Genomic DNA, 72,089 nt, shown 5'->3' on the forward strand with positions numbered 1-72,089 from the left:
TAGGGATGGTGAGGCTTTCCTTCTGCTCTCCCAGTAATCTGGGTCTCTTTGTTAACTGCTATGCAGGTTGGTGACCCTGCAGAACTCAGCTTGGCCAAGGCTCCAAGTGGTGCACATGTGAGTCCTGTTAGGATGCTGGTCAGAGGTGCACACGACCAAAAGAAAAACGATGCAGCTATTACATGGTAATGAGGCAGGTTTCTGTAACACGAGAAAGCCCAAGGCTAGCTTTAGACATGTGAAGATGCACCACAAAGCAATAGCTTTGGGATTTAGCCCACAGAGCTGAGACCTGTCAAACCCACCTCTCCCGTTTCCCAAGTCACCAGGAGATGGTGCAGTCAGGGTATTTGAGCCATGTTTAGCTCATCAACATTGATGAAAAATAAGTAGGTTGATGATGGCTGGGTAGGTTCTGTGCTCAGAGCTCCTTCACTCCAGGTCAAGAGAGTGATTTCTGAAGCACGTGAGATCCATCGATGTCTGAGAGCTGGGGGACGTTAGTATTTAAGGAACTCTCTCGTCTTTCGCCTTACTGCTCCTAGGTTTTGTCTTGTTTTCCTCTAAACTTAAAGCAAGAAGACCAGCATTGCCTCTTTTCAACTAAAGCACCAGGAAAAAAAGGCATTAAAATCTTTGGGGTCACTGTTGTAGCCAGGATGAGCTAAGGACGTAGAAGCAGCATGGTTTGAAGGGAGAATATCTTTGAATAAACCAGCTGGAAAAGGGAGGTGTGATTCTAGTTTCAGAGTTCAGGGCTTCATGAGTATCTGTGTTCTCCACCTCTAATGAAAGACCCGACCTCTTCCCAAACCCTTGAAAGCGCTTTGATAGCAGCACAGACCAAGGAGGGACAAGCCTGTTCTGTGCTACAGATTGATTTGGTTGAGTTCAAATTAAGAAAGAGAAGTGGGGGGAAACAATCTATGGAATAATTTAACTTCTATAGTCATTTTATGGTCTGCCATGCAGATTAATTAATGTGGCCAGTAAACTCACTCTTTTTTTAAGGTCCAGCTACAGTAATGGTCCTGCCCAAACCCTAAGATAATTCAAGAACATTAATGGATAAGAGAGAGACAGCTTTGAAATCAATGCTTTACACAAGGGCCAGATATTATAAAGATCAGTACAATAATTAGTTTTGAAAGAAAAAAATCATACAGTTTAATTACTCCGGGGGTGCCTTTGTGTCTGAGGTTCAACCAGTGGATTCAGTCCTTTTAATCAGAATTCGTTCTGGAATAGATTTTGCTGGCCATAGAGCTAAAAACATAATCCTGGCTGGCTCGTTCAGCTTTATTAAGCATCTATGACTATTTTTCAAAAGAGGATCTCTTTCTTCTCCTGACAGAAAGGCTCATCAAATACAGACAGGAGAGGAGAGGAAAGGAAATCTCAGCTTCATTGAAGTTGAAGCCAAATCTCCCATTGCTTTCACTGGGGCCACAATCTCACCTAAGCTGCATAACACGCTTTAAAATGCTACTGGCATTATAATTGTACAAAATAGACCCCACATTTCTTTTTTGGGAGAGGGGAGGGAGTGGGAGGAGAAGAGGGAAACCTAACACACGTTTGTCTGATCCTATGAGGCATTTACCTGTAGCATGTACTTGGCAAAAGATCTGATATATGAACTGAATAAATAATAAATAGTCTGTGTTTCCTCGCATCACAATTTGTAAATGCTTTCGATGTACATAAATGATCTTAAAAGAGGTACTTACATTTCCTTTGAGGAATCTTTAAGGAATCCAAATACATCAGAACCACGGTTGTAACTTGGAAACCTGAAAGTGATCTAATGAGACAGACCCTGTCTAATCTGATATGTGAAAAACCTTTGACTTTGACTTGAAAATGAGATTTTTCTAAGCCTGACACTAAGGCATCTCTTAATAAATGACAAAGAAAACCCAGAAAACACCCCCCAACAACTGGCAATCAAACCCACTATGAGTAATCATACCAGCAGCAGAAGTGATGCTGTAAAACTGCTTGTACCCACTTCTTCACCTTTTCACCTACTGCGTGGATCACAGTTACACCTGAGGCAGCAGGAATTGGTGAAAGCCACCTCATTTAAATACATCAGAAGAATACTGAGCCATAGTCTAGCTGGAGGGGTGAGGAGAGACTTACCTAATGGCAGTGCCTGTATACAAGCAAAAAATGAAGCTCCTCTTTATCCACTGCCACTCCCCTTTGCTTCCAAGTCATTAAGGCCCTGATTCAACAAAGCACTTAAAGGCCACGCTGAACTTTTAAAGCAGTGGGACAATTGTACTTAGTGGAGATATAGGGATGGATTGTCTTACGTGTATGTTAAGCACGTCTTTTAAGTCCTTTTCTGAATCAGGGTCTGATCTCGCTCCCGTGTGCGTTAATGTGAGTGCAAGTCTTCAAGACCAGCAGAACCAGGTATTCTGTTGTTCATAAGGAAAGCTACGAGCTGGAGTCCTGGAAAGGCAGAAAGTACAAGTCTGGAATCAGTTATAAGGACACTTTGCTTTTAGATGAGTATCTAGCTATTTTTCAACATGCATTTCACTCAACTAAGAAAATGGGGGAAGTGTTATTTGATACTTCACTTTTAAATCCTGCTTGGAAGACAGGTGTTGCTTTGAACCCACAGTATGGAAGATAACTGCAAGCTGGATTCCCGAGATGAATGTGAGGCAGATTAAGTCCAGACCACAATAATGTCATCTTCTCCAGCAACATCACTGTCCTGGGATATCGAAGGCAAGCCAAAGTTCACACACTAGTTTAAGATACTGCTAGCTAGTTTGCAGCCAAAACAAAAAGTTCAGACACGGGTTTTGATGCATTTTATTTAGAAATCTATGTTCAGGCCATGTTTGCAAAAAGCAACGAATCTCCAGCATTTATCATCAGGGGCTCAGATCCAGTTAGAATCATAGAATCATAGAATCATTAAGGTTGGAAAAGACCCTTAAGATCATCAAGTCCAACCGTCAACCTATCACTGCCAAGCCCACCACTAAACCATGTCCTCAAGCACCGCATCTACCCGTCTTTTAAATACCTCCAAGGATGGGGACTTAACCACTTCCCTGGGCAGCCTGTTCCAGTGCCTGACTACCCTTGTGGTGAAGAAGTTTTTCCTAATATCCAACCTAAACCTCCCCTGGCGCAGCTTGAGGCCATTTCCTCTCGCCCTATCTCTTGCTACTTGGGAGAAGAGACTGATCCCCACCTCGCTACAACCTCCTTTCAGGTAGTTGTAGAGAGCAATAAGGTCTCCCCTCAGCCTCCTCTTCTCCAGACTAAACAACCCCAGCTCCCTCAGCCGCTCCTTGCAAGACTTGTGCTCTAGACCCTTCACCAGCTTCGTTGCCCTTCTTTGGACACACTCCAGCACCTCCAGGTCCTTCTTGTAGTGAGGGGCCCAAAACTAGTTGAGTCAGTTCGAGTGCCTAATTGTGGGTAGTTGCCTCATGTTAGCTACTTGCCTTGGAGCACTGCGGACCATGTTTCACAGTTGCTTTAAGCAGACAGTGAAGTGGGACAGCCTCTGACAGAGGCAATTCCACCCCACTTCTATCTTCACAGAATCATAGAATCGTTTAGGTTGGAAAAGACCTTTAAGATCATCAAGTTCACTTGCACTTCCTACCTTGAAAGTCAGCCCAACTCACATCTGTACAGGGGATTGGACAACTGAGCTGGATTAACACATTTTAAACCAAATGTGGCTGCCCCAATGCTTGCACCAGCAAACAAGGGTGCAAAAGTAGAACAAGCAGCAATGGGCAAGGACAAGATGCTCCTTCTGTTGGCACTGTAAGTCTCTGCTTAAGGAAGCTAGAGAACTACAGTGCATCGTGGCCATTGCTGGCTGGAGTGACTAATTACAACGTTAAAACAGTGCTTATTTCTCTGGAGATTTGCCACGTTTTGAAGAGCTGGCTCCAGCTCTGTTGGATTTCTCACAGGGAACCTCCTGTGCCTTAGAAAAGTCTCCCCCTTAACTTTAGCTCACACTTGATTTTTGTTACCTGCCGGGTATGGATGAGACACTCAGCTGTTACAACTTAACGCTGCTGTCCTGGTAGCTTTCCCAGGTACCTGAATCCAACTCAATTGAAGAAAATGACAGTCTTATCAACTCCACGGACTTTGAAGCAGGGTCCAGCTACGGGATTGATCCAATACGTAAATGCCAAGTCTGATTCCAGGAAGGGAGGAAAATCATCAGCTGAAATTCTTTAAAGACTTGCAGATATATCTTGGCATGCTAAATGAAGGAATTTCTCAGGGAGAATGTGAAATAATTTTCAAAATAATTGTTAGCACACACAACACAACCCCCGTCCCATCTCTGTCACTCAGTCAGGTTATGGTTTACCCAGTGCAGTAAACTGTTAACTAATTTGCTCTGTTTGTGGTTATACTTGTTCTTGGAATATATATGTATACTATTGTTCTTGGAATCAAAGACCAAATTAGTGGCTGGCTTCAGAAGTTTGAAATAAGAATTTGGTGTCAAGGTGTGCTGGTCACTCTTGTGTCCACCAAACATCTGTATTCAATTACAAAGCATTTTAGAAAGAGATTCAGGGAGCATTGTTTGGGACATAAAATGGGCCTAAGCCCAAGAAAGAGATCTAGAAAACCCAAGCTCCATCACCACCTGCTGTTGGAAGCATTGACATCTACCAGCATCCAAATTTGGTTGAACATAGTTCCTAAGCGCTCCAGGTTAAGCTACCACACCTGAATTCCTTGATCACAGGATGTCCTAGCCAGGCTCTGCTGCTCCATTCACATCCCTCTGGATCCAACAGACACATGCAAAGAGCACCCAATGTGAAGTTTTAGGGGTGATTTCAGCAGATCTAAGACTGGCTGCCTCAGAGTAGGTACTGAGGCTGTAAATGATACCCAGGACTAATGACCTCAGACAACATCTTAAGCATCTGCCAGTGATAAGTTACTGTCCTGTGGCATAGAAATACTTCTGGAAAAGGAGGCAGGAGTGGTGCCATAGTCCCACCTCTGTCAATATTTTGTGTCTGCAAAATAAAGGCCCAAAGCTCTAGTAGCAGTTACCTACGATAAAGACAAGATGGGGAAGAGGGAGTCTCTATAGCTTAACATCACCTTTGCACTTTCTGTCCTCTGGTCCCTAGAGTCCCGGTTACAGCAGGGCTCGTTTAGAACCCTCAGCAGTACCTGACACCAGGCCTTCTCTAGCGCTCTTTTTGAGCTCAGGAAGCACCACAGGGCCTTGAGGTTCACCTTCTGAACCAAAAGGGTCTCCCCCTGGCTCACAGCAGGATTTCCTGGCAGCTCAGGGCAGGTAAAAAGCCAAAGCAGGGTACGACTGAGCTTTAAGTAAGGCATGAAATTCTGTTTCATTAGTTTTGTTTCATTATTGAGATAGGCAGAAGCTTCAGGACAAGAACTCTAACTAGGGAGAGGGAAAACAGTGAACTTGCTTAAGCGTTGTCTAAACAAACTGAACTGGAGAAAACACTGAACAAACCTGCAGGTACCTTTCAAATAAAATAACCTCGTATCTGCTGCGTTCCATGCTACAAATACATATCTGCTACAATTAACAATTGGTTAATTGTATGCATTTCAAAAAAGAACAGTGCCTTTTGCAATTTATCAGTCCTTCTGAATTTGCCATTAAAAATATTTGCTAAGGCAGAGTGTTTGAATACCTGTCTAGCTCCAAAGCTGTCAAAAATACAGGAAACATCAAAGAGGCTCTGCTGCAGCCCTAAAAAGAAAGGGAATAATTGTAGTTGTGGTATTGGTAAACCTACAAGGGTTTTCTGTTAATATCTCTAGCTACCACACAACCACAAAAACTGTCATGATATGCATTTATATGATTTTTCCTTTTGGGTATAACCATCTAAGCTAAAATACCCCATATGCTAAAAGACTGATGCTTAATACTTCTTTCCAGATGTGCTCTGGTTTAGTTAAATATTTAACACATTTCTAGAAGTATGTAGTCTATAATTGCATTAATACTTGGGACGAATGACGTCCTGGTGAGTAAAGGGAAAGATATTCCAAGGCTGGCTGTGTACCTACTCCCGCCAGTGATCAGCAGAAATCAGACAGGTTGCCTTTAAAAAATCCGATTACCATTGATGGCATTTAAACAGCTACACAACCACAACCCTGACAGCGTCCCCCAGTAATCCAGCGTCCCCAAGGCCTAAACAAAGTGACATTCTGTAACACGGTAAAATTGCAAACAGTGAAGTCCTCATTTAAATTCAAGTATGTACAAGCAAAATTGCATGATGCATGCAACTGGATGCATTCAGTTGCTGAATTCTGTGCTGTTAACAATACAGTTTTGCCTTTTTCCCTATGCATTTCCACAAACAATTGCTCAAAAGACCCAAAGCATAAGAGCTGGAAATAAAATGGATCCCTGAAGAAGTGATGAACGCCTCCACAAAAATAAAAACATGAAAGCAGTCCTCTAATGAGATGCCTGACTCTGGCAAATGCGTGTATTGAAAGCATTGGGAATAGCTGACAAAATTTTAAACAGTAACATCTAGCTCAAGTGTGGTCTGACTAAACAATACTCAAGAGAAAGATTTCGGATGAGATTTAGGAAAGTACCTCAATGAATAGGAAATAATGCATTCAGCCCTTTCAATAATCCCATCCTTACCCTTCAGAAGAACAGTCAAAGCAGTGAGAAAATGAAAACCTGCTGAGATGTGGTGAGAGGATAGGAGGAGTGAACAGGGAGCTTTTCTCCACCCCACTCCACAGCTGCTCTGGGCAACAAAGCATGCCGAGAAACCAACTCTCAAGGAGCAACAGGAACTACTACATGAATTCACAAACCATGACCTGGAGGTGCTTTGTAGACACCAGCTGATCAGAGCCAGAACAGAGCAAAGGACAATTCTAAAAACTGAACAAGCAACTGAGTTCCTGTGCTTGTGATGCGTAAGACGTATGGACATAGGCTCCGCAACCATCTTCCACAAGGTCCGGGCCAAGGTAGAACTGTGATGCTACCCAAGACCTTCAGCCCACTGTATGAAAGTCAGCAGAAAAAGGTTCATCAACCAGATGGAGGGAACATGCACCATGCACGGATGATTTTAAAAGCAATAATACTTAGAAAATTTAAGGGTACATTTTCTGCTGAAATCTATGGGAACCGTTAGGCTATGCTGAGTGCTTTTATAAAACTTAAACCTACCCTGTTTCAGGATGGTGAAGTTACACTTACTGTCAGTATGACCATTTGAACATCATGATAAAAACGGGAGTGTTTAGTCGCATACACAGAGAAGAATCGGGAACATGATATTACATGGACCACAGTTATCCTGCACAGGTCCTTCCTATTCCAAATTACAGTCTTGGAAAATAAAAGCAGAAGCAGGGAAAGGGAAGAAAGACAATTTACCAGAAACACAGAAGAGGCCTGGGATAGGGAAGGATTCAATTTTAGTTAAAAGACAGGCATTTTATTTCTTAATTATTTTTTAACATTCCAGATTTATTCAAAAGACATTATTCTGCAAGCATGTATCTTACAGGTCTTAAGACTGATAAAACACTAGGACTAATGTGATAACCCTAGCAAATGAAGACATGGCTAAAATCATACCAGAGTGATTTTTTTTTTTTTTCTTTTAATAAAATTTTGGACATTTCAATCCAATTTTTAATACCGGCCAAAGCCATTCATACCTAGAGCATTTGGAATAGTCCATTAAAGGAACAAAACTTGACAAGATGCAAACAGCAGACTACACTTGATTTTTGCAACTGATGGCAAAAGCCGCTGGAGAAGTAACTGTACACTTTAAAAATGTTACATCAGTGATGAACGGAATTTTGTGCTTTAATACTTTGCTTGAAAAGTCTCTTTATCCAGCATGAAGTCAGCAAATCTCTGCTGGAGCTCTTTTTCTCTCTCCTGCTGTCGCTGCACATCTTCCTTCAGACACTGTAAAGAAAACATAATAAAAGCAACCAGTCAGTTTTTCCAATAGTCACACCCATGAAGATCTTTACCAAAGGTTATATTTTAGTTCCTTCAGAAGAAGGAGTCAGAACTGAGACAGGACATTGCTAAAATTACTTATTTGAAATATAAATGTAAAACAGAGCAGTTGATGTAGAGTATCAAGAATCACAGTTATCTTACTTCAAATGTCAGGTATCTTACCCTGTTTTTGACAGCAGTTAATATCAAATGCTTCAAAAGGAGAGATTTCAAATTGGAAACCTGCCACAAGCAGCGCATTGTATTTAGCAGTTATCCATAGATTCTTCTTCCGTGAGTTTGTTCAAAACTGGTTTTGGGTAACCTTCCTAATTAACCCTGCATCCTGCAACAGGGCCGTCCACAGGCCTTCTTCCACTAACTACACAGTGCATGAAGGAGAACTACTGCTCGTCCTAAAACTGCCAGCTGCTAGTTCATTTGATCTCCCTTCACTCTTTTATCAGAAGAGTCAGTAAATGTATTGAGGATTAGCCCTAAGTAAAGCAAAGTAAAAAAAAAATTATGAAAAACAGGTGCTATTAGCAGCTATCAAGCTATTTAATACATTTCTACTGTTAACTTTCACTAAATCAATTAATCACTTCTGAGCTTCTGAACACATCTATCAGCATTTCTAAACCATCTTCACAAAATCAGTTTTAAGAACTGATACATTTTGTCTTTTTTATAGCAAGTGGTTGAGAAGATTTGAGACTCAATGGAATCTTCTCTTTTGGACGAACAAAAATTACAAGAAAAATTGTGCTTGGGTGAGTACTTGTTTCTTGGAAAGCAAGCCTGGCACTGGCTCAAGCCTAGGACTGAGTCTTGGTTGAGGGTTGCCTTGTTAGCTGAATAAATCATAGAATCACAGAATCGTTAAGGTTGGAAAAGACCCTTAAGATCATCAAGTCCAACCATCAACCTATCACTGCCAAGTCCATCTATACCATGTCTTCAAGCACCGTATCTATCCATTCTTTAAATACCGCCAGGGATGGAGACTCAACCACTTCCCTGGGCAGCCTGTTCCGATGCTTGACCACCCTCTCGGTAAAGAAGTTTTTCCTAATATCCAACCTAAACCTCCCCTGGCGCAGCTTGAGGCCGTTTCCTCTTGTTCTGTCACTCGTTACTGGGGAGAAGAGACCGACCCCCACCTCACTACAACCTCCTTTCAGGTAGTTGTAGAGAGCAATAAGGTCTCCCCTCAGCCTCCTCTTCTCCAGACTAAACAACCCCAACTCCCTCAGCCGCTCCTCACAAGACTTGTGCTCCAGACCCTTCACCAACTTCGTTGCCCTCCTCTGGACACACTCCAGCACCTCAATGTCCTTCTTGTAGTGAGGGACCCAAAACTGAACACAGTACTTGAGGTACGGCCTCACCAGGGGCACTATCACCTCCCTGATCCTGCTGGCCACACTATTCCTGATACAGGCCAGGATGCCATTGGCCCTCTTGGCCACCTGAGCACACTGCTGGCTCATGTTCAGGCAGCTGTCAACCAACACCCCCAGGTCCTTTTCCGCCAGACAGCTCTCCAGCCACTCCTTCTCTCCTAAAGCAGAGAATATCCTGGAGATCCTTAAACTGAGAATAGTGACTTTGAGGCATTGCTTTCAGGTATCTCAGCGTACCTGTTTCTGTTAGTTCTGGGCTGAAGTTAAGGGTGTTTAAGAGAAAGGGATATCTTCCTCCTCAAAGCCGTGCCAACCAGTTAAAGGCCAGTAAGGCAGGTGGTGTTATTCAGGAGCAATGGTCCAGATCACACATGCACACGTTGTTAGCCAGCAACGGGACTGCAGGCAAATGGCCTGAACTCTGACGACGGCTCAAAACTGTAACTACAGAGCAACTGCTCAGCTTCTGAAACTGAGAGCCATGTTTAAATCAGTACAATAACCCCATTTCAGTACTGGCTTTCTGGAAGTCCAGCCATCTGCAAGTTCTAACAGTAATTAAAACCAAAACAAGCCAAATTAAGATAGATATGGAACTTCTGCTGATACGCATTGCAGAAGATTTATAAAATAAACCACACGAGGAAATGAAATAAAATAAAAACAAAGTTAAAGAACACACTAGTAGATTAGTCCCAGCTTCTAATATATGTATCACAGAATCTTTGATATTGAAGTGAACAGCAGAGGAGTCTGGTAATAGCCAAAAGTATAATTTGAAAAGACCATTAAAAACTTGATACAAACTCAGGCTGTGAACCTCAGAGCCCATGCATTGTAAAAACGCCTTTTCCACAAAGTGCCTGTATTTGACCTAAGGTATTACATTTAGGAATCTCACCTCCAGTCTCCGAGGTATTGCAGCATCCTCATGTTTCTTCAGTTCCTCAAAAGTACGTAGCTCCAGATGTGCCTGTTCGATTTGGTCCCACAAATCATTCAACTGTTTGATGAGGCCCATTGCTCGAGACTGATAACCACCAAGCAAGATCTTCAGCTTCTTCTCCATCTTGGCAGCCCTCTTTGCTTCAGTTGTCATGTGACCTCTGTTTATCTGTTAGAAGGAACCCAAGAATTGTTTTATTTACCTACAACTCAAAAGTCAAGAGAGGAAAAAAAAAAAGTAGTAAAAATATATCTGTGGAGCTGTATCGAGTAGATTGAGTTCTTTGATTTCTATTAACAAATCATATTGCACATTTTACAATAACCTAGATTTCTGGATTAAAACCTTTACAATGTAAATACATTATTCCAGGGGTGATGTCCACTAGCCAAAAGAGGGGTGATGACACACTACATGAGTACAGCTTTATAGACAGGAATTGTTGCAGTTGCTGAGCTAAGCAGCCAAGTCACATGATAGCTTGCTACGTCACATCCCACTTAAACAGATGGTCTTTGCCTTAGTAAAGGAAAACTAAATAAATATATGTTCCTCCTTTTCAAAATTATATTCTTAACCTGCAACACCAGTCACATCTTTCAATCCTATCCCAAAAGGATTCACCTAAATTGTATTCCATAAAGTAAAAAGGCAATTGGGAATGTTAAGGCAGCTCTGAATCTGTCTCTCTGTTGCAGAGAACCATAATGAAAACATTTAGACTGGTCTGAGTGGCAAATGAATGGCAATGTTGGGGCATGGAAGCACTGCAAGGAACAGCAGAAGGACTATTAGAACGGTAACCAAATCCTACCACCTATCTGCATGCACTTCCGCAGGACAGCCACATCAGGAGACAAAGGACTAAGACTAAATCCTGGTAACTCACAGAGGTGGGACAGGATGGACACACCAACTACTGTCTGCTCCTAAAATGTATGAAAGGCAAATAAAAATAAAAAAACCCGAACCAAAAAAAAACAAAGCATGGTCACCATCCCAAGAAGAACCCAGGTGCCATGATGAGAACTCCACAGGTGGTGACCCTTCATTCCTGGTGTCATCATAAAGCATCTCAGAAAGACCACTTGGATTCAAATGTCTCGGTAGCTGAATGCTGGACAGATTAGTTGATTAAGTGTGCAAAGTCAGGCTGGACAGGGCTTTGAGAAACCTGAACTAGTGGAAGGTGTCCCTGCCCATGGCAGGGGTGTTGGACTAGATGATCTTTAAAGGTCCCTTCCAACCCAAACCATTCCATGATTATGCATCTTAGTGTTTGTAAGCATGTGAGTATGACACTGCAAATAAGTGAAATTGGTTTTGTCTTAAAATAAACCTCGCCTATCTGTAAGATCTCCCATTCTGCTGTACTACATTGCTATAATGTTGCAACATTATTCCCTCTTGCACCATACCAGAAACCTGGAGCTCCCCGGAGGCCTAACACTGCTTTTCCCCGGGGCCTTTTCCCTTACAGATCTCACAGCAAGAAGGTAAGATCATTTCTAGCTAACAGACAAATACTGAGATAGCACAAGGCCAGTGGCAAAACCCAGAAGCAAACCCCCACAATTTACAATCCAATAGCATATACAACAGATATGACAAAAAGTGATGTGATTAAAATGTGGTATCAAAACCACAAAGCAATTGGCATGTTGGACATGAAGCTCTCCTTCCTCTGTCACTCGGGTAAGCGCTACCTGGTATGCCCTGGATTTAGAAGTCTTAGTTTCCCCAAAGTTGTCCAGGTCAGTCCTCCAAAACCATAATCCAGACATAATCCATAAACAGACAAGTGATACAAATTACAAAATTCTGCCAACTGGGACACAACACAAATAAACAATCATATTTATGTTCACATGTTGTAAATGTTTTATTTAACATTTATAAATAGCAAAGGTAACAGAAGCCTTTGTGTATTTTTATACATGTATTCAGTGGGGCAAAATTAAATGTGCAGTAAAAGCATGAAATAGCTATCAGCATTTTTAAAGCCTGATAGACAGCATCAAAGAAATCTTTAACACTGAATCACAAACCAACAAATAACACAGGACTATACCACTGAGCAAAACTGTGGAGAGGTGTAGCATTTCACATCTCTAAATATGGACATAAGGCTCCTGGTTTGGGTTTTTTTTTTTTTAATGCTACTTCCTTTAAAAAAAAAACACACCCTTTTTTCAGAAAGCTTTCTGTGAAAGATGCCAAACTCAACAAAAAAGGCATCAGGCTTCTCAGATTTTGATTTTTGCTACAGTTAAAGACATATTAGTGCAGGAGACTAAGAGAAATGTGTAAGTTTCTCAATTGTTAAAATATAAAAGCCTAACTTGGAACCACAGTGGCTAAATCACCTATCCTTGCCTCGTTTGTTTAAAAATCAAAGCTCTGCTGGTGAACGTTCTTACCTACAAAGGAATTGCCACTGATCGGCCAAAAAGCAGAAGCTTTTCACTGCTCTGAATCCTCCAGTTACCCACGATACCATCTTTTACCAATGAAACTAAACTCCATTGGGAAGGAACTACTGTCTCATCTGTCCTTTACAGTGGTAAATACAGTGAGCCAGACAGCCCCAGACACTAGCACTGGTGCAGCCCTCACAGTCTTATGCACCGAGCTATTGCAAAATGCATTTTCATCAACCTTTCAACCATCCAACTTTATTAAAGTACACTCTATTATACAGCTGCATGTTTCTGTAAAATGCCCAACTCCTTAACAATTTATTCACTCATTTAGAACAGTTTTAGTAGGTGGTGCGGAGATAAACAAAGTGAATGGTCAAGGGAGCAAACTGTTAATAGGCGAATGAAAGAGAAATTTGACTTTCTGAGCTGTCTAGTTTGCTCCTGGGGAGAGAGATGCAGACTGCTATGCTTTTCAGATTCTGTTTGCAATGTAGACTTAAGCTATGCCCAAGGTGCTTTAAGCATACAGAAAGGCGCCTCTTTTTCAATATTTATATAAATCTAGAGAAAATTAAATAAATAGATTAGGGATTTGCGAGGATACTCTCTGATGGAAAAGTATGAAAGCTTTAAATGTCTTCACTGGTAAATAATATGCTATTACTGCAACAACAAATACAGCTGTGCGGTAAATGAACTATTTTCCAATTACTGTTTCTTGGATGAAAAACGTGTGTTGAGAGCCACTGACATTTAGAGATCATGGAATAGATGGATGCATAGGCAAACAGAATTTCCTTTGTAACAGAGGTGTAATGTAACAAAGATCCCATGTTGTTTCACAGCATTACAGACAACACAGAGTATGCTTGGTGTGAAACAAAACTTCAAGCACAAACACGGGCTGGGTGGAGAATGGCTTGAGAGCAGCCCTGAGGAGCAGGACTTGGGGGTGCTGGTTGATGAGAAGCTCAACATGACGTGGCAACGTGCACTCACAGCCTAGAAAGCCAACCGTATCCTGAGCCGCATCAAAAGAAGCGTGGCCAGCAGGTCGAGGGAGGTGATTCTCCCCCTCTACTCCACTCTTGTGAGACCCCACCTGGAGTGCTGCATTCAGCTCTGGGGCCACCAACATAAGAAGGACATGGACCTGTTGGAGCAAGTCCAGAGGAGGGCCGCAAAGATGATCAGAGGGCTGGAGCACCTCTCCTATGGGGACAGGCTGAGAGAGTTGGGGTTGTTCAGCTTTGAGAAGACAAGGCTGCAGGGAGACCTTATTGCAGCCTTCCAATAATTAAAGGGGGCTTATAAGAAAGATGGGGACAAACTTTTTAGCAGGGCCTGTCGTGACAGGACAAGGGGTAATGGTTTTAAACTAAAAGAGGGTAGATTCAGACTAGATATAAGGAAGGAATTCTTCACTCTGAGGGTGGTGAGGCACTGGAAGAGGTCGCCCAGCGAAGCTGTGGACGCTCCATCCCTGGAAGTGTTCAAGGCCAGGTTGGAGGGGGCTTTGAGCAACCTGGTCTAGTGGAAGGTGTCCCTGCCCATGGCAAGGGGGCTGGAATCAGATGATCTTTAAGGTCCCTTCCAACCCAAACCATTCTAGGATTCTATGATGCATTCTACGATTCAATCAGAATGTCACTTTTCTATAACAGGTTAAAAAAGACCATTTAGAAAAGTTCCACTATTCTGTCATTCCAAGTGAAGATATGTCAACAACCTAATTTTCTAATAAAAAGTTGAACACTGAGTACCTGAGAACATGAAATAGTTATAAGCGCTATCTCCACCGTACAGAAAAGAGACTGGATCAGGGCATTGCAGTCAGAAGTCCTGAATTCTCTGTGTGCTCTAAGTATCACCAGTAGCAGTGGCAGTAGTGGGTTGGCACTTTTACACACTTCAGTTGGGATTCACTTTGCCTGGCTTTAGACATCAACACCTGAGCTTGTCACCCAAGGTCTTTCCATCATCAGGAGAGAAGCTGGCAGCTGTAGGGCATGGCTCATCTGATCCAGGGCCTCAGAATGAGACTAAGCATGCCACTGAAGTGCTCTGCACTGACTAAGATGGGAGCACAGACTCCTTGCTCAGACACCATCACCATTGGTCAGGCGGACCAATCCCACCCTAAGTGCATATTGTTTTAATGTATGAGATATAATAAAGCATTTTTTTCTCCAAGAAAAAACAAAGCTAGTTCAAATCTAATGCTCATTGTAGTATCAGACCCAGATTATTTAAGCACTCTTGAAATTTTCAGCCAATGAGAACTGGACTTAGTATTTCCAAGTTGTTCTGGATATAGATTCTTAACTTTTAACTACTAGAGCTCCTTAGGTTGTATACTGCTATTCAGCCCTTGCTTTTCTACTCAGTTCCTTGTCTATCTTGGATTATCATATGCCTCACTGCTGTAAAAAGAAAAATGAGAAAAAAAAAAAAAAAAAAGAAAAAAGCCTCCCTAGTATCTAAACCCAGAAATAACAGCCCTTTCTTCCTTCTCTGCTTATAGAGAGAAATGTGAACACTCACCACCTTTCCTCCTCCCTCCCAACTACAAGATTTTAGGACCTACTACGAAAAGGTCAAAAGGAGGTCTCAGCTTTTGTAACAAATACTATTTATTAAAAATTGCTGACTGCTGCATTAATGCCAACAACTGCATATAATTTTAGTTCAAGCTTCGTAAAATTTTAAGGCTCAGATACCAAGCTAAAAATTCCAAGCAGTTATGCAGAGGTGTGTTTAAACAGTAGTCTACATTATTTGCTTAAAGCTAAGAAATAGATTTCAGTAAAATCTGACAACCATTTCCCCCGTGACCCTAGCAGAAAATGTAAAGACATTTGAAAGATTTCTCCACTTAGTTATTTATTTTGTACTGCTCCTTGGCCGGCTTTGGTTCCGCTGACTTTTGTACCAGCTATAGCAAAAAACGAGAACAGCATGTAGAGAAATGGGGTAAAATGATATACGATGTTAGGGCAAGTGTAAGCGCCTCATCCCATCCCAAATCTCTTATGTAAAGCCTTACCCCATGCCTTGTAGAGTTGTGTTCAGTTTTCAATACTACACTAGAGATCCAAAGAAGAGAAACCAAAACAGAGCAACAGACATAATCAAAAGTTTATAAAATATGGATCTAGAAAAGGGAGACTGACTGGAAAAACAGGGGGTTTTTTGTTTGTTTTTTCTCCATCTAACAAAAATTGAGAAAATGAAGAAAGACACGACAACATGTTTTAAATATGCCAAAGATCATTGTGAAAAATTAGTGTGTTCTTATGTCCACTGAGAAAGGAAGAGGGATTTAAATTTGGCAAGGAAATTTTAGATAGGAGGTTAGTCGTAAGGTTTAACTGAGGACAACAAAGAACAGGGAAAGACTGCTTTATGAGAACAAACATCCACTGGGAAAGATTTAAGAAAAACTGACCCCGAGGAAGGAAGGGCTCAAGTGCCTTCAAAACTGCATTTTTACAAGTTCTTATCTCACTAAATCTACTGAGGACACCCCTCCTCAGTTCAAAGGGCTGTTTTTCCCTGTACTGACTGTTTTGTTTATCCTTCCATTAAATGTGGAGCTTCTGGTAATTCCTAAACAGCATTAAACTCTCATCTTCTAATTGATCTTCTTAATCATGCCTGCTGGATAAAAAACATGGAAGAAAAACTGCTGCATGTTCTTACCAGAGCCATAGTCAAAAGTAAACTAACTTGCTCCGTGACCTTGAAGAATCAACGTATCATCATAAAGCTGCTTAGCTTGTGCCGAGAAATCCTCTGCCAGCTTCAGCTACGCTGGCTGAATAGGTTACTCTTGGAACCTATATAGGACTACTCCAAACGTTACTATAACTTCCTTCCTCACCTCAGACCCACAAGTGGCCCTCCCATACTCAATTCTGCTGGCAGGAGCTGGATTAACTTAATTTAAATAGCAGGGTTTGTGAACTTGCCTCATATTGGCTCAGTCAGCCAGAGTAGCTGGAACGAGGCAATGCACAGTAAGATGACAGCCTTCCGCTCAATGCCAGCTTACACTGAACAGGTTTCACCAGCATTTCAAACCACCTCAGGGACAATGATGACCATAACATTAGGGCATCCTCTGTGCATGTTTAGGTGATCTGCCTTTACAAGCTTGATGGTGCACTCTACAGTAGCACATTTTTTTAAACAAAAATTCATTAATTGCTCTACTTAAAAATATTTTTCCACTTCCATACTCTTGGACAGAATTCTCCATTTTTTGGCTTGAAACAGTTTCATCTGTCTACAGTTTGACCAGGCAAAACTCTCTGTAGAGCCTGCCTCTTACTTTTGAGTTAGTAAAAGATAACAGTCAACTCTGCTGGAAACTGAGGCTTAGGGTTACTACCAAACAAAAAATTGCATTTCCAGTGTAGCACAATACAGGCTCGATCTACCAAACTGACATCTACACTAACATTAGCTCAGCTAACCAAGTGAAACCACTCCATGGCCTGACACAACTTCTGCTGTGACACTGAAGATGATGCTTACTTAATGTACGAGGGAGTATGAAGATTATTAAGCAAATGTGCTGAACAGTATCAGAGCAGTCAAAAAGGGACAGAATCTATCATTTTCAAGAGATGATAAAGTAGGATTTAATTCTAATTGACTGGGATCACACGAAGTTTTTCATGGAAAGATTCAGTCATAGGTGATCCTCAAATTACGACACTGCTGGTATGCAGCTGCAACTTCACAACTGAAACTAGACCAAATGTTCAAAGCTTGCATGGGAATATAAAGCTACCTTTCCCCAATTTAATAGGGAAGCCTCAACATAAACCCCTATATTGTACTTTGTTACGTAGATCATATATCATTATGACTTACTGATGTCTGCAGAAGGCTATTCTCTCTACTCACAGTCAAAACTAATAACCCAAGAGCAATCTCCATGTGAACTACGTTTCAGAAATTACGACTTGCCTTGAAATGTCATAACACAACTTGGTAGGATAGTTGAGTAAAGACAGTACAGGGTACATCAAGAGCAAGTGTTCCAACAGAAGTTCATAGCATCCAACTATCTAGATCTCGAATAATCCAGAAAGTTACTGGATAAGTTCGCAGTCACTGCTGATCTACAATGATGACATTAAACCCCACTTTGTATATTTTTATTTGGGAACTCCTTCTAAGACTAGCAGTATTATCAGTAATACCCATATATCACAATTGCAGTAGAAACACATCTAGAAGAGCACAGTTTAAGAAGAAAAACAAATAATTTATTCTTACTACGCTTTTCTGAAAACTCTCTACCTGTCCCTGGGGAAAAAAAAAAAATACAGTAAGATCAGAGACAGCAACAACTACCTCAGGCTAACAGCTTTGATTAACTGTAAGCAAACATGGGTTACTGCTGTGTCTGATGAGATAATATGGCAGCGAGCACAGTGTAATTATCTTCAAAAACTATCACTGCAAACCCAGAGTTCTTGGACTGGTCTCCTCCAGAGAAGAGGCTAACAATCTTGTGGAAGCTCACACAATAAAGTTAGCAAACAGGCTGGTTCCTCCCAATACGTAGCAGAAGGCTCATGAGGAGCTTGCAGCAGTCACTACTACTCTATTCCAGCAGCTACTATTACACAAGCATAAATGAAGCAAGTTACTTTGTGAGCAGCAACTCACACGGGCCCAACATTCACAGGTTCTGACACTGCTTCACAGTAGGAGAGGCTTTAAAGAGTGACAGGTCTGCAGATGAGGTGGCTTTCACCAAAAGACTTAATCAATTTATACTTTTCTCTGTCCAAACACAAGTTTCAACAGTGATGGTGTGCAAAGGCCTTTTGCAATGACAAGCTTTGTCAATGCTGAACTTTATTTCTAAGTACTTAAGTCCCCATTATGAACTACATTTCCAAATGTGAAATCTGATTTCACCTACCACCACAGAGAAAATCAATGGTTTTAGACATGGAGGAAAAAAACCTCCTACCATGCTATGAGCAACTGGCCAAACAAAAAGTAACTGCTATGCAGTCTAAGCTTATTTTTAAAGAACATTTTCATTGCTCTTTTCCAATGTTTTGGCACATCCTGGACTGAAGACACACAGAAAAAGACTTTTTTTTTTTGTATACAAAAGGAGTTATCCAGTCCCCTGAAATTTGACCTTAGAAAAAAGGCTAGCACAATGGTCCAATCTGAAGACAAATTTCAGACTCATAGGCAAGATCACAGAAATAAGAATATGAAGAACCCTCTTACTGGCGTTCATCTGCTTCCTTCCAAAGGCCCCAAAATAAGTCAATACTAAGAGAACTGGTATAAAATCAACTAGTAGCATTTTCCTCTGAAAATAACGGTTTAACAGCAAAAGTATAGCGCTGTTTCCCAAAGCTGTTCAATTGGCAGCCTGGCAAACGTCACTGTTTCAAGAGCTGACTAGTTACATTTGAATAAAACTAGACTTGCTTTCCTCCTTCCTGCTCATGGTGATGAAGGTTTCAGGGGGGTAGCTGCTAACGGCAGCTGTAATTTGTGGGGAAAAGAAGGGATGTGGTAAGCTAATTCACCTAAAGGACAGTGAACAACAGGGTTTTTTCCAGACTTATAACATGCAAAGATGCAAGGCTCCAGCTCGACTCAACAAGCTCAAAATGCAAAAGACAACAACTTTCCAGGTAGTACAAGTACACTTAAAAATCTAGCAGTTTTAGGTAGTGATTTTCAGTCACTGGTCTGCAAGCGCTTCGTAAACAAAACTGCACAGAGACCCACAAAGCAGACATTACTCTTGTTCCAGTGACAGAGAAACCAAGGGAGACATTAAGACTTAGTTTTGTTTCACTGATCTGAGGTGCTCTAGGTGCCTCTGAAATAAAAAGAGAAAAACAGGAAACTCAAGAGGGAAATTCAACTCTTAAATGGGCCAAGCTGCTCTCAGGAGGTGCCTTGTCTCTCTACCAAAACCAAAGTGAGCCTAAAGCAATTGCAGCTTTGTTTTAGTTAGGAGGCTAAAATAAGGTGTATCGAATCTGAACTCATGGGACTTGCTCAAAAATAGGCAATGAATACTCACCTGCGCCAGAAAGAAAACACAAGATTTCTGGCTAAATCTGTTTATCTTCCTTGGCAGGGTATTTTTTCTTACTGTAGACATAAGTTCTCCTTGGCAATACAAACCCTTTTACTTATTGCTTCCCTCATTATAGGTTATGGGTTACCTTCACTGTGGATCTCACAAATATTCCAAAATTCTGCAAGCAAAGATGTGATCTGTTATAGCTAACCTGATCTAATATCCGGCTACTGTGGAAAGGGGTCTGCTGCTTAATCTAAAAAGAACTTTTTTTCTGCCAATTCAATGAACTGATCCAGTACCACAGAGTTATAAGAACACTGGTACAAGGTCAGAGGAAATGGCAGGGGCCAGCTGGAGAAAAATAAGTAGCACTGACCCTTTTTGGCACCAATTAAAATGTTAAAGCATCCTAGCTATAGCACAAACTGCATTCTAACCATTCTGGTAAACAGTAGAAGTGTTTTCACACACAGGTAAAGGCAATTCTTAAGGGATCTGCCATATATCTATGTTGCCCAGGAGAAGTATATACCCTCCAAAACCGCCACACTAAATACATGTACTCTGACGATCAACTGTACATTAAGCAGAGATCAGACACTGCAACACTGGTCTTGCATAAACAGTCAGCTCTATCAGGTTCTGAAGAGCTTGACAGTGAAGAGCAATGATAACCCTCAGATGTGATCCTCTGGTGCCAACTACATTTCCAACAGACCTTATTAAAAAAACAAAAAACATATTTCACACAGGCAACACAGTAGTACAAATGAATGTATGTGTCTATAAAAGCAGACTACTCAGAGATTCCACCATATTTTAGCTTTATGAGCAATTGCTCTATTCCTAGTCTTATAAATTCTCTTATTTTCTCCAGGTGTTTTCTCAGTAACAGCACACCTGAAAATCCAAAAGAAACTGCAAGCTTTAGAAGCATGTAAACTAGAGAGGGATTAAAATACAATCTCCAATAAACTAGTAAGTGATACACCTTGCAGCAGAGTGTAATATGCAACCCACAAAACTCCAGCTAAGCAACTGGTTTTCAATGGAAATTAATTCAGAGGACTTGGGCTGCAACCGAAAGCAAAGACGGACACTTTGGTCTGGTAAATTATCATCTTGGTGTATCTTGGATATTGCAAAGAATAGATAATTTACTGTGTTTTGCATATACAGTGTAACTAGAGCTTCCTCCCCTGTAGACTTTCAATAGTGTTTAGAATTTAGCAATCGACTGAAATGATGTTGCTAACTACCACAGTTTTAATAAACACGTTTGTACGCTGCAAGCCAACATTATGAACCCTCTTCAAAGGAAAAGTAATGCTGGCAGGAAGTTTCTATGTTATGAACTACGAAGGGAAGCACCTACCTTGTTAAATACATGCCTCTGCTATCTCATTTCATCTAACAAGGTTTAACATAGAACTTACTTAGGAACGTTATATTGCTTGGAAGAGAAGGGAATAGAAGGTATCGCAGAGAACTGAAGCAGTTACTAAATGCAATTGTGAGCATCAGAAAACTCCCATTTCTGACATGACTAGCTCTGCAGTGTAGTGTAGCCTTGAACAAACACACTAGACTTGTAGAAGCTACTGGAAAGATCAGAAAATTCCACCAGGATTCAAGCAAATTTAAGCTGTACCACAGACACATAATGAGCTCACAAGGATTCACTTGCATGGACCTGAAACTCCCCATCCGTAACGCAAAAAAGTTCACATACTAATCTTGTAACACTCTTAAGCCACATTAAGTAACACATTCATAGAGTCCAAAACCCTCAACATAAAGGAGAAGTGAAAAGTATTACTAATACATAGCAGTACATTCCAATATTGAAACTATTGCTGAGTTTTGCATTACTGCCAACGATGCCTGGACAGGATATCTAGCCAAACAGAAGCTCTCCACAACCGCTCCTCTTTGCCTCCTCAAGTCCATCAATAACAGCACAAATCTGTTCGCGATATCACCGTCAGTTTCAGAAAGATAAATGTCATGTCAACATATACAAGGCTGCCACCACTAAATCACTCAGGCAGTGAAAACAGGCCAATTAGAGAAAGACGACTGTTTGTCCACGCCATCAATCCACCCAGTAATCTCCGAGCAATGAAGACAGCACTAGAAATAGCTGGCTTTTTTGCACAGGATCTGCAGGGTGTTAGCAGTCCCATATGGAAGTATTAGACAGTGACTATCTGATGTGCAGCTGTCTGCGGCAAACATCACTAAACTCTCACTTTTTTTTTTCCTAATGATCTTAGTGCAATATAAAGGGGAAGAAGCAGCCCCAAAAGCTGACCAACATCACTTTCTGTTGCTGGCAAACTCTTATCTTACAGTTTCTACTCTTCTCTCAAAGGAAGTTAAGAGCAGAAGCAAGTATCTTGGGGTATTGAAAGCTGAGCTAATATCCCTGCTTTTCATTAAGGTTGTCTGATACTTCCCATTAAAATATCTATTTCAACTGATATTGCTTTCAGACAATTTTCCTTGGAAAAAACATTAAAATGAAGATGGGTTTTGCCATCGCTGAGAATGGGTTAGGACAAAAATAATTGCTGTGCTTTTTTCATTGTATATTTGTTTGTTCATTATACTGCTAGGCTTTTGATTTATTATTTAAAAAATTATTCAGCTGGTGACCTATACTTGGAAAACTGTATATGTATACCTTGCTTTTAGGAAGGGCTTTTTAAATAGGTCAGGCAACAGAGCTGCACTAAACTGCATTTTGCACACACTTGGGAGAGATTTTCAGCTCAAATGTAACTTTGCAAAGAGTTCACCTGCACTCAATGAACAGTGAGTTGTGAAAGGCAGCGCAGTGCTTTCACTGCACCTGCGGCTGTGGGGCACAGCCAGCTCTGCTGGCCCCAGATGCCTGACTGAACTGGGGCGTGTGGTATTTTCATAGAATCATAGAATCGTTAAGGTTGGAAAGGACCTCTGAGACCATCAAGTCCAACCGTTAACGTAACTGCCTGGTCCACCCCTAAACCATGTCCCTAAGCACCACATCCACACGTTTTTTGAATACTTCCAGGGACTGTGATTGCACCACTTCCCTGGGCAGTCTGTTCCAATGCCTAAGCACTCTCTCCGTGAAGAAATTTTTCCTAATATCTAAATCTCCCCTGGCACAACTTGATCCCATTTCCTCTTGCTCTCTCGCTTTACTGTAAGGGCACCAAGCAATAGCAGTGCTCCAAGCTCCCAGCTGATCAGAAGCGATGTAACTACATTAGCGAGACGTGGAGGCCCATGATTGCAGCAACTGATAGTAGACACAGCTAGCTGGATTTTGTTAACTGCCTTCCATGGAGTCCCATGCAATGTTGGTAGCAAATGAAACCCAACTTTTTTTCTTGGCAAGACCTCTGATTTGTATTTTGCTTCCTGGGTGACTGTCTTGTGACTACAGAGCAATGAGCACTTACAGAATGAACAAATGCAACAGGAGTTTGACGAATGGATGACTTGACCGTACTTTCTTTGCTTCAATATCCTTAATAAGCAGACCACCACCAACTACTCCTTCAAATATTGGGAGGAGATGGACAGAAATCAACAGCACGAGAAAGCCCACACAGAAGTAACCAATTTAGACTGCAGAAATAGCGCGCAGCATAAAGGCACAGGGCCACACACTGAACAATAAAGAGAAAACAAAATATTCAATAGCTACTCATTAAGCAAGTACCATCCACCCTGTGCAGTAAACGAGTCTGTGGAAAAACTAGCCTGTAATCATGAAATTAAAGACTGTCTCATAATGCATATGCATAGGCAAATTAAGGCTGCCAGAGTAAGGCTGTTTGTGCATTCCCCAACTTTGACTGTTTGACTTTGCAACTTTAATAACGCACTTCTAATGCAGTTTTGGGCGTAAGATATTTAAATTTCAAAAGCATTTGTACACAAATTAGGCACAGCCCTCAGATGGCTGGCATGCTGCCAGCACAGTCCCTGCTGCCATGCAAGCTGGCTGCTGCTGCGCTCAGATACTGGTTTTGTGAAAATAAGCGTAGAGCAGAGCATGTGAGAGCTTGTCAACGGGCAGGCAGCGTTGGGCAGGGTAATGGTGCTCTCTGCTGGGTGAGCAGCAGCACGACAAGCGCTCTGACACTAATGCTAAACCGCTCGGCTACTGGGCTACGTGCAGGTGAACTGCTCCTGGGCCCCGTGGTTGACTAACAACTGGGGAGTCTATACCCGGACGACATTCTTGACTGACAGACTTCACAAAACACACATTCACGCTGTATTTCACGTGTATGAAACAAGTGAATATTCAGCCTTTCCGGCCTCTCTCTCGTGTTATTTCTGTGGTAGTAGCTGTTGGAGGAGGTTTACTTCTAGCAACAGTAGCCATGTAGATGTTAAATACAGAAGAACTTAAAAAAAAGCTTCCTTTCACCATGGAAAAAAACCAATCTCCTGTCTGCATAATTTAGAGAGACTTTCAGGCTAAAACGGTATTTTGGAAAAACAGTTAATGAATTACGGCAAGTCTGAACAAATCCATGTTCTGTGGGAAGAAACAATTTAAAACCAGCTTACCTTTTATCACAAAAGCTGTATATTTTTGTGTTTTGTGTGGAGTGTTTGGGTGAAACTCTAAAGAGGGGACAGGGCAAGGGAAATCAGTGTCAAAGGGTTTGAATTGCTTTCCTTTACTTAGTGCACCATACCTCAGATGATCTCCTCTCCACACACACCTCCCTCAGTCCCAGGACACCTTACCAAATCTTAATGCCTCGTTGAGTTAAAGGTCCGTGACTGTTGCATTTTGAATAAACCAATGCAAGCATGTTGACGCTGGAGAATGCTGTACTCCACAACTCAGCAGAAAAAGATGTGGTTTCAGTTCTTGGTCGCTTAGTACCAGTGACCTGCCACAGCACTCAAACTGCATGCAGACACATTGGTGAGACATTGCTATCTGAACTCTGGCACTTTGTACTTGGAGAAAATATTAATTATGCAAATACAGAACAGCAAACTCGAAATTTGAGTTTAAACTGCTCTCATAAGGAAGCCTACTATTTCCTGACAAAGTGGAATGGGATCACAAACATCCATTGTTCTCTTTTTTGGAGGGCATCACTGGAACTGGCAGAAGATGCCAGTCTGGCAAGAATTCAGGACTATCTAGACCTTCACGTGTGTAACAGCCAATCAGAAACCAAATCTTAAGTCGGAAAGGGAACATGAGAGGAGTTTTGGGACAGAGATATTGTTTTTAAGCACCTTTCTCTGAAGTATCTCATACTGGCCACTATCAGGGACAAAGTGCAAAACTAGAAAGATCAGGTATCTGATCCGCTAATAGCGGAGATTAAGAAAAAAAGCAAAAATCCACACAAAGCTAAGACAGAGCAGAACCTGACCTTCTCTCCAGTTGAGGACAAAGTGGGTGAGATGAGCAGTGTTAGAGCTAATAGTGCAAAGAAAAACTGTGTGTGGGAATACTCTAGGGATACTTTAAGAAAAGGAGGAGGATGAGAGAAGGTGATTTAAACACCTCAAGAACATCTATGAACTCCCTAGGAGAATTCCTCAACAACCTTTTCAAAGGAACCCTACCAAAAGACCTGAATGATTTATAAAGTAACCTGTAACTCTTACATAGAAAAAAAACCCAAAACCACACACACAGGGAGAAACTTAAAAAAAAAAAAAAAAAGCAGGTGCAAAAAGCAGAAAAAAGTGACACTGACCTCAAGCCTCTTTTCCAGTGACTCTATCCTGTCTTTTTTGCTGGCCAAGTTAGCTCTTGTGTAGCGGCTCTGTCCAGGCAGGTATAACACTTGGCTGTAACATTCTTCCCACACCTGGTTATAAGCTTCACTTGAGAGCTCTCCATGCCCCATTCCTTGCTTTACCACTTCCATCTCTTGTGCCAGTAGATCCTGCGCCTGTTGGAAATGATGAGAAATAAATTGAAGTTACAATACACAGGATACAAGAAAATTCCTCGTCTTCAATCCTTCAGTGTGCAATTCACGGGGGGCAGTTTCTCTTTTCATACTAAAAGCTCACCATCAGGTTAAGCTAACTATGAAATCTAACACAGATGCTGTGGATTATAAATGAAACCCAGGCTAGAAGGATACTCACAGTGCAACTATCCCTCATTTTATATAATTTCGCCAAACCTGACATCACTCTGCTGTAGCTAATGAAAGCTGTGGCACAGCTAGATACTTCATCTTGCTGCAGAAGAAACGAGATAAAAGCAAGGACCTTGAGGGGAGCGGGGACTGTACAGACAGAAGCAGCTGTTCTATGAAACAAAAATCACTTTTCATTTCCTTTTCCTTGCCCTTCTCCACACAACCTGGAAAGTCAACTCTAAATATTAACGTGTGAGCTGCATAAGCTCCACTGCAGGAAATACTACTCTGACTTTAACTAACACACATTCTCTTGCTAGAGAACTACTAGCGAGATACGAGGATTCTGCTGCTTCCAGTTTAGTTTACAAAGTAACTTAGAGTGAACTGAAAAGATTCATGTTGTTCTCAGAACTCTTAATATTTCTGACAAAGAGCCTGGCCTACAAAACTACATAGGCACCCAGGTCTTCCAATTTTATTTGTAAATAGAAAACTAAAATATCTTTGCTGATCTGGACTTCATTGGTTATAAGTGCACATCTTCTCTTTCAACAGGATTTGTATGTGCACCACAAATTTCCATAAATATCTCACTACAAGCAGACATATGTTTTATAACAGCATATTGCCCGGGAAGTAATTCAGGTATCACCAGATTAGATGATTCCAGGGATACTGGGGAAAGGAAAATGAATTACTGGTCCTCGATGGTCAAGACAGATAAAATAAGAGTACTCTAAGCGCACCTAACAAAGCTAAATCTTAAAAAGGTTCACTTTCAATTAGCCTCTGCTTGTACGCTGTGAGGAACTACTTAAGGCTATTTAGTTGTGGCACCAAAACAGTTCCACAGCTTTAAGAGCTCAGCACCACTGCTAATCCTTCCCAAAAGAGCACTACGCACCAGGAAAAGAAAGGAGCATTTTATGAAGGGATTGTAGTAGGAAGACGTTCTAAAAACAAAAGAAAAAATAAAGCAAAATCAACAAGTCCCAGATGAGAGCACGCAGATAGGAAAACTTCCTGGTTTGAATTTGATTTTAGACAAAGAGGGAACATTATGCTTAATGTTAGAGAGCAAGCAGGAGCAAGGATGCAAAAAACTTCTACCCATTAGTTAGGAGACAAAATTTCCAGGGACTCTGAAGAAAGTTTCCAGACAAAAACTACTGGACTGTGTAATAGTCTCTAAGGGAAGTGATAGAAAACCCAATTCTCATTGCACTTCAAAACAACCAGAGAAAGCACTCAGACAGTGTTCCTAAGGGAACAATCTGACACTGGCAGGGCAGTGAAATTCATGATCTAACTGTATTTTCCATCTTTAACGTCTCCTGCTCAGAAATCTTCAAGTATAATTTTTCATTTAACAGCAAATTGGAAGTACATACTGTTCAGTGTTTCTCATTTTAGGCTCTTGATTCACTGGTCAGATATGGTCAAGGAGACGGATTTAAAATCTGCTTGTATATCTTTAGAGCCACTTTAAAGGAAGATGGGATTTAGGTGTAGAGATACCACAGCTATTGTCAGAATGCAAGTCTCAGGTAGCAGGAGTCTGTATAAAACAGATGAGTTGGTGGCACGTGATTTTGTCCTTTTCACTCATTTTTATTCCCGTAAGCATTTCGTCAAAGGTTACTGGCACAACTTCACAGGTGAAACTCTTTGAAAGAGCTAACCACAGCACTGCGCGTCTGAACTGTCTATCTGTCACTTGGCAGCAAAAGGCAACATCTGTAGCTGCTTAAATAAATTAACAATCTGAACCAGAAGCCTTGGTACAGGACTGCTATTTAACTTGGGATTACAATGCAAAACAGGACAGAGTGCCCAGACAGCTTACTCATTTCATCCAGCAACAACGTATTCTGCCTATTCAGCGCTTTTTAACCAGGTATGCTTTAAGATCAGTTGCCATAGCCCAGCAGGATCTGCACTAGTGCAGCTCTGTTGAATCAAGCTTGACAAGCATAATTAAACAACTTGATTTGCTGCTCCAAGTTATAAGCTGGCTACCACTGTCATATTTAGTCTGTACTGCTATAAAAAAAATGCTTAGTAACTACGGACTAACAAGCTACACAGGCAGCAGAAGGTCGATATCACAGCTAGTTGAAGTCTCAATGATTTAACATCAATTTCCAGAAACAGCAAAGTAGAATTTGATAACAGTTGGGGTATTATAGTTCCTACCCTTACTTAAAATGAGAAGCAACCACAACACATCAAAATTGTATCTAAAAGACAGTGTCTCTGGACAAAGGCAGCATCCTCATCATTCTGCTGAGTGCCTAGATTAACATTAGCTCACAGAAAAGAGAACGTGCACTGAAATTATCCTTACAGCTCTTCATACAACACTCTGGAGATCTCCCAGCTAAATTCTGTGCAGGCCTGAATCCACCTTTTTTTGCAAGATTACAGGACCATGACAAAAGGAGACATTAGGTCACTGGTAATTAGGCCATACAATTCCCACCTTCTTGAGATCCTCCTTGGAGAACTTCTCATAAGGATTTTGTTCCAAGTAAGCCATATGTTCTGCATTGTTGCTTCCAAATCCTGGGCCTTTCCCCTTCTTACCACTAGGCTGTTCTCCAAACGGGTGGTGTAAAAGATCAAAATGAAGCATAGTGATCATCTCTTTCTTTATTAGCTCTTCACTTTTCTGCAAGTCTGTTAGAGGTGGTTCCACATTTAATGGTCTCAGAATTGTTTCATTAACCTGCCCAGGAATAAAAAAAAAAAAGTTCATAAACACCCTAGACACCCAAGACCACATTAAATTCACATAACTCCACCTGAGCATGAATTTTATATATCAACTAAACCACACAGAACAGGTGCCAAAATCCCTTGCAGTATGACACACACAGCAATCCGAACACCCAATTGTGCTTTCATTTGTGCCTATGAAACACCTCATGACGATTTCGATGTGAAAGTTTCCCATAACGCTGAAATCAGCATACTCAAATAAAGATTTCATTCTCTCATGATCTACCTAGACCATATTTCCTCCCATAATGGTTACCACCTTTATTTCTATTTTTTTTCCTTAAAAGTGAATATTGTTTCCACTTACTTCTGAGGGCCGTGGTAGATTCTTCTGAACAGCTTTGTGCATTCTCTTCAGTTCCTTTGCACGCTCTGCATCTCGGAGAGCCTAGACAAACAAGCTAAGTGTTACTCCTGCTACTGTAATACAATCAGATGCTTCCTACAGATGTATATGATATAAAAACTGATTGATTACTGCAGCAAAGATTCCTTAAAGTACAAAGACTTCATGTTATGAAGCCAAAGCCAAATAACAGGTCACTCTCTATGTGATGACATCGTAATTTACTGCCTCTAAAGTAAACGGGAAGAGCACAGCAGACTAACTCTAAGAGGAGAGTCTATGATTAAAAAGTCATTTCCAGCCATCAAATTCTCCTTCAGCCTCAACCCCAACAGACTTCGTTCTTTACAAATTTCTGCACATCAAGTTTGACATCTGCTCTAACTCTCCAGATGGGAAATCTACCAGGAAAACAAAGATTCTTAAATTTGCGGCCAGGACTCTATTTGTCCTCTTCTATGACACAGAGTAACTGCTTCACTAAAACAATACTTGTGAAAGTGTAAAAACATGAGATTTCTCCTCACGTTCCACTTTCAGGCAATAACTAACATGAAAAGGCAGTGCTGTCTAAAACTTCAGAAGCGATGACCAAGATCTTCCATGTTCCAATTCCAGCCACGTCATGCCTTTGTTTGAAAGGCAGGATGCTGGCTGGGTAATACTGTGGTACAAGTCATACAAAAGGGACCAATTTGCTGCATGGCAGATTTCTACCTGTGTGCTACCAGCCTGCCTGAATTTGTATATACCTGTCTTACATTTCACAAACAATAACTTTTAACCTTGAGAAAATAACTTGAAACTGAAAAAAAACCAAAACCCACAATTCTCACATGGTTAAAATCAAGCATGTGCCTCTGTAGAAAAATGCTTTTAATTATATTTTTATCTTTTGGGGGACAAATGCAGGAGGTAGGACATACACACTCGTAGAGACTTGATCATAGAAAATGGCATGTAATACATAACGTTAACAAATTAAGAAAAGGATTCAGAGAGAAAACTGATTTAGCCTCTGTGTGTGTGTACACTCTGATGGCAGCACAGAAAACAGGTACATTTTACTTTGTTATTCTGTAGAAGCTGTACCACTTCCAGTAAACATGTATGAAACTATGGGAACCATACAAGGAACATATTTTATTTTAAACAAAAGGCACTATCCGCATCACATACACCTACCTGTTTGCGAGCATCTATATCAGCAGTATCTTCTACAAAGGCTTCATCTACTTCATGTTCCTCAAGTTCTTTTTCTGCATTTTCAGGTAAAACAATCTCAAAATCATTCTTTGGAGCAGGAAGGGCCATGAGTCCAAGGCGCAGGTGTTCACGAGACTCTCTCTCCTGTTGAAATAACAGTAAGTTATAACGCTTCTGAATTCATGCACTAAAGTGCAATACAATCAAATTACATTCATCGACGTTAACAGACATGAAAAACACACAACTAGTATCAGCTGGCAATCTTAGTCTGTTATAAAGCCAAAAGAAACAAAATCTTTGAAGTCTGACAAGAGGAGCATGTTACTATTCCAGGTTGGCCTACAGACCCCACTCCAGAGTTTATGGACTATTAAGCACAGAAACTCTCTGAGGCTAAAAAACACCACACAGCTTTCTTAAAGATAGCTAATGAAATCTTCAAACAGGATGAAATACTCAACTAAAACAACAGCATGGCACCTTTGCCTCCCAGTAGCTTCCTTACAACAGTGGAGATTCACATAAACGCCTTTCAAGAAACTGAAAATATGTGAAAATGTCTCCACGCTGACGACTGACACGGGTATTTGCAAGCCTAACCGGAACTTTTTTCCTTGCAGTTGCTCACAAATCTGGGGATTGTGGCACAGTGCAAAAATGAGACAAACAGCACCAGATCTTGAAACCAGTGCAGCCCATCAGGAAATTGAAGCCCCAGTCTTCCTTCTAGCAGCAAAAAGCCTTTATACTATAAAAAGGCTAGGACAGAACCACAGTAAGTATAAGGACACCAAATAAACCTTGTCTTTCAAGGTAACAGGAAATCTGAAATTCTGAACCTGAAGAGTTATTTTTGTGAGAAGAACATGCCAAAAACTTGAAGTGGATATCGATAGCTAGGAGAGAAAAAAGAAAAACGTCAATAGCTCTGGTGGGAGATACCCAAAGCCACAGTTATGGCTGCAGAATCAGCCACATAAAAGGAGTTCCCAAGGTACCGCCTATTAGGTATATGCCTTTTATACCATGTCTAATTGGCAGGGTGCATCTGGCTGCATCTCCAAGAATGGAAACATCTGTTGCCAAAGGCGATGAAAGGATCTGGATGGGACTCAGATTACTGGACATCTCAAACCCAAGTACTCCTAATGGCAAAAATTAAACTCCATTAGCTCAATGTTGTCAACAGGACAGACTGATGAAAAGGTCCTGTAGGTAAATCGGGAAGCCAAGACAATGAGGGATTTGAGGGCTGCGTAAGATTGCAAGAAAAATCAATTGTTCCTTGAGATATATTTCCTGCTCAGCTTCAAAAGATACAAGTAGGATTGAAACTTAACTATGTCTTCTTTGACAAATAGCTTTAGAGTGCTTTTACTGAGCACACTGAAAGCTGTTCTAAGTGGTAAGATTTCTGTTCTTTCAAATAAAGATTTGATCTTATCAGGTGATGAGTACAGACCTGTAGACAACTGGTGGAAATAACACTTGCTATAAAATAAAATTCTGTTCAGGAGACGAGAATTAAAAATCCTGAAAATTAAAAGAGCACTGATATCCATGTCTTAAGTACTTCTTACCATTTGTTTTGCATAAGATGGGTCACTGTAATCTGCCATTCCCTCTTCTGGGTTGATGTTCAATTTGTCACGCAGTGGAGTTCTACCAGGAGTTGTACCAGCCACAGGTTTAGGAGTTAGTCCTCCACGTGGAGTTAAGCCTTCTGGTCCATGAGAAGGCGTTCTAGAGGAAGTGCAGATACAGTATTTTATTTTTTCCCCAAAAAGCTCTACTTGCAAAAGTCTGAATGCTGCAAAAAGTTATATAAATACTGTTAATAAATTCAATCTAGATTTTTCTCTGGGGAGGCAGTGAAACCATAATATGCAATTAGATGAATCCAAAAAATAAGTTGTTTAAATCTGCCAAGGTGTAACCAAGTACCTGTCAAACTGAAATCTAGGCACATCGTTACGTTAAGAGAAGTTTCAGGAACTACATCAACACGAACTCCCACTGTTACTTTTGAGAAAAGAGATTATCTAGTCACCAGGCACTATTCTGGGATACAGTAATCAGGATTTAATTGCAAGCTCTGATTTCCCTACCACCTGTGGCAAGTCATTCACTCTGAATTCATCTGGCTTAACAGCTGTCCCACCTTACAACTGAATGAATCACTCTGAAGATGCCTCTGTGCTCTCACTGATTATTGAAGGAGTAATTACATTACAATAATTACTTTTAAGCATCTAAGGTTAGGCAAGATGGATTAAGTCTTAGATTTTGTGGGCCTCAGCTGCATCTCTTCTAGACTGGGAAGAAATATTGTTCTCTATCCCAATAACCTACTACATGAAAGGTGTACAGACATTGTCTTGGATATAGTCACAAGTTTTCTGTTGCCAACTTATAATGAGGTTTCACATAGTGATCATGATGATGATGATGATAATAATAATAATAACAACAACAACAACAACAACAACAACAACAATAATAATAATAATAATAATAATAATAATAATAATAATAATATTAAACTGGTAAGACATTGTTAAATGTCTCAAAGAAAACCAATTCAGGAAGGGGAAAAACTTTTAGAAAAAAGCCTACACTATGGTACTCATCTACACTTACGTAAATGTTTTCCAACAGCAATGGCAAGTATGTCTGCTGTAGAGAATAACCCTGGCAGAGACAGACTGGACAAGATGAATTAATACATCATTTCTGCTACTAGTTACTGTAATTCCATAGTGCCAGTAAGATGCCATAATGGTGGACATACACAATTGTATATGTGGCCTGACACACTACTCGTCTGCTTTTAAGGGATACAACAGTGCCTTATTTACTGGGTATGCCTGTGAGAGGCAAGTGATACTTTCATCTTGCTTGAGGTTGTTCACAGATTTTTATGAATTCTCATTTAGTATAACAAATACAAGCAATAACATTCATAGGATGACACCCACAAAAAATGGCAAAATGAATTTTTATGTTTTCGAATGAATGTTTTGTAGGATACATTTACTTTGTTGATTACACTAGTAGACAAAGTTTCATGCTGAGTTCCCAGAAGAAACAATTTCCAAGTAAGCAGGTTGTTTTTTTCTAGTTGTCTCAGTTCCATGCAGTGTTTAAAACCATATTACAATTTTCAACCTAATACATTTTAAGAAAATTTTTATAACCAGGATATGAAAAAACCCAAACAAAACACCTAAGGCAAGGCAAGAATTTCAATAAAAAATCAAAAAATTGCATCAAAAAATTGCAAATTTCATACCGTCATAGGAAAAAAAAGGTGTATTTAAATTAAATATTTGCTCTTTTGGCCTAAATAATAAGATGATGGCTCTGCTTTACTACTCTACCTCCTTAAGAAGTTATGGCTTTCCTTTATTTATTTTTTAACCACTTAATGGATATTTTTTTTTTTCTCTGCTCAAGGTCTTGGATTTTCACACTGATAGAGCATTTCTGCAAGCAAGCCAAGTTCATACATAGGTACCATATTTACATGTGCAAATCTGAACTTCAGAAACTAAAAAAACTACCACAAACAAACAAAAAAACCCAACCAAACAACAAAATTAGAATGTCTTTACATTTTTTAATATAAAATAACCAAAATGAACAGCCAGATCACTCCAGGCCAAACTCTACATTCATTCTGCACCGCACTGACGCCAATAGATCTCCAGAAAAGGATTTGTTTATGTAGATCCAATTAAAAGAGCAGGGTTTTGCACACAGCTTTTAAACAACAAAATAAAGCTGCTTTTGAAAAGCTGCCATAAAGGTCCTTTTTATTTCATTCTCCACTTTTCCTACTAGCATGATACAAGTAAAATTAGAACCTAAGTTGAAAAAAATTGACAAAGTGTACCAAGTGTAATATTTTTTAGCTGTACGGTATTTGACATTTGTGGGATATGTATTTATTCAGGACCCACTGTAAGAGTTAAACCAGCAATTCCATACTATTTAGATTGGCAGTATAAGAAATATTTTATTTTAGATATATATGGCTTATAAAATATTTACTCCAGCTTTTCAAAAATTCAATGTGGGTTTGGCTAAGGGACCTCCCACACCTTCAACTCGGAGGTAATACTTTGGAAAGGCTAGGATCCACATACAGAACGATACTCCATCTTACTATTTATACTCCTGTATTACTTCAGTATAATTTACATTGCTCCAGACCACAGAAGACCTCATTTGGACCAAAACTCCAGTGAGCTATACACTATACAAATATAGATGAGATGATGCGGCTGGAGCTTGTGAAAGACACAGAGAAGGAAAAAGTTGTACAAGGGCTTGAAATAAAAGCGAGTTAAAATTTATTTTGAAGCACTGATCATAACCTACTATTTCACACATTGCAATCCACTCCCTCCACCCACATCCACTAGATACGTGCCCAGCCTAACACCCATGAGAAAAAGAGCCTGCTTTACCTGAATGGTGTGGAAAGCACAGTGTTTGGAGTCTGAACAACCTGTTTCTGTGGTGTTACCCCCGAAAAGTCACTTTCATGCAAGGGAGTGTTAAGACCTCCTTTCAGGGGGGTATCGACATTTGTGAGAGCCATCAAATTCTGTGCTTCCTGTAAAACAGACAACACATGCAGTACATCACTAAGAATTTCAAAGTCCCACTCGACTATGCACGTTTAACAGATTCACTAGCAGTAAGAACAGCTGAAGAGTTATTTGAATATCAATCAGTTTGTGGACAACGTTTAATGCTTCTTAACTTTAACTCCCGTACACTGGTATTTACAAACCCTACTGTTCCACTGAAAGGGATTTTAATCTTCATTTCCAGTAAAATGTATTATAAATTGGAATTGCAAAAATGAGTGGGTTACTTAATGTTTCAACTTCCCTCAGGCTGCCAGACTCCATAAATCTGCAAGATTTATTAGTGACTGAATACTCAAGTCATCCTAGGGATCCCAGTCTTCAGATGGAACAGCACGCTTGCACTCTGAAACCCAACATCAACGAAGTTTATCCAAACTGCACTTCAAAAAGAATGTTCCAAAAGAGATGGGGACTACTCAGACTTTTTGGTCCGTGACTCAATTACAGCTTTTATGAATACCCCCCTATTTTTTTTTATTTTCCCTTTTTACAATGAAGAATTAAGGCACTCTGAAAATGAGCTGAGATAATGAAACTGCTGCATATAGCAATTATCTTCACAGAAGACTACTAATCCATCTACAGAACTATGTATATGCATAATACTGCAACATATGTGATGTCAGAGTACTCCATTTGAAGGTGAACATGACCATTCCTGCAAACACTGCACAGAGACTTAGGTCATGATCTGTAGAGCCAGGAACTTCCTCTTTTCTCCTATCATGACGCAAAAACTGTTGAAATACAGCTGATTATCAACATAGGGTTTTTTATTTTGTTTTGGGGTAGGGTTTTGGGGGTGGAGTTTTACACACTAGCTGCACTGATTTCATTTAGCCATTTCCCCACACTCAACAAAACATTACGCAACACTACCACTTTCTGAAAGAACCCAGACACTCACACGATCAATATAACACAAATAGAATTCACAGGTTGCAAAGGCAGGTTTTTGACAATCTTTGTCTTAAGTGGTTTTAAGCCAATAAAGTGCTAGGAAAATATTCTTGCATTGTTGCAGTTAATTACTTCTTATTAACTGAAATAAAAACTGAACAGCAAAACAAAGTAGGAAACAACATAAAAGACATTGTTTTAAGGACATGAACACTATATACATCTTTGACACTGAGAGGTACCCAATACAAGGGAGAATTATATAAGACACCAGGAGTTAATGCTAGAAGTTGCACGCAATATATAATACAAAAAAAAGTATCATAGTGTTTTGAAGCATCGTGACAACTGATCAGATAGCAGTGGATCTGCTTCTATGCCTTTCAGTGTATCCTGGTGTGCGTCAGTTCAAACCCCAGTACCGCAAATAATCTAAGGAATGTTTCTATGGTACTTACACCTCCTATTCAGTTGACTACTGCAGTAAAACCAAAAACCCATTCTGCACATTTATACTCTACCTGCAGGATCCTGTCTTGTGCTGCTGGAGTTTTGGGAGTCCTTAGCGCTATGCTGTTGTTGGTCACATTATATTCAGACAGAAGAGTGCTGGAAGCTGAGTTTGTAATTCCAGATTCCTCAGCAGTCTGGCGTGCAATCTCACTTGCCTGGCCTACTTTTACAACTTCTTCAAGTTCTGTATCAGATATCTTTAAAAGAGAAAATTCCAACGCACAGTAAGATAAAATACAATCAGGAGATCCACCCGATAGAACAGAAATCATTGATTGGCATTGGCCGTGTAAGTCCTTTATTGATCAATGAACAGCTTACCTGAGGAGCTGGAAGCACTAGTTTACTTCTTTTTTTAGTAAATTCTGACACTCCGCTGGTCTGTAGAATAGCTGAAGGCAAGTCTGACTCTTTTTTCCGTTTCATATGTTGTTTGTCTTTTTTGCGCTCTCTTCCCTCCCTTTCACTGTCATTATGGATAAGAGAATCATTTTAGAACCCGCAGAACAACTACAAAGTAAAACAAACAAGCAAAGAGCAAAAGGCCTGTACCCTAATCAAAAGGTGGATATGCTGAAATAAAACGTGCTGCAGGAAGAGAGAACCATCTTGTGGTGCAGAAGTTAAGTGATTAGATATGGTCTGCAGATCTTGCAGCAGAACCTACAACAAGGCAGTGTAATGCTTCTAAACTATGGAATTAGGCAACAGGTGGTTGCTTCAGCTACAATTAACAGGGTCACTGGAACAAGAAAAAAATGTCAGTCCAAGAATTTAGACAGCAACAATCAGAAGATGTGAACAGTCCCTTTTTCTCCAGCAGCTGCTAAGGGAAGACCAACATTTTCTGTGGGATATGGGAACCAATTTCTCTTCAGTATTTAATAAAAATGGTATTTTCTTCAAACAGCAATGGAGTCAGCCTGTGAAACCACAGGCTTCAGTTTGAGGCTCCTGCCAGACCCCCTGAACTAAGAGCCATACAGAAAGACTCAATTACATCACAAGCTAACAAACCAAATCATATGTAGTACTGGACCTACAAGCAGTTGGCAGAATTAGCGGGAAATGCGATTGTACGATTAAATATGTACCATGCTGCTCATGATGAAGATGGGCATTTAATTTCTCAACTGCATGTTTTGGGGTTTTTTTGGAGGAGGGAAAGAAATTAGGCATTTAAGGAAATGCTACTTAAGAACAATTCCATCAAAAGTAATACTACAACAAGTAAAATCTACTCCTGTAAGCAATCTTCATGTTTTTACTTGGAGAAAGGACTGCAAATACACAAGCAAATCTACTGCTAAAAGAAAATGAACCTCAAAACACTTAAGATTTCCATTTAAAGAGCAAGAATGTGCATGAGGAACTTTATTCTCATGGAAAAAAGGTCAACTAAACCTTTAAGAAAGATAAAAAATACAGGAGACTGAAAAGGCAGAAGCAACCTGCACTAGTATCTGTCCCACAGGAAATACAACTCCTGCCCACATTATATTTCAGACATTTCTAGGACTTCACACATGTATATACATATATGGGGCTTTTTTCAAATATACTGTTCCCTCCTTAGTATAACACACACTTACGATCTTAATTCTCCATCCAGGTCTTGCTGACGTAGCTTCCTGAAATCTGCATCCAGGGACTGGTAGTTTTCCTCTGATGTATCATAAAAACCAGGGGCAGGCTTCTTTTCAAATGGGATTTCTGCATTATAATCCACACCTCTCTTCTTTTTTCTTTTCTTCTGGATCTCAATCCCAGCAGCCCGAAGTTCTCGTCTTTTCTGGAGAGCAGCAAGCCGCCTAAAGAAACAGTAACACTACGTGATTTAAAGCGCATACCTGTAGGTGGCTCCTGTGTCCTAAGGTCTGGTACTACTTCAATCGGTTGCTGCTGAGATAGGGCTGCACACATTCATACAAGAATAAAGCTCTTGTCACAAATGACTATCACAAAGTCTGATTCTGCAAGGACTTAAGGCTATGCCTGACTTGATGCATTGTAAATGCTGCAGTCAACAAAAGCAGTCCCAGTGTATGAAACTAAGCATAAGCTTACCTAGCTTCTTCCAGCTGCTTCTCTCTTGCTTTTCTTTTGGCCTTCTTGCCCTGAGTATTAGCCAGACGAGCTCTAGCTTCAGACAGCATTTCAAGTTCATCTACAATAGTACAGATAAATACACCTATGAACTTGCACTTAACGATGGGAATAAGGGAAAAAGTGACATTAAGATCAGAAAGCAATCTTTAAAAGCTGAATGAATCAATGTTTTCACAGGCATTCTGCACGATCACTGAACTAGTTTTCTCCAACTTGCTCCAATATATTTTCTAAACCATTGGCCAGATGAAATGAAGACTTCAAGAAAAAAAAAGCCTAATGTTGAAACTTATTCAACTCAATCTATTTTCTAAATCATTGGCCAGATGATTGATGATTGGCCAAATGAAGACTTCAAGAAAAAAACGCCTGATGCTGAAAATAATTCAGCTAATTTCTACAGCAAATCAAAATATCCACAGAAACAGGCAAGCTGACCACACTAATTAAATTTTAATTTAATTTACATCTTCATCTGAGAGTACTGTATTAGAGAACTTGTTAGTTTCATTTACATCCAGACCCAAGAATGCTGTATTTGTGAACCTGTGACTGTTCAAAAACACCATTGGTCCACTCATGGAATTTTAGCAATGTTCATTTTTCAGTTCATAACATTACTATGTGCAAGGAAAAAAGCCATGTAGTCCTCCTGTGCTTCAGCAGGGATTCATCTGGGAGATATGAGCTGATGGAAAAAGATAAAGATACAGAAATAAGAATGCAAACAAGCAGAGCAGCTGTCAAAGCAAAGAACAGTCTGTCATGGCAAGAGATGACAAAAACAGATGAGAAGGCAGGAAACACACCAAAAACAGGAAAAGAAAACCAGAAAAATATAGCTGACTGGCCAGATACAGAAATAAGACAAAGGCTGCAAGAAAAAAATTATCTGGAGAGGGAAGAGAAAAAGGCAAAAGAAACCCAAGGTATGGAGGCTGTGTAAAAAGAAAAAAAAAAAAAAAGAGAGATCAGATTTCTGTCAAAAATGGTAAAAAATCTCCTATCTTACCTTCATCCATGTCAATAGGATCTGGCCTGGCTGGTTTGGTTTCTGGATTTGGATCAATTTCTCCAGGTTTAAGCTTCCGAGGATCATCAGCAGTTTCTTCCTCATTGTCTCTCTGAGCAGCTTTGTCCCTAAAAACACATTGTATGTGTATCACAACTGGCTCTTTGTCCCCAAAGACTGATCAAAAAAGTAACCTTGTACTATGTACCATACATAAAGTTACACAATTACTGCAGAAAAGATTCATGAACATGGTACAGTTACATAATCTTAAGTTAGACAAGAGAAACAAGCCAAAACAGTATTATATTAAAACAATAAAATATTATATAAAATACAATATTGACAAAGCTAATAGTAGAGAACTGTCCTTGGGTAATCCTTAACAGTAAGGGCAAAAATTCAAGCAGTGTAACAAAACGAACAATCAAGAGTTTCCCCCTTTTATACTCAACCAATAACACCAGAATTAAGAAAGCTCACAAGGGAAAACAGCACTTTCCTTCTCTTTCCATGGCCTAAAGAAACCCTCTGTAGCATACAGAGGTGACACATGACAACTTGTGGTTTATGTTTGTCTTTTTTCTTTTCTCCCACACACTCACTCATGCTTATCAGCCAGTCAAAAAATACCCAGATAAACATGAAATGGAAGCCCATAAAATGCATCAATCTTGACACTCCTCTAGCCAAAATGACTAGAAGCAAGAAAATACACACCTATCTCTATTCAAGCCTGCTCTCCCAGGTTTCAGGAGCTGCTTCTTTCAAGCTAGACACATCAACTGAAAAGAAATCGTCCTTAAGGACTGACTTACAAAAGGACTTGGTCAATCTGAAACCACCATACTTCAGCACCATGGGATAAAGGCACAACACATTGATACAACAAACTGCAGATTTTCCTGGTATGCGCCTCTAGCAAAAGAGTAACTTACAGCAGAAATTCATAGTGTTCCAAACACTGTGCAGCAGTTCTTCCAATAATTGGGGCAATGGTTCTCCACTGGGTTGGCATTAGCTTGGCCAGGTGCAACAGTTTCTCCTCTTCTTCCCGTGACCACTCTGTCTTTTTGATGCTTGGGTCTAGCCATTCGTACCTGTTGAAAAGTGAAAAAATTAACGACAACAGAGCCAAGTTATCCATCGACAACAGTGCCAAGCTATCCACTGATTTGTCTTGAATTATATCAGAGCAGTATTTACCCAAATTATCACAAGGAGATTTCAAAATCTTGTCATGCAAATTTCACACAAGTTTTTTCTGTACAAAAGGGTATTACTCCAGAGTATTTTTATGACATATATATTTGAGCTTTAAAATGTATTCTATATCCACCACTTTTCATACAGGTATTGCCTCCTCGTCCTTTCCCCTTCTCTACTCTGGCAAAGTAACGAGTCACAAAATCAATCCAGAAAAAGAAAAGTAAAAATCACAACAACCAAAGTTACCAGAAATGGTAGATTTGTTTGGTCTCGATCCTTCGGCAGTTACCTTACTAATCTTTAACTGTCCCAGTACTATTACCTTTACACAGAAGTATTCTAATAAATATATGCAGTTCAGTACTTGAGAAACTAAGTCTGATTCTGAAATAGATTCGTACTACAGGTATTTGCACTAGTTTTAAGCTTCTATTTTTTTTATATAAACTGAAATTCCACAGTCCAAACATTTATCCTCAAGCCAAACTCATAATTAGAAAGTTATCTGTAAGAGAGATTAGTATCTTACAATTTTACTTCATTGGAAGTACTCATTTTGATTAAAAATGTGTAAATGCCATAAAAAATAACATACACAATTTTAAGTGATCTTGCATTTGCTGACACTGCAGTCACTGGCAAAGAAAACATTTGGCTACTTTTGTTCAATTACTTTCAAGCAATAGGAATTCGAAATATCCACAATAGCAGAAATGAAACAATCTTAAAACTATTGTTTCTCTGTGGACATAAATTAATCTGTGGTAACATCCGAATTCCCACTAATTATGAATTTTATATTCCCAGACATGGCATTTCTCACTTACCATCTGGCTTTGCACTGCTTTGCTGATTTTCTATGCAATAAAGAAGCAATACGAGACCACTGGTTTTTGCCATATTTCATCACAGCTGCTTTCAGAATTTCATCCTTAAAAAAAACCAAAACCAAAAGAAACTGTTATGGATCACAAAAGAGAAAGTTTGAGCTCAAGCAGAAGACAGGGTGGTAGATTTCATCTAATGGGATGACCCAGTGGAAACAGCACAGCACTGCTGCTGCTTCTCCACATTTTATTCTCAAGATGAATGAGGATTTGTATTTCAAAGGCCAATGAAATCAATAAAAATTAAATGAAAAAGATAAGTGATGATTATTGTGGCCTATTTCACAAACCTGGCAGAACTTCCAAAACAATGATTTTCAATGCTCTCTAATGCATGGTTTTTAAGGGTTCTGTATGTCTTCCTTGAAGAACAGCAATAAAGAGGTAGGGAAGTGTTGGTCTGGTAATGACACAACATTTGGAAAAATAAAATAAAATTAACAGATACCTCTGGGTGGCTTGTTTTAAATAATACCATAAAATTATCCTTTTTTTGTTTGGTTTTTTTTCCATATTTTAATGCAAACAGAATATTTACCTATCAAAGGAATATGCTGTTAAAAAAATTATCACAAAAATAAAGGAACTTTATACTAAGTTTTTCTTTAACAAGTAAATCTTAAAATAAATCTCTTCAATGTTCAGAATGCAACATCCAAAAGTGCTGATCCCAAAACTTATAAAATTTTGGGGGAAAAAAATAATTTAATGGATTCAGCTTGGGAGCCAGGTTGTTCATATACATCAAAGTGTGCACTGAGATTTGATCAAAAGCTAGAAGTCCTATCAATTGTCTGTCAATCCACTCATCAATCCCTCTCTCTCCTCCCCCCACATAAATGGGTTCATTATTTCTGGTTTCCTCACAGGTCAGAAAGTGGTATTTTAAATGCATCAAAGCTATTCTTGCGGCCTCATCAACCACAGATGTTCCTCTTCTGTATCCAATAAGTACTTGTAGCTGTGCACAGAATCTGTTCCGCTGCACCATGCAGATGCTAGTCATCAAGGACATATACTCTATCTAGCACAGGCATCCCTCAGAGCACACAGCAGCTTTAAGTCTAAGCTGATGATGAGCTCTGGCTTGAGCTGCTTCAGGAAACAATTAATGTAACTTCTGTTAAAAATAAATAATAAATCCTCTCTTGTTTTTTAAAATTTACCTGGTGTTATATGGCATACAGTAGCCATACTGATGACGTTAGCAGGCTTTTTTGCAAGTAATGGGTCATTTTCTTAATGACCCGATATCAACTGGTTCCACTTTCTGTAATTTTAATGTTGTATGTATAATCAAAATGTTAATCAAAAAACCAGCACCAAGGAGAACTATTTCATCTCTGGTACACACAAATGGGTGAAACAATGATCTGTTTAACCCACTGCTTTTTCTCTTAACAGTCACCAAAATTAGTCCATTACGGAAGGTCATAGGAGCAGGGTAAGCATACAGTGGTGCTTCCTATCCTCTGCTGATCTCCAATTTAGCTGCCTCCTGGCACATAGCTGATATGTCACAAGTGGTTAAAAGCACATGCAGTGTATTTCCCAGCACACAGTATATTCATCTTCCATTAATTCTTCTCACTGCTTTTTGGAACTATGTACATGCCTAGTGCCCACGCTATACAGTGGCAGAGTTGTGGATTTAACAGTGTTGGGTATCTCCTTTTGCTTTAAACATGCCATCTAATAAAACCGACATCCTTGATTTCTCATGTTATTATTTTCCCTTTTCACTGTCACTTGCAGTTCTGAAAGCACGTGATGGCAAAAATGGGAGAGAGAGGTGGGGTTTTTCGCTCTTTCTTGAACGGCACATGAATTTCTGTGTACAAAACACTTTGGGCTGCAGATGAAGAGCCCACACCCATCTTCCCCATTTCCACATCTGGAATGGTCTTCAAGGGCAAGAGATTCCAGCTCCCTCATACCCCCAGAGAATAAGAACCCTGCCTACGCAGTGCAAGACACGCTCCAGCTTCCCAAAGGGACATCTCCGAGGACAACCCGGCCCAGGTATCCCCTCCAGCTGCTTGGGATGGTTTCTCCAGGGGGCAGGGACAGGCCACACGCATGGCTGAGCACCCTGTCCTCCCCAACGCGCAGCCTTCAGGAGAAGCGACACCGATTTGACCTCTGCCCACTCGGTCAGGGGGCGGGGAGGAAGGCCCCGGCTGCTGAGGAATCAAGCCCATCAGAGCCACAGCGCCGGCAGACGCCTAACCCTCTACGCCCCTGCTACTGAGAGCCCAGGAAGACCCCAACCTCCCCGCACCGTTACAAGGCACCCCCCCGACACGAACCCTCCGCGCATGCGCACCGCTACCCCTCCGGCGCCTGCGCACTAGCGCAGGACACCCCCCACCACAGTCGCTGCGGGCCCAGCCCTTGGGGGGGTGGGGGATTAAAGCGAGCAGAGTCCTACCTCGGTGTTCCGCCACACGCCGCCTTTAATCATAATCCGCGGCATCTTGGCGGCGAAGGGGCTCGAAGTCCTGCGGAGAGAAAGCGGGGAAGGGAAGGAACGGCCGCTCGCCTCAGCGGGGCCGGCCCACAGCCCGCGCAGGCGCCCTCCGCCGGAGAGCCGCGCGCTCTGCGCAGGCGCACGGGGCAGGTGCTCTGCGCATGCGCAGCCCCCGCGGCGCTGCGGACGGCGAGGCGCTCTGCGCTAGCGCCACCTGTGGGCTGGAGGTGCGCACGGCGCAGCGGCCCGCGCCGGCGAAACGGTTCAGTGACGTCTTAAATTGTGTCACATTCGCCAACGGACAGAAACGGGGAAGGAGGGGACAGCAGAAGAAAATCAGATTTTACCAAAATGTGAGAAAAAACGTGCATTTACATGGGTGCACTGTAGCCCAAATGAAAATTGAGGTAGTAACATATGGTAACATATAGTAAAATAAAAAAAAAAACTCTTTTATTTCCTTCCTTGTATTGTAGATAAATCTGGTTGGTGGTTAACCGTATTGCAGCATGGCCTTATTCACCCATATTAATTTACTTCACCCCGTGTTTAACATTTATTCACTTATTTAGCAGATAAAATGACACCTATTTGCTCAAGTTGGTTGTCATTAGTGTGATTTCCTGTTACACTTCACTGTTTTGTCCAAATTCAAGATGTGTTCGTAAAGAAAATTCAGCAGATTTTTTTAGCTGAAATAGAAAACTTCATAGCATGATTGAGGAAAGGCTTTGATTTTTGTCAAAACTCTGCAAGACTAGAAAACATTACACGTTTAGTGAGAAAAAAAAAAAAATGAAGAACAGCCTGTGTCCTTATTTTAAAATGAGCATGCCTTTACATTTAAATTTCTCTGACTTGGCAGACTGAGAATCACTTCCAATCCCCAAAAGTGCAGTGCACTGCATAAGGAACAGAGGGGAACCTCATAAGTCATGAAACACTTTATTTATTTTTATTAGAGGCAACCACATGGAATAATTATTTTTACAAACTCATCAAGCTCCATGTGAAAATGTCTTCTGCTGTTCTTACTTACAACTAAAAGAAACTTTTGTTGTTTACAAACTCTTCTAAAAATTTCCTTCAATAAATTTATGCCCCTTAAACTGGGCTCCCTTCTTCATCATTGCACACCATACTTTTAAACAATCATTCTCTATCAGATTTAGCTTTCCTAGTCTCATCTGATCTATAGGCTTACAATTCTCTTCACCATTTTTGCTTCCTCTTCATACCCGCTCTTTTGAATTTTTCTTCAAATAAATGATCAGAATTGTACAGTAATACAGGTAAAAATTCCTCCACGCTGGTATAACAGTGTTAATATTTCACAGAAATGCTTTTCTTTATTCGTATCAGGATAACGTTCTTCTTTCTCACAGCTGTATCAGGTGTTAGCTCAATCATTCTAAGATCTGAATCACTCATTCCCAAACGATGATTTCCCAACTTGTAGTAAAAACACCTGTACCCACCAGGGTTCAGAGTCACAGATATTTACATTTCTGATTTTACTGCCAACTACGAAGAACTAGATCACTTAAATACCTCTGCTGATCTGGCCTTAAATACACGCATCTACTCACAAATTTCAATCCACTCTTGGAAAATTGCATTCCGAGTCACAGAATGGCTGCAGGACTTCTGGAGGTCATCTGGTCCAAACCCCTGCTCAAGCAGGGCCACCCAGAGCTGGTTGCCCAGGACCACATCCAGATGGCTTTTGAATATCTCCAAAGAAGGAGACTCTACCACTTCTCCGGGCAACCATTTCCAACCTGTCTCCTACGTTACCAGAAAGCCCCTGCAAGATATTACCTATATTTATAAAGAAAAGCATACATTTGAGAGCAGTAAAAAAAGCAGCGGTAGTTTCATGTTTCCATTCTCTAAATTAAGCTATAGGTTTACTCTGCTGCTTCACAGACGGAACTGTAACGTTAACGGACAGTTAGCACCAGCCCTTGGCCATTGCCTTTCCTCACACAAGAGGGTAACACCGCTGTTATCAATACCACTGCCCATATTACAGTCAGCAACACCCACAGAGTTTCTAGCACTGTGTAACTCTGTAAAACAAGCAAAGATTTGTCTGGATTTGAATATATAATGGAAGAAGCATTCATCTGTCTTCACCATACCAGGTAAAAATTGCCGTTTGGCACAAGTGGTCCTTATACGTGGTATTTTAGATGCACAGTAAAGATCTTTAACAAAATAAATTTTACAGTTCAAGATACTGCTAAAGTTTTCAATGTAACTAAGTAGTATTTGCAATATATCCGCAAGTGGTTGATATTGTCTATTTTAAGAACAAAGAGCATAGTAACTACCAGCCTGAGAAAAGGTAAGGCATTTCATACTAGATTAACATTAGACATTTACATAAAATTGAAGATTAATTTAAGGATTCTCAGTATCATAAAATATCTGATTAAGGACATTACTATTTCTGTCAGACTACTCAAAGAATTATCAAAAGTACAGACAAGATAACTGCCTAATAAACCTTATATATACACACATACAGAAAACATTTTCATGTCCCAATTATCCAGTGAGGACACGAATCTTTTGTTTCTGCAATTTTGTGAGATACTATTTTTTTTACTTTTGCAATACTTGCAAGAGAACCTGGGAGTAGGGAATGCAACTTTCAGCAGATGGGAGGTAGCATTAAGCCTCCAAACACATTGACAATTTTCAAAAGAAGTTACTACTATACAATATAATGTGCGCTTCCTTCCCTCCCTTTAAACATTCTTTCAGTTAGACAAGAGTTTTTTTAATTAATTTTTTACAAGAAAATAAGTGGCACAAAATAACTCTTTAAACTGATGAACATTGGCCAAATTATAACTGACCTCATGGTATTAAGAAGTTACTCAGGCACGAAAAAGTGCCTTCAGGATCCTCTTTAGCGCAGCCTGTGCTAGAACTGAAGCGCTCAGAAGAACCTGGAGCAAACCAGCACCCCGAGTTTCACTCTCTGACCCAAAACCCTGGATGCATCCATTACCAGCCATCGTTCTGCAGACAGTAGGGGAACGTAAAGCAATGAACAAATTCAGGACATGCAAACCTCTCCGGAACCGAGTGCCAACTTGCAATTCCCAAGCTTATACTCCAAGCTTATGTTGCCGCTTATGCTTTTCCAGAAGTTTTTTGGTAGGCAGCGTCACATTACACATTCCACACTTGTACTTTTTTGTGTGTGTTCTTATGTGCTTTTGGAAAGCACGTTTATCTAACGTCGAAAATTTACACCTTCTGCAGTGCAACTTTAAATGAGTCAGTAAGTGGCGCTTCAGGTGGCTAGATGTGCGGAAAGCAACAGCGCACTGACTGCACTTGAACGGCTTCTCCCCTGTATGAATTCTCAAGTGTGGCTTCAAGTTTCCATTGTGGGCTGTGGAATAGCCACACTCTTCACACGTGTATGTTTTGACAGGTAGCTGCTTTTGTTCGTAGAGACAGCCAGTAGATGAGCTTTCCTCACAAGAGTGTGAAGCCAGATGCTGTTTCAAGGACAGCCATTTGCTGGTTGAATAGTCACAGTTCCTGCACTTGAGATGCTCCATATTAAAATGCGTGACCCTGTGTCTTTTCAGGTGACTGGAAGTACGAAACTTCTTCTGACAAACACCGCAGCTGTAAGGTTTCTCACCTGTGTGAGTTCTTACATGTAGTTCAAGGTTGCTTAAAACATAAGTAGTGTAGTCGCACTCTGCACACCGATAGAATCGTGGCTGACTTTCTGCTACCAAATCATTTTCTTTGCCCCTCTGGACATCTGGCTGTACTCCACAGACTTCCGAACCAAGCACGGAATGGATGCTGTCTGAATCTTCCAAGGAACGAAAATCTCTTTCTGGACACATGCCTACATGCATTTCATGATGCAATTCAAGATTCTCTAAAGGGCTATCTGCATAGAGGCAATGGCCAAACTCATATCCATTCTTCACATGAACAAGGCTGTGTTTCTGCAAATGGTTTGATGTTTTAAATGTCTTATTGCATTCTTTACACACAAATGGTCTTTCATCTGTATGTATTTTTAGATGCAGCTTAAAGTCACTATGAACAGCGGTAACATAATTGCAGTGTTGGCACTTGTACATTTTGAAGGTAGACAAATTGGAAGGCCAGGTATTCTTTAAGTTTTCCACAAATTTATGATATGCATCATCATCTTCAACTTGTGAATGAGAGGCCTCGGAGTTGAAGAGACGCTCCTCTTTGCAAATGACAGTGTCCATTTTGTATGAATTCAGAGAAACTTCTGATCTATTCCCAATAATAGGTAAGTTGTTGCTTCCACTGCTGTTTTCAGGGAATTTCTTTCCAGAGCATGTTTTCTTATTGTCCTGCACATCACCTGCATGCTCAAAGTCTACTTCTAAAGCCAGCATTCCCCCACTGAGACAATCAGTTTCTTTACCAGAAAGAGACAGAGAAACATGGTCCTGCGAAACACTGTCAACTTTGCATATTTTGCTTTTATGATATTCATTGCTCTGATTCGTATAACCGTTAGCAGTAGCCTTAAACCGTTCATGAAATTTCTTATGATAGCTGAGATGTCCTCTAGTGTAAAACACTACGTTACACTCATCGCATGCATAATTCTTTAAAGGTCTTCGAGTTCTCTTTCTTCCATTTACGAAGTCGAGTTGCTGCCCTTGCAATGTTTCTTTGCCTTCATGTAATCTTCTGTGTCTCTCTAACCCAGTGGTGCTTGTGAATGCTGACTGGCAGAACTCACAGGAATATGGTTTAGCCCCTGTGTGTAGGTAGCTATGCCTTACCATGCTTGCAAAATATAACGAAAAAAAGGTGCAAAACCTGCACTGGTACAGCTTATACCCAGCATGCCAGTACATGTGATTTAACAGAAAGGATAAGCTAACACAGGAGTAATCACACTGAGGACACTGGTAAGGTGGTCTCTCTTTATGTCCCTTCATGTGATGGATAAAAATCCTAGGATTTGATGAAGCAAACAAACAAATTTTGCAGGAAAAATTAACTGGCACACCCAGAGGTGTAAAGTCCCTTTCAATCTTGATGAAAAATTTCTCATATCTACTTTCTTTTTTCTTGGTCTCAGATTTTCTTTCTTGAGATCTTCTCTGCCGAACTTTTCTTGCATTTATTCTGTTTTTTCTTGCCTTTTGTAACCTAGTCATTTTCTTATGAAATTTAAGATGATTCTTAAGGTTGACAGAAAAGAAAAAGGTTCTTTTACAAAAGCAGCATTTATGTATTTTCTTATCTTTATGAGCTGAATAAACATGTTTCTTTAGATGTGCACTGCATTTATATACAGAACTACAAAACCTGCACTTCAAATTCAATCTTTCATGCTTATTTATAGAACAAGATGCTTTAGAAAGGGGTTTGATGGTCCAACAATTATTTAGCCATGCTAAACCTTCTTGCTGGCTTTGGAATTCTTTTGGGCTTGCATGAGGAGAAACAACTTTTTGTTGCCGATATCTTTTTTTAGGAAATGGTGTTAATGTCTTATAAATATGCTCTCCAGTAGTATTTGATTCAGCAGAAGTGGAAGCGTTCATCTCCGTTTTCCCTACATCTTTCAGCAATTCTTCTGAAGTAGGAGAACATCCATTAAGAACTGGAGCAGAACTATTATAGGTAAATTTTGGTTCTTCTTCCAAGCCATGTTCCAAAAGAGAACTCAGAGTTTCATCTTCAAATTTGCTTCTCTTTCTTTTTCTGTTCTTAGCTTCATTATCTCCATTCTTTGAAGAATCAGGATCTACAGGGGGATAAAAAGTCACATGCATGACATTTCATACTATCACCACTGTTCATGATTAAGTGGTAGTAATAATCCCAAATTGTCTAACGATTTGCTCGCTTGTCACTCCTTTCGCTTCTTTAACATTTTCCTATCTCCACTTCTTTCCTAATGTCTCTCTCCATGATTCCCCCCCTCCCTTAAAAAAATGTTTTAAGAGAAGAAATCCTAGTTAGAAGCCTCCTTTTTTGCACTTCCTCTTTTCACTCAAAGCTCTGAATTTCACAGGACAACACTGCAACCCCTACAGTTTTTAATGAAATAGCTTTATGCCAGAATGCCTATGAAAGTACTGTCACCAAACTTTGCAAGGGCTCCACTCTCACAAGTATGGTGCTCCTTCTGCTGTCTTCTGTCTGTTAGAAGTGAAAGTACTCTTAGTACTTCTCTACATGTTTCTTCCCGAAGGATTTACGTCTGCTATAAGGAATGGTGGAGTTTAAACCTAAATTATGCCTCTCCCAGTCTCTGTTTATATTGATGACAGTTACTGCCTGTTGGTTTTCTCTCCCTAGTATCTCTAATGAGGAGAAAAAAAACTTTAACCTAAGTTTCTATTTTCAGATTCTTTTCCCTAATGAAAGGCCACGCTTTGGCAAACTGCAGCAGAATGAAACAGTACCAATTCATTTAGTTTCACTATTTTTCACAGGCGTCTGTGGAAGAACTAAGCATACTCCAGCCAATATTCTCTTTCTGCTGCATACGATATTAATCTATATTGAAATGCTAACATAAACAGGTTTGGCATGCTTCCTATACACTTTCCTACCTATTTGAAAAACTTGATATTTACCAGATTTCTTAAACTCTTGCACTACTCTTATTAACAAGTTACCTTCCATTTCAACAATTGTCTCCATCTCCTTGTGGATTTCTGGTTGTTTCTCTTGACTGCCGTCAGGAAGAACACTTGCAACACTGACAAGTTCCTCTTCATGTTTGGATATCGCTGCCCATGTCAACTGTTTGCTTGTCTTGACAGTATCATCTCTACCCTCACTGCCAGCAGAGGAGAGGAGAGGAGGAATCTTCTGAAAGCCATCATCACTGTCATATTCTTTACTGTCACTGGTTTCGTTTACGTCTGTAAGCTCTGTTTTGCAAGATGATGCAGGCAACACATAAATTTCACTACATTTATCTGCGCCTGCATCACACCGATCACTTAAAAGTGATTCTGATCTCTCGGCAACCCCTTTTTCTTCAGAGTATTTCATACTATTATCCTTATTTGAAGCAGTCCTGTTTTCTTCCCAAATGCTTAAACTGTTACTGTCATTTGAAGGTGTCACATTGCTTTTTAAGAAAATGCTATTGTTTAAGTTGACCTCCTGCTCATCCTCCTTCAACTCGGGAACTGCCGCTGCCTGCTCCTCAGCGTCCTCTTGGAGAAAATCATCATCGCTCAGCACAAAGACAGTGATCGGGAGAACAATTTCAAAGACATCCGACTCTGAGGACAGAAAAAGAAACTATTAATACTATTTCCAAAATACCTGAAGGAATCGCGTGCCACCATCCGTCCCTTCCCCCCCCCCACCCCGGGCTGTGCTCACGCGCCGGCCAGTGCGCATGCGCGCGCCGCCGCACTGGCCCCGCCCACCACGGGATGGCGGGTGAGCCGCTCCCCCCCAACCCCTGTCGCTCTCGCCCCTCAGCCCCCCCCACGACCGGAGCCCCGCTGCGTCCCTACCGGGGAAACGGGCACCTACCGCTATCGTCCGCCGGCTCGGACCTCCCCTGCCCCACCGACATCTCCCGGCCCGGCTCTGCCCGCACCCGCCTGGCTCCGCGCTGTAATCAAACACCCGCACGCTCGGGGCCGCGGCGCCGTCACGCATGCGCCGATTTGGCGCGCATGCGCACGGGGGCGTGGGGTGTGTGCACGGCTGCCGCTTCCTGATTGGAGAGAGCGGGGGGCGGGGCCTGGGAGGGGGTCGGGCATCCGCCTCTCTGAGGTAACTGCGCGCGGCGGGGGCGTGGCCTTCGCTCCTTTGGGTGGCAGCGCGGTCGCTTTTAAGTGGTTTAAAAATGAGTGTGATCACCCATTACCTGCACCAGAACGCCCCAGCCGTGGGCAGGGAGGGGCTTTCCAAAGCTCTGCAAAATCTATTCCCATTTTCAGCAAAACAAAAAGATCATAGAAAGGTTTGGGATGGAAGGCACCTCTAAAGGCCATCTAGTCCATCCCCCCTGCAATGAGCAGGGACATCTACAACCAGATCAGGTTGCTCAGAGCCCCATCCAGCCTGGCCTTGAATGTTTCCAGGGATGGGGCATCTACCACCTCTCCGGGCAACCTGTTCCCAGTGTTTCACTACCCTCATTGTAAAAAATTTCTTCCTTATATCTAGTCTGAATCTCCCCTCTTTTAGTTTAAAACCATTCCCCCTTGTCCTGTCACTACAGGCCCTGCTAAAAAGTCTGTCCCCATCTTTCTTCTAAGCCCCCTTTAAGCACTGAAAGGCCACAGTAAGGTCACCCCGCAGCCTTCTCTTCTCCAGGCTGAACACCCCCAGCTCTTTCAGCCTTTCCTCATAGCAGAGGTGTTCCAACCCTCTGATCATTTTCGTGGCCCTCCTCTGGACCCTCTCCAACAGCTCCATGTCCTTCTTGTACTGAGGACCCCCGAGCTGGAGGCAGGGCTCCAGGGGGGTCTCCCCAGAGCAGAGCAGAGGGGCGGAATCCCCTCCCTCGCCCTGCTGCTTTTCATGCAGCCCAGGATACGATTGGCTTTCTGGGCTGCGAGAGCACATTGCCAGCTCATGTCCAGCTTTTCGTCTATCAGTACCCCTAAGTCCTTCTCCTCAGGGCTGCTCTCAATCCCTTCATCCCCCAGCCTGTACTGATACTGGGGATTGCCCTGACCCGGGTGCAGGACCTTGCACTTCTCCTTGTTGAACCCCATGAGGTTCACACAGGCCCACCTCTCCAGCTTGTCCAGGTCCCTCTGGATGGCATCCCATCCCTCAGGCATGTCGACTGCACCCCTCAGCTTGGTGTCATCTGCAAACTTGCTGAGGGTGCACTCGATCCTGCTCTCTATGTCATTGATGAAGATATTGAACAGCACTGGCCCCAGCACGGACCCCTGAGGGACACCACTCGTCACTGGTCTCCATCTGGACATCGAGCCATTGACCATTACCCTCTGGATGTGACCATCCAGCCAATTCCTTATGCACCAAACAGTCCGCCCATCAAATCCGTATCCTTCCAATTTAGAGAGGAGGGTATTGCAGGGGACCTTGTCAAAGGCCTTACAGAAGTCCAGATAGATGACACCCATAGCTCTTCCCTCGTACACTGATGTAGTTACTCCATCACAGAAGGCGACTAGATTGGTCAGGCAGGACTTGCCCTTGGTGAAGCTGTGCTGACTGTCCCCAATCTCCTCCCTGTCCTCCATGTGCCTTAGCATAGATTCCAGGATGATCTGTTCCATGATCTTCCCAGGCACAGAGGTGAGGCTGACAGGTCAATAAGATAAGGTAGCCCATCAAGCAGGCGGTGGAGGGCTCGGACCTCTCGGTGACTTTTCTTCATCACGTGGAAATATGAGACCCTTGTGGCGGTCAGGCTATGGAAACCCATGTTTCCTTTGGTCCTGCTTCTCAGGAGGGGAGGTGGAGGTCTGAGAGCATGCAGGGGAGGGGAGAGGCTGTTGCAGAGCAGGTCTGAGGACGTTTGCTGGGTGAGGACGGGGAGCCGCAGGGTTACCCAGCCCACTATTTCTGTGGGTGTTATGGACAAGCCCTCAGAGGTGGCTTCAGGAGTCAACTTCAGAGTATGTTGGGGAGGGTCTGAGCTCAGAAATTAGTGTAATGCTTTCCTGAAGGAGATGCAGAAGGAGGGGTTTCCTGGTCAGTCAACAGTTTCTCAGGGCTTAAAAACTGCTTTGCCCCACTCTTACTTGCTCCTCTGTGCCAGGTCCTTGCCAACTCAGCTTATAAACTGAGGAAAAAACAAAGTCATTGTGTCATTAGGCCCAAAGGGTTTCAGAGAAAGTGAGTTATTGTACTGGGTCTGGCTGTGATAGAGTTAATTTTCTTCATAGCAGCCAGTATGGTGCTGTGTTTTTTATTTGTGGTCAAAACAGCACTGATAATGCACCAGTATTTTGGCTGAACTGGGTTTGCACAACACCAAGGCTTCACTGTTTCTCCCTTTGCCCCCCATGGAGTGGGCTGGGGGTGGGCAGGAGGCTGGGAGGGGACACAGCCTGGACAGCCATCCCGAACTCTGCAAAGGAGTCTGATCCAAGTGATCCGCTGGGTCATTCTGTATGGTATGACTACCTTGTGTGTTATTAACACTCTTTAGTTACAAATCTAAAACACAGCATCATGCGAGCTGCTATGAGGAAAGTTAACTCCATCCCAGCCAGAGCCAGTGCCGGTGCTGATGGCCGTCTTACAGACTGATAGGAGATTTTGTTCTTTTTTTGTTGACTGCTTGACTATCCATGCTCTGGGGCTGTTGAGAGAAAAGACAGCAAAGGAAGGTAAACTGAAATGAAAAGTAAAGCAGTAATGAGACAGAAAACACAAAGCATTCACACAAATATGAATGGTATGGGTGGCCTGGTCCTGTTCCTCCTCACTGCCTGATCACGGTGGGGATCTGCTAGTGGAAAGGGTATACATACATACATATATATATGTGCATACTATATATATGTACACATAGTATGAATCATTGCAATAGCTGGTCTTGTGCTCCAAGTCTTGTTTATGGGCAAAGAAGCAGCACAACTTATATGTATATATCAAGCTAAGAATTTATTGTTAGCACAATTGATAACAGTCTAATTGAAGAATCATTTTTAGTCTAGATCTAATTATTAGGAAAAAAAGAAAGAATAAGATTGCACTTAGGACACTTCTGTGGAGAAGGAATCTCAATAATAGTAATGCAATTAAAATTGTAAAACATGCACTTAGTTTCTATCACTTTTTCTTGGTGTTATGCTCACCCTTTCATTGTTTATCTGTGTATTAAAGTCAGAAGTTTTTGACTGTGAGGAGGATAACACCTGAATTGTCATCCTCAAGTCCTTCATTGGGAAGAATATGATGTTGATGTTGCTGGTTTCTTCTTCCTGCAGTAGCGGACATTCATATTCACTCCCCATACTTAATGGTCCGTAAGCTGTGAGTGACAGAATCTGTCCTTAATTCATGGTAACTCCCCAGTTCATTAAGGCAAGTATCCAACTTGTGGTCCCTAGGCTGGAAACATGCCAATTTGGTACTTTTCCTGACACGGTGTACTTCATATTTTGTCTGAGCTGTAGCTGGTCTGTCTCCTATGATATAAGTCTTCTAAGGTCCATATTGGCACCACACACTTTTTCATACCAAGTGAACCGTCTTCAGTGTTAGTGAGGGCATAGTGAGGGCATATGCCGTAGCTTGTTGCTTCTTTCCTGGTTTTTGTGACAGCATGGCTCCCTACACATATAGTGGTTGCAAACTGCAAATGAAATGGTTATGCTGGATCAGAAAATCATCATGCAGGTGCCTATGCTAACTTGATTTTCAAAGCTGACAGGGCTTAATCTTGATCTGGTTCAGATTTCTAGTCCTGGTTTTTTCTTTAACAGCTTGGGTTAAAGGCTTACAATTTCTGCAAACATGGGTATAAAATCTCTAGAAAAGTTAAATATTCTCAAACTTAACTCATGCAAATTTGTCTGTGCTTTTCTCTGGGCAAAGGACAGTTTGCTGTAACACCCCCCACAACCCCAGAATGAAATTACCTGCCTTAAGAGGAGCAGGGGAAGGGGGAGCACACTACCAGGAAAATGGGGGAAACTTGGTGTAAACCAATTTTAATTAGTTATTATTTCTTTTTCTGAAAAATTGGATCTCAAATAATAATGATTAGACTCCCTCCTGCCTGAGCTACAGCCCTGCGGCGTCGCAGCGCTGACTGTGCCTGGCCACTAATACGGACCCTGACCCCGACCCGTGGGCTGGCTGCCTGGCCTGGCCTCGGGCCTGCCTCAGCACCGCGGGCTTGCCCGTCTGTCACCGGGCTATGCCTGACCCTGGTTACTCCCATGGGGCCTGATCCTGACCATGACTTGCTGACTTGTGTTCCCAACCTGGTCTTGGACTTGCCCCACCACTGCTTGCCTGGGGATCTGGGCTTTTTGTTTATCCAGGTGGCCACCCCCAGGGCTGCCCTGCTCCCTCGCTGGGGGCAGAGGGACAGACCCTGGCTGGCAAGGTCCTCATCCTGACAGCCCAGGGATACCCTCTGCTCCCTGCACCCTGGTCCTGAGGGAGCAGCCAGCCTTCACAGCACCCTGAGAGTATATTTTATCACCACCCCGAGGCTGTGATCCCAGGTCCTACGCTGCTAGAGGATTTCCAGTTCGCATTTTACAGGTTCTGTACTCGTTAACGGTGCCTCCAGAAGAAGGTGGCACATTTAGCCATTCCGATGAGAGGAATTTCCACTATTCCCTATCTTCTTCCTTCCCCCCCATAAAAAGCATGTAAGGACCTAATAATTACGAGTCTTACCTTCAGTGCCTTGCTTCCCAACATACATGCAGCTGCACCCATTTATTTTTTTTATCAACGGGCAGGCGTTGTGTACATAAGTCACTTTAGTACTGCTTTGGGTCGAATTAAAGTAAAAGTGTAACATGTTTAATATACAGCAGTGTTTGATTAGGTCTGATCAAAACATGCATGGATATTAAGAAGGACAAGGTGTAACCTTCTCTTCCCAGTTAAAATTCAACCAAATCCCCGCTAACTTTGGCACGTAGACAGTCATTGTTTGCAAAAATTTGTTTTATATGCACAGAAATGTTACAACTGGAAAGCTAAAAGAGGATAGAGAAAGGCAGTACCATCCAAAGCGAAATATGTCTCTCTCAGCTACCTGAAAGGAGGTTGTAGTGAGGTGGGGGTCGGTCTCTTCTCCCAAGTAACAAGCGATAGGACAAGAGGAAACGGCCTCAAGCTGCACCAGGGGAGGTTTAGGTTGGATATTAGGAAAAATTTCTTCACTGAAAGAGTTGTCAGGCACTGGAACAGGCTGCCCAGGGAAGTGGTTGAGTCCCCATCCCTGGAGGTAATGAAAAGCCGGGTAGATGTGGTGCTCGAGGGCATGGTTTAGTGGTGGACTTGGCAGTGCTGGGTTAACGGTTGGACTCGATGATCTTAAGGGTCTTTTCCAACCTTAACAATTCTATGATTCTATGTGCCTACTTCTAAGTTTGTCTACTGTACTTTTCTGCATGAAAGCTAGCCAGGTGCATGCTAGCCAGGTGCATACTAGCCAGAGTGATTTTCCTGTACGTACGTGTGTGCCGGTAGCCTTTATTCTAGAAGCCTTTATTTTTAAAATAAGGTGGCTTTTCCTAAATGCAGGGTTGCAGTCCCCTTTTAACAGAAGATAACCTGAAACTCCAGGACAGTATAACTGAAATACCCATCTTTCTCCTGCCTTTATAGGTAGAAACATTGGTTCAGTTTGTGAAATGCAGGTGGCATAGTTATATTTTCAAATAGAAGCGGCAAAACCTCTTGGTAGGAGCATTGCCAAAGCCCTCCTAACTGGGGGTATTAAATTAGGCAAAAATGAGAGGAGTATTGGCTTCTGTGTTTCGGTTCTCGGGGTAAGAAGACTTGTTGATACTCCAGGCTGGGTGAAGGAGATGCTGGGGTGAGCGGGGTGTCTTGCGTGGACTTTTTCCTGCCACAGCAATCCATAGGACGTCCTTCTTGTTCCTCCCATGCAAAAAAAAAAGTAACAAAAAACTCTCCTCCTGCCAGAACCGTCTGATTCTCCACGAGAGGGCTCTGCCGCCGCGGGTTTGCTCCATGGATGTGCGGAGAAAGGCTCTGCCATGAAAGACCCTGAAAATACACGAGAGATCGCAAATAATCCTGTCCCAGCTGGTCCAGAACATCTCCTGTGGAAAGGGAAGCAGATAATATCTGAATTTCAAGTAGAAATTAGGGAGGAAAAATACATCATCTCAGTTGTAATTATCAAAGCTAATGGAAAGGTAATATCCCACACATTTGTTATTCCTATTTCATAGGTGACTTCCAAAATGCACAAAACCCAGCTGAGACAAAACTGCAAGAAATCCTTTGTGAATACGATTTCTTTTTTGGCTGTGAGTCGTGTTTGAATTCTCAGTAACGTATACACTGATTTCTTGTAGCGATTTGCGTTTCAGCCATTTGCTGAATCTTTTTTCCCCCGAGCTAGTTCCAAATTTGCATTTTAAAAGTGCAGGGGTTAAGAGCTGAAAAGGATGTCACAACTCAGACAATTGCTTTTTCTTGTAACCTGGGTCTGCATCTGAGGAAATGCAGAAAATGAGGATAAGAAGAACTTAATTGGGAATAGTTTAGTTGCTCATATACCCTCACTGGAAGGAGATTAATATCTGTTTCCATTCTTTCTTTTTTAAAGCATAAACTTTTAAACAATCTTATTTGAAAAATATCTCCCCCACAAAAAAACCTGCAAAACTCTGTGCAGACTTTACAAAGCTATAAATGACAAGACTTCTTCCTTGAAAGTGATTACTTCCAGTTTTTCTTAAAGTTACAAACTATAACTGACTCGCAGCCTAGTCCTCCTTGATGCTGTCATCCAGCAAATAAATTTATCATGCAATGGCTAAAGCATAAATCTGGCCTATGGAAAGTGAGTCTGGGCAACAAAGCTGGTGAAGGGTCTGGAGCACAAGTCTTATGAGGAGCGACTGAGGGAGCTGGGGTTGTTCAGCCTGGAGAAGAGGAGGCTGAGGGGAGACCTTATCGCTCTCTACAACTACCTGAAAGGAGGTTGTAGTGAGGTGGGGGTCGGTCTCTTCTCCCAGGTAACAAGGGATAGGACAAGAGAAAATGGCCTCAAGATGCTCCAGGGGAAGTTTAGGTTGCATATTAGGAAAAATTTCTTCACTGAAAGAGTTGTCAAGCACTGGCACAGGCTGCCCAGGGAAGTGGTTGAGTCCCCATCCCTGGAGGTATTTAAAAGACGGGTAGATGTGGTGCTTAGGGACATGGTGTAGTGGTGGACTTGGCAGTGCTCGGTTAACAGTTGGATTTGATGATCTTAAAGGTCTTTTCCAACCTAAATGATTCTATGACTCTATATGAGAAATTGTGGTTTTGAAAAATGTACTTTGACGAAAAACAACCCAGCAACCTACAGCTTTTTGTCTGCAAGGTAAAAATCAGACATTGATTTGTACTGAAACTTTGTGCTGATTAACAGTCAAATATGTGTCTTGTATTTGTGGAAGATAATAAATTTTGAAAAACAGTATGGAAAATATTGGATGCCATGAGAAATTGAAGTATCCCCAATAAAATGTAATTATTTGAACTGTGGATTTTTGATATCTCTGGGGCCAGAATGGTGGCCCAGATTTATCTCAACTAATATAAGGTATTGACCTGAAATGCATAACTTGAGAGGCAATCACCCTAGGCTGCCTCTAGAGCAGTGTTTTTTTATCCTCGTGAATCCAGTGCTGTACCTTGGAAGGGCCTGTAACAATAATTTCATAACATTTTCTGTCAGTATGCTTCAGTTTGCCAGACAGGGCTCTGTACCTCCAAGAGGGAGCATTAAGGCTTCTTCAAACTGAAGAAGGCTGAAAACCATTGCTGCACAGTGAAAGCAGAGGTGAGGTACTCTACTAGAGAGCAGCTAGACTGAATCGCCTTTTAGAGTGCGCCTTTCTTGATTATGGAAGAACCTACGGAAATTTCACTCCTAATAAGCAAGCTTTGGCTACAAGGCTAAAATGAGGTGGAGTACATGTGGCCCTCTGCCTCTGTATCTGTTTGCATAGTACCTTGCTTAGTGGAGCACAGTCTGATTACAGCCTCTAAGTGCTGCTGCTGTATAAATATAATTATTGCAGCAGTTGCACATGCCACTTCGTATTTCATGCTCCTGATTCCGTTTCCATTAGTGGCTGTGTGTCATTATCACTCACACAGATACCGGCAGAACCTGTCATTTGTAAATGCTGGCGGATGGCAACACAAGTCCTTTCCTAGGCATTACAATGTATTGTTTAAAACCCCAAGACAAATATGGTCATCTGTAGACGCTTTCAGATTGTCGTCTGGCCATAGACATTTACTGCTCCTACTAATTTCAGCTAAACCTTTGGGGGTTTGGCACGTAACAAAAAATCAAGCTGGAAAAACCTTAGTTGAGCAAAAAGCCTGAAACCCCAGGGATAAAAGATAATGTCCCTTTTAGACCACGGAGAGTCAGAGAATTGTTCCTAGGAAAATAATGTAAGAGCAGTTATGGTCTGGCAATTAGAGCAGGAAAAGTGGTAGCTGAATACAAATCCAGCTGGAAAAGCATGGAAACAGGCCGGATGAGTTGGGAATGAAATGATTAATCTATCAGCTAATGTAAAGAAAGAAAATATCTCTCTAGAAGGGGGTCAGCACAATATCAGCTGTATTAGGACTGTGAGCTACAATGACTGAGAGCTTTTTAAGAGCCAGAATTTTGCAATCGCAAGCCAAGACTTAGTAACTAAATGGCTTCTTTTATTGTAAAACCTGCTGGGTTGTTGTTTTTCTCTTTTTCACACTGCCACTGGCTCTTCTATTTTTTTTTTTTCTTTTTGCAAACAGCATCACTAAAGTCTGTTCCAGAGGGAAGAGAAGAAAACACATCAGTGAGGAGCTAGTCGTTGACAAAGAACTGAGCAACACTTAGGGACAGAGCCTTCTAACACCAAACGCCCACGGAGAGATGCAGCTGGGGACTGAGAGTCACACGAAGTCCCCAGCGCACTTTTCAATACTTTCTGCCCCAAGCTGATCTCCTTGTCATTAAGTTCACCTTGAACTTGTTGAACCTGTATGACTATGGAACAAATTCAGTCTTATGGTTAGGGCATAGGAGCCAGGAAGTTTGATTTCCACTCCTGATTTTTGTGCAGGTTTGTCTAGATCACTGTTGTTTGCAAAGTGTCTCAAGTTCTTCACATTGCTTAAAGAGCACAGTGCTATTATGTAAGTGTTTGCAGCTCTTGGTAATTGAAAACAGAGGTTGATTTATTGCCATACACAGCATTTCCCTAAATCAGGAGACAAATATATCCAAGGTAGAACCTAGGAAAACCTGGAAATACACTGCCCTTTCTCTGGTAAATTGAGCATGGTCCATTCGACTGAATTTGCTCTTTCTCTCTCGTTGCAGTTCCCTTGTGCCTTTCTGATGTGAAAGACGGAGAATCTCTGCCAGCAAGGATACCAGTCTGAGAACTCCTGAACCAAAGGATCGCTTTTTATAAAGCCACACTTAGAGACCAGTCTGATACCAAAGCTGCTATTCTTGAAGTTACGCAGAAAGAACTAGTAACATACTAAAAACCAAATTTCATTTCCTGTTTTGATCTGAACAATTAGCCAAAAATTCTGGTTTGTGGGGTTTGTTGCCCTTTGAGAGAGGAACAAGAGATGATACCAAATATTTCTGTCTTGCAGTCCTGGTTGCAGCTGTTTCCCTAGAGAGGAGGGAGTCCTGGCGGTCCTATGCTAAAATGCATAAGCCATCCACTTCCCTTCATCTCTTGCCCATGTTCTGGCAGAAACATTGCAGAATCTGCGCTTCCCTCTGCTCCTGTTTCTGTTCTTTTACAGTTTTCTCTCCCTTTTTGCTACCTGCCAGTTTTCTTTTTGCATTCCCCAGATATCCATCTTTCCTTCTGCTCTCTTTCCTTGTTCTTTCTCTCCTAAATCTATCCTCATTTTTCAGAAATCTTCATTTGACTCAGTTTGCACCTTTCTTTGCATAGTAGGGGCTCCAGCAATTCCTTCTGCTCTCTGTGTCACTGACCAGCACTGACCTGCAGCTTCTTGGAGAAATCTTTACAGGGAAGGCCTTGCTCAGCCCCAGTGACCCCAGGCTGGATGTGCCTGATGATCCAAGGGATGGTGGGAGAAGGAGCGGTGTTGGGAGGGGCTCAGTGCCTGCACACTGGACAATATAGCTGTCAAACTGAGGCTCTCCTGAGCATGTATAAACTTATTTTTGTATGACTGATTGTATTTTTTTTATTATTTTACATACACAAAATATTTCTTAACATTGGTCTTGGAAAGGAATGCATTTTTTTATTGAACCTTTCTGAAAAAATATCAGTGTGAAACAAATGTGGCAAAAGTAATTTCAGCTTGAAAGTTCCAGCATAGCAAGACTTTATTGTGGAAAGCGTGAGGAAATCTTAATATAGGATATTGGTGCCTCTGCCTTTGATAATAATTCGAAAGCTGAACATTAAAATACTGACAGTTTAACAGAGAGTAATGAGCCATCACTTGTCAAAAATAATATTGTAGGAAAAGGTCAGCTGTTTAGGAAAGCAAGTGCCCGTGAATTCACAAGGTTAATCATAAAAATAAGTGTATCACTGCCAAATTGTCAGTTGCTGGGTAACCCACAGCTGAAGGAAAGTATATTTGCTTAATGGAAGGAATTTAATGATTTACCATCTGTGTGAAGTTTTCTTCAGTAGAGCATGTAAGATTGAAATATGTGTTGTACAGACAAGGAGCAACCAGCTTTGTTGGTGGAGTTCAGGTTATGATTAAGACATGAGGCTCAGTCCAGTTACCTGCACATAGGGAGGTGCCTTGGGCTGTTTGAGAAGCCCTAGGGTACCCTACTGGTCCTTCTGCTGCTGGTCTAGAAGGAGCAGGTATCCTAATTGTGTCATATTGGCCAGCCCTGTGAGGATGTCCGCCGTATCACAGAGCATTTAAAACGGTGCTAGAAGTCCATCTGTGAACTGACTCAAGTCCTTAAAATGAGATTGAGCTACAGATTAAGAGACCTGCACCACATGTGTCTACAGGTGCAGCAGATGTCTAAGCTCCCGTTATAGAGGGTAGACCCTAGGGAGTAATTAAGCTGATCAGCCACTACAGACATGGTTCAGTTGCCTGAACACTTGAGGTGCCATAGGGCATGTGAGACATCTGTGTGGGCTGGCAGATATGACAGATACAATAGGAAAATGAGCCCTTCTGGTAGAGCATCTGTAGACCAAGTGAGATAAATCAGGGCATCTCAAATGGCTCGACACTTTTATTTAGGCAATGCAGTCTACCTCCTACGTTTGGTCAGCTAATCTCTCTCTAGACTCCATTGATAACATTGGCTGCAGGCTCAATTCAATTGGCTGAACATGAGTACCAATAAAATGTTCCTTTATTTAGTTTTGATGTATCCTAATGGACTTAAAATAACTTAAAATAAAACATCCACACCAGATAAAATAAATGATTTGTTTATGGAAGAGTTTCTTTACAGGCACAAGGATTGAAGACCAACCTGAAAACATGATAAACAGAACTTGATGGCTAATGTGCCTCACTCAAAATGGAGAATGTCCTGCTTGCTTTTGGCTGGATGTTATTTGATTGTTTACCTGGTTCTTGACATGGTTTTTGCACATGGCAGGGCTTTTTTGCTGATTGGAGGCCTTTTGGAGTGATCTGGTCATGTCCTATTGTGAATTTCTCTCACCCTCCAAAACTGGGTGGCTAGATCCCAGCTGCCATTTGGAAATTATCCATCCCTCTCTCTGTCCCTGCCAGGCTACACCAACAAATTAAACAGTGACAGACACCTGCACAAGGCGGTAGAACTCAGTCCATCTATATTGTCAACAAGGTACTGGCCTGGCTTGGATCCAGGCAAACTAAAACTCTCCTAAGCAATTTCCAGGAGCAGTTTAGGAGTTAGCATGGGCCAGGGACAACTTCCCAGGACAGAGAACAAGACAGAGAAACAAACAGAGGGAATGACCAGAGAAGATTAATTTCCTTACTAAGTCAGGTGAAAACCTCTAGCACCAGTGAAGTCATCTAGAATCACAATTGCCACAAAATAAAATAAAACTGGGTCAATCAGAACTGAACACACCTTTTCTCCTCTTTTTCCAGTTCTTAGAATAATGTATTACCTCACCTATCCACCCTTCATGAGGCTTCCTTTAAACTGGACACCGCAGGCCGTACTTATGGATAAAAGAGAAATAGGCACCTTTCGTGTGTGATCCATCTGACCTTTAGATGTCTACATTAAAAGAAGATGAGTCCTTCACCTGGAAATACCTGTTGTAGTGTGTAAAGGGGATCTAGGCTAACTTAGATGACTCCCATCCAAATGTACCTCCGTAATTTCCTGAGAAGCTTCTATCTGCCATCTTGGTCCACTAACCACTAAAGTCCTCAGCAAGAGAGACTAAACGGGCACATGCAGAGCAACAAATGTCAGTGTTAGGACTTCTGTTCTGGGCTGCAAAAAGGATATTTCTTTTGACTACATAAAAAGATACTTTGTCTGACTGTAACATGTAAGTAGCATTATTTATTTTGTTTCATAAGATTTCTTAAAAATTCCCTCCAAAACCTAAACTGTATGCTGATCAGATGTGGCTTATGGAATTATACTCAGCTTGGTTACTTTTCTGCAGTTAGGAGGAGTGTCTCAATTGAAAACAAAATAGATAAAAGTTTTTTCAGCTGTTTTTTGACTTTGTTATGTATTCTGCAGCTGCTTCATAATCATAGCAAAAATCAACTCTATTATTCATGCTGACAAGATTGAAAATGATTGAAAATTATGGAAAAGGAGAAGCCAAAACTTTTTGTGTTTGCAACCTTTTCCCCAGCTAAACATGTCAGGTCCCTCCTAGCCTATTTTTGTATTTTCCTTCCAGCTTAGATTATTCCATCCTAAAAGAGTTTAGGTTATACTTTTAATAACGGAAAAACACATGAGGGGCATTTTATGTGATACAAAAATTCCTTCCAGAATTGATTTTCCCCTGCATGTTGCAGAGTACCAGGTCTGGCTTCAAGCAAACTCCATTAATGCAAGTAAAAAATAGTCTTTTTTTCCATCATTTTGTCTTGCATAAGTGACAGTTACACAGCATGTTAGAAGTGATTGAGGCTTTCACCGAGTGGTATGGACTTCTCATTAGAGCAGGATGATTATTAGGGTGACCTATCAGTCAAAAGGCATTATATTTGCAATGGCTATGTTGTAATTAAGTGCAGATGAGACCCACAAGCAAGCATTGCTCTGAAAAATACAGTTCACATCATGCTGAATTGAAGGAGCTTTCCAAGGAAAGAGGCTAGGAAGAAACTTCTTTGGCAGACATGATTTCTCTGAAGTGTCCCAAGCCACTAGCTTGTGGTGCTTCCCCAGAAACCAACCTGTGACATGCTATAGGAAGACACTTCATTCTTTCCCTGGCAGACAAAAACAGCACTTGGGGTTTTTCCAGAGGGTCATTTTGCTGTGCCTGCATTTAGCACATATTCCAGAAGTGGCAAAGTTCACACTGACAGATTTCTCCCTAGCTAAAGTTACCTGGAGTGGCTGCGGTTCACTCAGAAACAAACCAAACCAAACCACCTTTCTATTAGACAGGCTTCTCACCAAAGATATCACAAAGGAGAGATCTCATTTTAGAGAAAAGAAAACACAGAGGACTCTTGCCTAAACAGAAAACTGGAACACAGTCCTGGTGTCCCAGGTGTCATCTCAGTGCTGTATCAATGGGAACACAAAAGGCAGTTCAGTGTTGTTTATTGCACTGACACTTCTGCAGCCCATGCTGTCTCCTTGCACCAGTTCCCTTGCCTGATACTGCAGTACATTGAAACCTTATGCCATCTCTCTAGTGCAAAAGAGAGAAATCCCACTTACTGTTGCTCATTAAAAAAGAAATCATTCCATTCTTTCGAAAGTTAAGTATGGTTTCGAGGCACATTCTGAGAGCAAAACTCATATTCAGCCTACCTGAAAATCCAAATTGGGCTCAATTTTCAGAAATCTGTATTCATGCCTTATCTGTATTTCTTTATAGAATTTTTGAGAACAGAAGTTCAGTTCTTGCCCCAGAGGGAGCTGCATTCCCTAATACATGATATGAGTCCGTACATCTCAGATAAGGCTGTTAAGTTTACAAAGTGATTTCAAAATACAGCTATTATGGAAATAGCCATTGTTATTCTTGTTTTTAATAGATGCTGACAATCATGAATATTTTGAGGATAAGTGCCAAGTTAGAAACTGTGTTTCTGAATAGAGCTTTTCAAATATGCAAGGACTCTATTATGTTTTGGGTAATTTCATGAGAAGCTTTATGTTGGTGTGTCTGGACTATCATCCGAGAAACATCTGGTGGAAAGGGATCAGACTGACACAACAAAGACTGGCAGTCATACTTACATGTCCCCTTGTGGAGCCAGTTTATGGTTTTGGTTGTGCTAAAGATGTTGTACACTTCATCTTTGCAGGGCTTCATCGAATTTACTTGAGCTGTTTGAAACTCAGCATTTCCATTTCATCGCAAATGTTGAAGTTTAACAGTATATTTTCATTCTCAGTATGAACAAAAACACAAGTATAAAAACTTTCCTGCCCATTTAGAAAAGTATTGCTTTAAAAAAACATATATATATATATACACACAGGAAACATCACTTAAAACTGAACTTGTTACTTCAAAGCTTATTTTGGGTTGTTTTTATCTTTGTATTAGTTCATTATCTCCTGCCATAACAGTTCTAGTGGTCCAGGACAGACACATCTCATCACACGGTAGCCTGTCAGGATACGGTCCAGGTAAGGATATTATTACTGGGCAAACAAGTGGGCAGTTTCCAGTGGATGGGATTCAACTACGATTACCTAATTTTAGATATCTTCTTTGTGTAGTGACTATGCTGGAGCTGGTGGCCAAATTCCTGGTTTGGAGAGGGATTTTCTACAGCCAACAGAGCCTAGAGTGTAGTCCAAGTCACTCTAAAGTAGATACCTACATTTAGGCCCATGAATTGCTTTCCAGTCTCCATTGCCTGTATTGACTAGTTCTCCAGTAAGTATAACAAGAGCCTAGACCCTGTTGTAAACATATACATTTAGGTTTGAATTTAGTGCTGAATTTCACCCTATACTGTTCACCAGTGGGATGAGAGCTTTCTGAGACCAAAGTAACAACAATAATTTGGAGTCTCTTGTCCATTTAATATTATTATGTTTGGAATATACGTGAGACCATTTTGGACCTGTCACGCAGAACATAACCAGAGCAGGGTACGTCAAAGGCTATCTTGTCACTGAAAAAACTCGGTATATTTTTAAGCTATTAATATAAAATCCTACTGAGGCAAAGCTCTGTAGTTCATGCAAGACAACTCAAAGCCAACTGGGTTTACCTGAACCTGTCTCCACTAGGATCTTGTTTTGACTTAGCTGTTTGATTTAGCAATCAGATATAAAAACACAACATTTTTGAAGCTTGTCTAATGAAGATGCTTGGAGTGAAATTCTTCCAACCGCATGTCAATGTCTGAATCTGAGAAAATTACCTCAGGCTCCCTTTATTGTCAATGGGAAGAAACAGGCATTTAGAGCGTGAGTCATCTGACCTATTTTAGATGTCCATTTTGGAGTGATGAGTTGCAGATGAAATGCTGACTTCTCTCTATTGAGTACCAGAGAAGCAGAGGGTGATTAGCTTAGATGTAATGTCTAATGGGATTGATGAACTCATCCCATCCCCACTTCACAGTACAATGAGGGTATGCTTCACCTTATCAGCAGCAAATAGTTTCATCACCCAACAAACACCATGGCTGATAGGAGATCTGTCCCAGGACTAATCTGCATGGAGATGAGAACACCCACTGGAACTGGAGCTCCATTTCTGTTTGAGAATGATTCACAGCCCACAGAGGTCAATGGGAATCTTTCCACTGGCTTCAGTGGGCTTTGCAAACCGTGGGGTTTCAGCATACATTAATTTAGCAGCTGGGTGCCGCAATTTAAGATAACATCATTCTTCTGTTTTTTATTATTAATGTTTTGTCAGAGGTTGCCACTCTCGCAGCAGAGCTGGCAGAACAAAGTGAGTCATAGACTAATATGGGGGCTCACTCAGTCGTAAAGGCTGTGTATATGCTATCCTGTTAGTATACGTTAGCACAACAATCCCTTCCCTTAGCACCTGAGTCTTCTCTGATTTGGTCTATATCTAGTCCACAGTCTTCATTATCATGGCAATCAATACTTAATCCCTTTGTCCATCTAATCCAAGGCTGCCACTGGTCTGTAGTTTACCAAGAACAGCTTCCCCATCCACTCTGAGTGTTAACTACCTTCCTCAATGAGCCCCAGCAGTCTGGTCAGCTGGCTCACCAGAGACAGGACTAAGTTAGGGAGTCTATTTTAAACCAATAACATAGGTTCTCGTTATGATCTGTGGAGGGCAGGTCACCTCCAGCTGAAGGGAGGTGGGATGATGTTTCGTATGGAGGGTGCCTGTCTCTGATTGTGCTCTAAGGTGTGCCTGTGGGCGACTAATGTTTACAGGACTGTAACCAGGATGTGAACCCATCACTAACTGTTTCCCTCACATACAACCTCTATCCTTTCATTATTTGACCATCTTGAAGCCTAAATCTCAGTAGCAAGTCTACTGGATTAAACAAACTACCCCTGATGATGAGGGGACTGAAAGTACCTTTGATAAGAATTCAAGGTAGACAAAACTTCTGGGATAAAACTGCATGTTCTTCCTCTCTGCCAGACAGGCAGAGATGTTGCTTCTATGAAGGAGAACTGATAAGAGGAAATACATTATTGAACTGTATTACTGAAGCTTGAAACTTGATTAATTGACAATTAGTAACATGAAAGGACATTGTAGCTCTTGGGGCAAATGAAGACTTTGGAGAGAAAATATGAGGGTTTAAGGATTTGTCTTATTTTTGTGGCATTGTGGGTGCTTTTGCAATATGTATACTTTTACTCACCCCACTGCTCCAATATTCCTTTTCAGTTTCTAGGAAAGATTACTCTTTTGTGCCTGGAGAATGCCTCAGAGAACATGCTATTGCCTTACTAGCAGAGCCTTACAGGTACCAACAACTTTCTGTAACAACAAAGTGGCAAACTCATGTTCCCCCTGTTGTCCAGGTCAGTGTGATACGACTTTCACAGTAAAATGGGGATCATTCAAATACTAACATCATCATTGTCCTAATCGTGTTTCTACAGGAAGAAACTGGCAATTTAAAATTTTTCGGAAAATAATATTAAAGTTGGATGGCTAAAATACTTTTTCATTTTAAATTGCAAGCAGGATTCATGTCTGCTGCATGGTCTGAGGAATTTCAGATTTTGGTAGTAATGGAATCAAGGAGAATATACGCAAAGTTTAAAGCCTTAACTCAAGATTTGAGACACCTACGTTCCAGTTCATCCTTTCCTATACGTTTCTTGTGTTGCCTAGAATAAGTCTGTCAGGACAGGATTCAGCTCAACCAAATCTAGCCACCTCAGAGCAGCTGGCTTCTTTAAGACACGTCTCTGGGCTCCCCGTAATGTCAATAGGCACTTCCAAATGGCAACTGATCCCTAATGTTAGGGTTATAAAATCCATTTAAGTACATGTGACAGATTTTAATATATTCGGTTACAAGCCAATAAATAAGTTTTGCTTCTAATGTTAGGGTCATAAAATCCATTTAGGTACATGTGACAGACAAATATTTTAATATATTCAGTTACAGGCAAAAATAGACTTATATTATCTTGTCAACTCCACGCATTAAAGTGGTCACAAGTCAGTATCACAGAAACGATGAGTGAAAAAAGCATCATAATTATGGTTCTTTATTTACCTCATGGTTTTTGTGCCTGTTGTATTCATGCTGTCAGAGTTTTTCTAAATAATCGTAAGGGATAAAGATGACCTAGAATTTTCCCTTCTGAATGAATACAGAGATTCTCTCCTAATGAGGACATGGAGTCTACAAACAAACAAACAAACAAACAAACAAACATGTTTGCAACACAGACTGAATAGAAAATGCTCTTGGGGAGGGATTCTCCAAGTGACAAGCATCTCTACTTCCAGATAAGCCGAAGTGTGCCATGGGGGCCTTTGCCCCGATGTGCTGATGTGAGTTTGACAAGCCCCCAACAGCAAGCCCCTTTTGCCCCCAAGCTCTGTGTCTATGTGAGTAAAACAAGCCGTCAACTGTGCTCTGAGCAGCAGGGCAGGTGGCATAGCACAGCTCAGATCTACGTGCCTGAACCTTCTTCCCTCCCAACACAGGAGGGAAACTGCCCACCAGGAATGGTCCCTGGCACTTCCCTCCCAACACAGGAGGGAAACTGCCCACCAGGAATGGTCCCTGGCACACTGATATCCTTTGAATCATGTCCAGACATTGCCTGAGAGAATGTCGATTTGCACAGGCCAGAACTCTGCCACGAAGTGTGCCAGCGACTTAAAGGATAGAAAGAAGAAGAAAGCTTTATTGACATCCATAGTTTAATTTTTGGGCATTTAGGCACAGAAAGATGTAATCACTTGCCGAAAAGCAGACAGGAAGACTGTGGCAAGGCAAGGAGCTGAACCCAGCGCTCCCCAGGGCCCTCACCACAAGACTGTTTTGGTTTTTCTTTCTGAGGCTAGGTTCATCTCTGTTTTTTCAGTGTAATTGAGTGCAGAAAGTATTCACACTTGCCGTTGCTGTTTTTAAGCATGGTCCATTACAGAATAATCTGAACCAGTGTCTTAAAAGTGAGACAATATTTTTTCCGATGTACAGCAGACTACTTAAGCAGCAGAGGAATTTGTGTCATACCTACCTAGGGATGCAGAAGGCTGCAGTGATGCATAGCTTTTCTGAGGTCTTTTGTCTTACTAGTTTTTTCAGTGTAGGGTGGTCCTTGGAAGGTTATCAGAGGGATAACTCAATATTAGTAAAGCATAGCTGAGCAGTGTTTAAACATGGCGGAAAGAGCTGGAAGTTTCTCTGTGGAAATACAGGGAATATCCACTAAATATTTAACTTATCCCTTGATCCCACTTTTGTTTCCTGTCAAGTATCGAGAGCAATGAGCAGAGCACCTGACTGCAAGTTAATAACACTTGTGGGAATTGTTTTTTGCAACTTGGATGATCTCTTATATCCCTGCAAAGGGCATTTCACACCAATGCAAAGAGGGAGTGATGTGCCAGAAGTAAACCCTAAAGCACCTTCCAACGCAGGGCTGTGGGATATGCTCTCTGAAAGCAACGTGTAGCTCAGCTAACTTGGAAAACTCAAGCAATTAAAATGCTAGTCCCTAATATCTAATAATATTGAGAAAGTAGTACAGTAGTTTCTCCTCTGCCTCACAATCCTACTCTGTGCCATATTTACAGCCAGCTTGAAGTTGGCAGTTTTGTATAGCGAGGATTAAACACTGCTTGGCTTAAGGGGTCAAAAGGGCATGGAAAGGAATTCAAGACAGAACATCAGTGACTTCTCTCACTCACATAAATATAACTTGAAGACTGAAAAAGAGACCTGAACATGCTTTTGCAAATTTGATAAAGACCTCGAAAGCGACAGAGGGTCTTGACATGAAGCTTCTGGTGCCATCCCTGCTGCTCAGGATCCTTAAACTGACTCAGCCAAGCAATATCTTTCACATGAAGTTAAGATCCAGGGAAGCTGCCTTAGCCGTGGGTTGTTGCCTTAGCAGTTGCCGGGCAGGCAGCTACGCTGAATGCTGTCCTTAACACGGTCATTTTAAAAGTACTGCTGGTGCCACCACAGCTTATTGTAGGACAGAAGTTTTGTCTTCCCCATTCTACCTAATAAGAGATTTGTTATCATCAAGTCTCTGTTGCGCCTTTGTTTCCCAATCTTTCTGTCTTCTTTCTCCATTAAAAATTGTGCTCCAGATTGAACAAAGAAACCTGTTCTTTTCCATCCAGGAGATGCATCTCCATGAATTTCTGTTCATATTTTCCACTATATTTTTACAGGATTCGGTCTCTCAGCTATTTTTCTCTTCCAAGTCTCTCTAAATAATAAGTTGTAATCCTGGCATTTCTGAATTCCCAGAGTGGGTCCATTTAGAAATTAGTAAGAGTAAAATTAGCCATATCCTAATATGAAAGAAAATTGGCCTCTTTCTTAAAACTATTGTTGTTGTATCACAATGGTGCTGAGAGGCACAAGGCAATAATGGCACTGCATTGTTACCAGACCCTGAGCAGAAATAGTAGGAGATCGGTCAGACCTTGAAAAATGTACT

General features: G+C 41.3%; 2 protein-coding genes across 2 annotated transcripts; both read right to left on the reverse strand.

Annotated features, from left to right (window-relative positions):
• Nucleotides 1–7,504: 7,504 nt before the first annotated feature.
• On the reverse strand, nucleotides 7,505–44,240 carry CDC5L (cell division cycle 5 like). Its single transcript, XM_009467340.2, has 16 exons — nucleotides 44,069–44,240; nucleotides 41,578–41,681; nucleotides 40,480–40,641; nucleotides 39,542–39,669; nucleotides 38,488–38,587; nucleotides 38,013–38,231; nucleotides 36,742–36,886; nucleotides 36,429–36,617; nucleotides 34,819–34,967; nucleotides 31,927–32,089; nucleotides 30,323–30,487; nucleotides 29,099–29,179; nucleotides 28,493–28,738; nucleotides 25,612–25,809; nucleotides 10,325–10,537; nucleotides 7,505–7,978 (listed from the first exon to the last, which is right to left on the reverse strand). The coding sequence occupies exons 1-16, from the start codon at nucleotides 44,111–44,113 to the stop codon at nucleotides 7,874–7,876; spliced, it is 2,412 nt and encodes an 803-aa protein (XP_009465615.1). The 5' UTR covers nucleotides 44,114–44,240; the 3' UTR covers nucleotides 7,505–7,873.
• Nucleotides 44,241–45,039: 799 nt separating this feature from the next.
• Nucleotides 45,040–51,777, reverse strand: LOC104014747 (uncharacterized). Its single transcript, XM_087775961.1, has 3 exons — nucleotides 51,653–51,777; nucleotides 50,776–51,393; nucleotides 45,040–49,895 (listed from the first exon to the last, which is right to left on the reverse strand). Exons 1-3 carry the CDS (start codon nucleotides 51,693–51,695, stop codon nucleotides 47,230–47,232), a joined length of 3,327 nt encoding a protein of 1,108 aa, XP_087632087.1. The 5' UTR covers nucleotides 51,696–51,777; the 3' UTR covers nucleotides 45,040–47,229.
• Between the last annotated feature and the right edge of the window lie 20,312 nt (nucleotides 51,778–72,089).

This window comes from Nipponia nippon, unplaced genomic scaffold, assembly GCF_047370975.1.
Source record: "Nipponia nippon isolate SJK-2023a ecotype South Korea unplaced genomic scaffold, ASM4737097v1 scaffold_4, whole genome shotgun sequence".
Classification (NCBI taxonomy): Eukaryota; Metazoa; Chordata; class Aves; order Pelecaniformes; family Threskiornithidae; genus Nipponia; species Nipponia nippon.

Bases quoted from the DNA above. Each gene is read 5' to 3' on its own strand.
- LOC104014747 (XM_087775961.1), bottom strand. From the start codon at position 51,695: ATGTCGGTGGGGCAGGGGAGGTCCGAGCCGGCGGACGATAGCG. The intron at 51,394-51,652 runs GTAGGTGCCCGT...TTCTGTCCTCAG, and splicing joins CGAGCCGGCGGACGATAGCG to AGTCGGATGTCTTTGAAATT. The intron at 49,896-50,775 runs GTAACTTGTTAA...ATCCCCCTGTAG, and splicing joins GACAATTGTTGAAATGGAAG to ATCCTGATTCTTCAAAGAAT.
- CDC5L (XM_009467340.2), bottom strand. From the start codon at position 44,113: ATGCCGCGGATTATGATTAAAGGCGGCGTGTGGCGGAACACCGAG. The intron at 40,642-41,577 runs GTAAGTGAGAAA...ACTTTTCAACAG, and splicing joins AAGCAGTGCAAAGCCAGATG to GTACGAATGGCTAGACCCAA. The intron at 36,887-38,012 runs GTAAGTGTGTGT...CCATAATGACAG, and splicing joins CTGGATGGAGAATTAAGATC to TGAAAGGGAGGGAAGAGAGC.